Source organism: Rhodamnia argentea, chromosome 8, assembly GCF_020921035.1.
Source record: "Rhodamnia argentea isolate NSW1041297 chromosome 8, ASM2092103v1, whole genome shotgun sequence".
NCBI lineage: Eukaryota > Viridiplantae > Streptophyta > Magnoliopsida > Myrtales > Myrtaceae > Rhodamnia > Rhodamnia argentea.
Window position 1 is genome coordinate 7,145,768 of NC_063157.1, and position 72,089 is coordinate 7,217,856.

The following is a 72,089-nucleotide window of genomic DNA, read 5'->3' on the forward strand; positions in this document are numbered from 1 at the left end:
ATACAATGGTTGTACGGAGTTACCCGTGTACCAATCGTATAACGCTAGCAAACCGTTCTAAGACCAATTTCAGATCAGCCGGTAATGGTTCAAGATATTCCCTTGGCAATCCTTATGGTCAACGTACCATCCATAGTCGAGTTCTTTAGTCCACGTACTTAAATCCCAGTTAGCCTTTCCCCTTCGGTTAGTTAACTCAGAGTGATCGGATCCGAGCGAGATTTGGTTGAAATACATCGAAAGATACTTCTTTCATTTATAAGCTTCGAAATGGGGTCGAAATTCAGAATGTCACAACCTCGCACCGGCTTCTGGTTTGGCTAAGGGAAAGAAGATTGCCCTTGGTCCTCTAAATCTTGCGTCTTTGTACAGGGAAAACACCCATCTTGTCTCTTTAATGGCGTCGTCTAAGGAGGATGGTGTATTAGCCGATCCGCTTTGGATTCTTCGGGCTTGGGCAGTGCTCTATCTTCCTTTCATGTTTGAAAGTGGTCTTAATTATGAGGCGACTGGTGTGCCTTCCCTTCTAGGCACGCGATTGCTTCGGGATATTCCGTTGAAGGTCCCTGTCAATGTCTTACCTTTGCGTTTTTATCTTCAAAAGGTAGTATCCCAAAAAATAGGCTGGATAGACTTCTTTCCCTACCATTCAAGTGAGTTCAACTTCCTCTTTAACTCAAGAACAATAAGATGGTTCAACCATTGTGATTTTTGGACCTCTATCCTCTTTCCCCAGAGACCTTCTGATTCGCCTTTCCCTAAAAGGCAAATTTTTCCCCGGGTTTGAACCATATCTCCCCCAATACTGTGCCCGTCGGTTCGGTCTTCTACAAGCCGTACCTATGCCCATTACTTATATGATGGATTTTCCTTTGATGAAAAGGAAGGTGTACAACATCAAGGATAATGACCCTTTTGCCTGCTGCGCACAAATTACTCCCCGGATGTACCGGTGATTTTTTGAGGATATTTTTGTTGTTATTCTGCTGAATCCAGGGGTATCTTCTACATTCAAAGCCTGGTGGTCGTCCTTTGTCTTCGACAGCCCTTTCGAAGAAGCTACTTCGTCACTTCTCAAAGGTGGAAAGATAAAACCCTTTGTCCGTCTGTCGAAGAAGGCGGGAAGGAAAGGTTCGGCAAAGGCCCTTCAAATTGGTAGTCCCAAGATTTCGACTATCTTCACTAGCGGTAAGTTCATCTTTCCTTTCATAATCCCGAAGCTATTGACATTTCGGATAAACTTATTTGCATTTCCTTTTTAGATGATGACTCGGATGATGAGGCTGATGTAGAAACGCTCTCCTCGCTTAAGCAGAAAAAGAAGGATTCTCCTTCGACAACAAAATGACTCAAGTCTTCGACGTAGTCTCCGAGTCGTCTCGATGAGGTTGTCGAGTATGAAGGCACGGGCCAGCCTATGGAAGAAATAGATGATGTCCTTGCTGTTGATCGGCCATCCGTTCCGCCTGCTCTGGCTACAATTTTGACGCCATTGCTTTTGGACACCGAGTGATGAGCCTTTTCTGCTCCCGCCTCACCTCGGGTTGCATCATCTGATATTCCATTGATAATCGAGGTAGCTCATGGAGAGCCCTCTTCTTCAGCTCCAACTGCCGCTTCGACACTGTTAATCGACAACCCGCTGCTTACCCGGATCGTTAGGATCCTCCAGCTACTTCTACCTCTTTGGCGCCCGTAAGAGACGTCCAGGCTTACTTTGCTAGCTTATCCTGTTCTTCTTCCGACCTCCCAACTGCGCCCCAAAGCGATGTTCCTCCATCTACAGCGGCCTTGAGGCAACCGAAGATCATGTTGTCTGCTATTTGGATCTAGTTTACTCCGGGATTGCTTCTTTAGTCAATGACCCAGAAGCTCTTCGAGAAATCGGGGCTGTTATGGAAGAACAAGTCGGCGGAGAAGCTAGCATGAAACTTCCCGCAAATCTGGTTCAAAAACTTAGAATTTTCTTGGAGCACTTCTCTACGGGTTTCGAGCATTTCCGTCGAAATCAAAATCAAGTGATTGCTCTTGCCAAATCTGATGGCCAGTCCTTCACACCCGGCGTCGAGATTAAGGAAGCAGAGCAGCTTATGAATTGAGAAAGGCAATCTTTGCAATCCATCATTACCGAGATTGCCAACTTGAATGAGCGGGAACTTGACCTTGAACGGCAAAGACTGGATATAGAGAAAGAGATGGAAGAGATCCAGCGTCGGCGGTCTGTCATATCTTTTCACCAGGCCGCTGCCGAGGAACAACTCAGAACGTCCACTGCTTCCTTAGAGGAGAAGAAATAGGCTGACCACGCCCGGATAGTAAGAGTGGAAATAGAACGACGTCAAGCAAAGAGTGTTGGCCTTAATCGCAATAGGAAGTTCGAGCCTATCCTTTGTAGCTTGCTTAAAGCGGCCCAAAGAATCATGTATCCTAAACCTTATTAATGAAATCATGTGTTTTCACACCAAAATTTGCCGCGTCTTTGAACAACTTGACCTCCTCACGTTCACATGATTGTCTTTGAACGTGATACCGGTTAACCATGGCGGACTTTTATCCGGGTAGCTTAGGTGTCCATGCGACTATATGCCTGTAGCGCCTTAGCGGTTTTTCTCGTTATAAGGACAAAGGAAAGGTAGTCTTGTCCTCCATGGATCGTAAATCAGGAAACGACCATATTAGCTTGGGTCCGCATCTTGTACGCTTGCCACCTCCTTCGATGCTGATGGATTGTTTTCCTCATAGTTTTAACGAAACCTTACCCATTGAACAATCTATTATCTGTGCTTCCGCCTGGTTGTCAAATAATCATATATTCTCTTCATATCCGTCCTTCGATAGCCGATTTTATAACGGGTATAAACGATTGGAGAGAGAGCTAGCCACTGTCTAGGTACGGGCCGGGATCGACATCATGTTATCATTCTGCGGTATGTCCACCGATCCCTTGGAATATGGTCTTGTTGGTAGCTTGTGTTGTTTCTGGTCACCCTCATCAAACTATTTCTTTTTTCCTAATGGTCCCGTGACCCCTAATTTGCTTCATATTTGATCGTTAATCGGTTTCTCTCCATTTGTCGAGTGTGATATCCAGCTCCCAAGTAACCAACCGCTGCTTGATATGGCTCATCACCTCAATCTTCCTTATGATGAATTCATGGATCACCATGCCAAAATTTCGGGACCCGTCTGTTCAAAAGAACATACCGCTTTTTTACTATGTTGGCTCTGCAAATATGTCTTCTGTCTCCTTACGTGTCAAGTATCTTCGGAGTTTCTAGATGTAGCATGTGCACTTGCACGGGGTATCGATGTCGGACTAGGCTGGATGTTCTTGGCCGCATTGTACCATGGTCCGCGAGATGTGCAACTTTCATTTGTGGGTGAACATCCTTCTCCTTTTTTCGGTCCCTTATGGATCCCGCACTAGTGGTTGCGGGTTTACTTTCCCCAAATGTTCCCCGACGAAACATCTTCTTTGACAACTGTCAAAGAGAACTATGTGCTATGGCTTTTAATCGAACACTTCGACACACGTGCGATGGCTCCATACCCTTCGACGATCTTCTCATTGTCTTGCTATCTCTTACAAGCTTTGACTTCTTCAAGCTACCTGTTGAAGATGGTACTTACAGTTCCTTCGGTAGCGGTTTCGACGCTCACCTTTTCTGGATGAGTGTTTTAGTTCCAGCGGACTTGGCCCCGAACTTGCCCGGGGGTGGCAAATTCTCATCGGGGTTCGAGATTTATAATCCTCATTATTGTGCTCGCCAATTTGGACTCACTCAAGGTGTTCCCATGCCAGTGGTGTATTCCATGAATTTCCCTTTCTATAGCCGGGGCATTGTTGCTGAAACGGTTTGTACATCGAAATTGCATATGCTACTTTCGAGCACTTCATGTTTGCCAAATTTTCCAGCCACCCTTGTAGCTCTTCATTCTTCGAGAAATGGTGGCAAGGTTACAATTCTTCTTTGTTCCCCGATAGCATGAGCAAGTTTTTTTCCAAGGTCTGTCGAACTCCATTGGGCATACTGTATCCCCTAAGGAAGTTTGCTTCACTTTTCATGCCGAACATTGTACTCAATCAGCCAATCGATAAAGGTAAGCCTTTCCTTAGTCTTCTTGTTAAGTATTTGTGTTGAACTGATCTTCGTCATATCATAGGTGGTTCGCTAGCCTCTGATGGTCATACTAAAGGAATTTCCAGCAACACGTGGGTTGCTCCCATAAATACGATAAGTATCTCAATTGGTTCATCGCATATGTTTCGTGACGCTTACCAATTCATCCATGCCAAGTGGCTACGCCTCCATAATCTTCCGGAAGAAGGATATGCCAATATATGCCGTAATGTGGCCATCGAAAATGAAGTCAGAGAACTCCTTACTTTCCTAGCTCATTTGCCTCACCCAATCCAATGCCGTGCTCTGGAGTTCGCCGTCAATGAACTTTTTCTTACATTTAGCTCGGTCTTGAAATCATATAAGACAAGGCAACAGGATCTAGAGGCTATCGATGAACTAGAATAGGCTTCTCTCCTTGCCGACGAAGAGCTGTCCTGTCAACGTGGTGTACTCAATACCTTAAATAATGATGAACGTACCTCCTTACAAGCTTTGTCCGGTCAATTAAAGGCGATCAAGTGGCGGGAGGCTATCTACGACTCTCTACACCTCGAGTTATTAAGGATTGGACACCATAAGGCATCAATTATCGACGCTAATTGCAATAATGATATGTAGCTTCATAGTTTTGTGCTAAACATTTTGCAGCATGTACTATAATCCATCGTTATTTGACTTATGTCAACATGATTCTCTCTCCGATTTTGTTGTCTTTATTTGGTCCATCCTCGGTGTGAATCTCCTAGTTCTGACGTCAAATCCTGCATAGCTCAGCAAGGCATGATTTTAAAAGATCCCCTTTTCCCTCGCAGCGTTTAAATGCTAGACGTCGTTTCGGACCTATCGGAAGTCCGATAGCCACGGCTCTCTAATAGAAACTGCGGATAACTAGGAACTGTTATCCACGTTACTAGGATTAACTGAACCTCTCCACTTTTCCACGATGTACTTGATTACCTCGTAACTCGGTACTCAACCATGATCATAATTGCCCTGGTAATCGGAAGATCGTGGACGGATTCTATGTATCATGAGATGAGATGTCTTTGGACTTTCGTCTATAAGTAGCACCGCTTGTTTGAAGTAGTTCCTCATTCGGACTTCTCAAAACAAGAGAGCGAGTCTTCTTTCTTGCCAATATGAAGCCCACTACTTCTTCTGCCTCATCATCTTCGCCTTTTACTCGTAAGTTCACCAATCTTTAGAAAGAAATCATTTCTCTCTTGGGCCATACTTACGCTTTATTGATAGTGCGTCCCCGGGCTCTTGAAAAATTGAACTCCTTTCTAAAACGGGCAACACCGTCGAGTCTCACTACTAATCACCCATTCTAGGCGGCCTACGACGAGTTCATGGTCACCTTTGACTATGGGCTCGAACGATTTCAACAAAACATGGCCGCCATTTCCAAACACGACCTCGCCGAGCACGAACTGTGGTGTAAGATAGAGGAAGTTGAGAATGGAGAAGTGGAGTACAAGGAACTTTGTAATGCCCGGGAAGCCCTTCTCTCATCTCACTATGGTGTTCTTCAGCTCCAAAATATCGTTTCTGATCACATAAGGGTCAATCGGCGGCGTCTGCGGGGGTCCATAAAGGATTTTGAGCGTCAAGAGTATGAACTGGATGAGGCCCGTGAGGCTCGATCTTTGACTTCTGCTGAAGCTACCACCGAGGCCTTAAAGACCATAGTAAATACCGCCAATGATCTCGTGCAGGTCTAGATTACACGCCTTCAAGGGCTGGAACGTAAAAGGGATGCTCTGGAAGCTTTGGTGGGCGAAATAGCTCGGACCAAGTACCGTGCTCAAGAGGAGAACACCTTACTCGAGGATCGGCTACGCCATTTTGTTGTCTGCTTCAAAGAGCATCTCAAGTAGAAGTGAGGGTACACTAGGGGAGGTGGATATATATATATATATATATATATATATATAGAGAGAGAGAGAGAGAGAGAGAGAGAGGGAAAGGAGAGAGAAATGTACAAAAGCCGTTTGGTAATGAATTGGCATTTTTCACTCTGTTTCCCCTAATTCTTCCCTACTTTCCCACATAGATGGATAGAATTGTTTCAAATATTTTCCATTGATCGATTGTTGTAATTCTTGTCCATCAATCTCCATCAATTGATATGCGTTTCCTAGGAGAACATTGGCTATCAAATACGATCCTTTCCATTTTGGTGACCATTTGCTGAATTTTTTGTTGTCAAGACTTGTAGGCAAAATAGTTTTCCATACCAAATCTCCCACCTCGAAACGCTTAATTCTCACATGCTTGTTATACGCTTTGGCCACCCTTCGTTTATGAATCATTAGCTTTTCTAGGGCTGCGGCTAGATTTTCTCGCAGCTCATTAATATTGGCATACATCATCTCATCGTACTATTCTTTCGTCATGCTGCCTTGAAGTTTTACTCTTAATGACTATACAGTAATTTGGAGAGGCATGACGATTTTCTGTCCATATATCAACATATAATGGCTAACTCTAATGCTTGATCTCTTAGACGTTTGATAAGCCCATAACATTGTTGGAAGCAGCGAATCCCACTCTCTTGGGTTGTCCTCTAAATGCTTCTTTATTAGCCCAATGATTATCTTATTAGAGGCTTCCGCCCGACCATTAGCTTGAGCATAATAGTGTGTCAAATGGATCATTTTGATTCCTCTTGACTTAGTGAAATCCAATATTTCTCGCCCTGTGAAGATTGTCCCTTGGTCGGCGATTATAGTCTTTGGAATTCCAAATCGATGAATAATCCGTTCTTCGATGAGCTCTCTCACCGTTCTCTGCGTCACATTCTTGAATGAGACCGCCTCTACCCACTTTGTGAAATAATCGGTAGCTACCGAGAATAAAGCGTGCTTTTTCGATGAGGGAGAATAAATTTTCCCCATTATATCCATTGTCCATCCTTGAAAAGGCCATGGCTTGACAATTAGGTTCATTAATGCGGGTGGCGCATGCTAAACCGGTCCATACTTCACGGCACGACGGTAACCCTTAGCATAATTGATGCAATCTTTAGTGATTGTTGGCAAAAAATACCCATGCCGTCTTAGCAACCACTTTGTCTTTAAACCGGTTTGATGTGCTCCATGGATCCCTTCATGAAACTTTGTCATAGCTAGCATCGCTTTCTCTTGACCTAGACACTTTAAAAGCAACCCATCGACCGTTCTGCGATATAGTTCCTCATCAATTAGAAGATACTTCAAGGCTTTTCTTTTGAATTTTTTGCTACGCAATCCCGGGTTCCTCAAATAGCTCATTAAGGGGGTTCTCCAATCTTATCGGCTAAGGTCCTGGCCCGATCTCTCGACCTTTTCACTTTCGATCATCATCACCCGTGCCTCTATCGAAGGTAAAGTTCTTGTTTGGGTGATAATATGATTAGCTAGTTCCTTCGATATCCGATACCCGGATGCCACTTGAGCTAATTCATTAGCCTCCGAATTTTCGCTTCTTTTGACGATGATTAGCTCATACTCAACAAAGTTCGAAAGTAGCTCCTTCGCTAAACGGTGATGTGTCACGATGTTCTCACTAAAACATTGATATTCTCCTCCCAACTGTCTAATCACCAATTGAGAATCGCCCTTTATTTTTATTGACTTGACCCCTATGTTAATTAGAACATTCGGTCCTACGATCAAAGCTTCATATTCGGCTTGATTATTTGAACATTCGAAATCAAACCCGAACATGAGCTTAGTCTTTTGTTGATAGGGTGATACGATCATAATCCCAGCACCTAACGACCCGGATGTCACCGATCCATCAAAATATAATACCCATGGTGCTATACGAACATAATTTTCGTCATCTTCTATTTTCAAGCTTGACGGGTATTCCGTGATGAAGTCAAACACTGCCTGGCCTTTTACTGCTTTGAGCGGTACGTAAATTAAGTTGATCTCTATCAGAGTAAATGTCCATTTCGCGATCCAGCCTCTTATGATTGGCCTGGACAACATGTACTTAATTACATCTATTTTGCAAATTACATACACCATGGTCGGCAGCATGTAATGTCATAATTTGGTACATGCAAAGTACAATGATAAGCACAAATTTTCGATGGGTGTGTATCTCGTCTCTGTATCATTAATCATCCTACTCGGGTAATATACGGCCTGTTCTTTACCCTCTTCATTTTCTTGAGCCAGCATACTCCCTACCTTTGTATCATTTGCGGATAAGTATAACTTCAGTGGCCTTCCCTCCTTTGGCGGTATCAACACTGGTAGCTTACTCAAATATTCTTTTAGTTTGTCGAAAGCCGCTCGATGTTTTTCCTTCCACACGAACTCTTGTTTATTCTTCAACTTGAGCAATAGAGAAAAGACTTCGATCTTTCTTGACGTGTTAGCTATAAAACGTCGTAGGAAATATAATTTCCTAATCGACATCTGCAGCTACTTCTTATTAATGGGGGGCGGCAATTCAAAATAGCATCGGCTTTGTTCTTGTCTATGTCTATACTTCTCTGATGAACCAAAAAGCCTAGGAAATTACCAACCCTTATCCCAAAAGCATATTTCAAAGGATTCATTTTCAATTTAAACTTGCGCATTCTAACAAAAGCCTATTCTAATTGGTCTAGATGACTTACCCGATCCGTCTTAAGGATGACGTCATCAATGTAGACCTCCATGAACCTTCCAATCATGTCATGGAAAATAAAGTTCATTGCCCTTTGATAAGTGGCACCAGCATTCTTTAGTCCGAATGGCATGACGATCCACTCAAACGTATCGATAGCCCCAGGACACCTTAAAGCTGTCTTATGGACGTCTTTCGTTGCTATGAAGATCTGATTGTACCCATAATGTCCGTACATAAGAGACATAATCTCATTATTGGAAGCCGAATCGATCAACACATCGGCCATAGGCCTCTAATACTCATCCTTCGGTGTAGCTGCATTGAGATCACGAAAGTCAATGCATACTCTAAGCTTACAATTTTTCTTTCGGACTGACACGATATTAGATAGCCATTTGACATATCTTGCCGTCCTTATGAAACTGGCAGAAAGGAGACGCTCAATTTCCTCCTTGATTTTGAGGACCACTTCTGGAGCAAACCTTCTCGGAGCCTGTTGGTGTGGTCGAAATCCCCTTTTGATTGGTAATCGATGCTCAACTACCTTTCTATTCGGGCCAGGCATTTCATAGTAGTTCCAATCGAAACAATCCTTATATTCCCTCAATAGCCTCACCAATTGATCTTTAAATTGTTGATCAAGTAATTTAGCGACGTAAGTTGGTTGTGGGCAAGCTTCGTTTCCGAGATTTACCTCTTCTAATGGGTCGTGAGCTTGAACCGCTTTATCGTCTTCCCTAATTGGAGAATCTTCAAAATCTTGAATTCCATCTATCACCTCGTTAGATTGACCAGCTTGTTCAGCCTTATAGGCCGAATACCCCATAGTGAGGGCTTGCACTAATAGTATGGTTCCCATTAACAAACCGGCTAGGTGATTTCGCTGGTTCCTTCCTTGGGATCCACTCGGTGTTTCCCTTATCGAAACGGCAGAATGCGATATCTCTTCAATCAACCTCGGGGGGTTCGGATATGCGAAGGCGATCATCCGTCATGACCTTATCTCGTCCGGTTATACGAGTCCAAGTCACACAATTTTGCGAGTTAGCTCTTACGTATTCTACCTTATCCTCATTCCAAAATGCTAACATTTGGTGCAATGTCGATAGGACACACTTATTTCCATGTATCTAGTCTCTCCCTAAAAGTAGGTTATATGACCCATCAGCATCCACAACCCGTAAAGACGTTCTCGACGTTTTAGATCCGATAGTCAAATTTGCCACATACATCCCTTTCACTTTAATGATCTCGCTAGTGAAATCGGACAACTGAATGTTTGATGGGATAATCTCATCATCGTTCCTTCCTATTTTCTTGAAGAAGCGGTTTGGGATGAGATTTAATGTCGAACCTCTGTCTATTAACACCTTCATTATTAGCCGCCCATTGATCTTGGCATTTATATTGGGTGACTTTAAATGATTCGAGATCTTCTCTAGTGGTTTTTTAAACTCTATGATTTTCTCGTCATCGAAGCGTAACCGAGCACTCTCCTTTTCTTGTACCATTGCTTCATCATCATGACCAATCAAGGGTGACTCTAATTGAAACTCATTAGGTAACTTAACTTGCACCATACAAGAGCTTAAGGGTGACACCGACCTGCTTGTGCGATCTCCGAATTGGGACTTTGGTTTGGGGGAGTTTTGGAGTTCAAGCTGTTTGCAGCCCTCCTTAGTTTGTGGGGCCTCCTCCGATTTGCGTCTCCAAACCAAATTTCTCGCTCTTTAAGGTCTAGGACGACTTGGAGCAGTGATCACCGGCTCCGGGTTAAGCAATGTAAGCAATTCGTTGTAGCGTGTAAGCTCTTCTTTTTCTTTGCAACCTCCTTTTTCTAGCACGGGTCATGACCTCCTTTTCTCTTTGAAGCTCTGTTGCCTCATACCAGGATCCTTCTAAAGGATCGCTGGGAATCTTAAGAATCTTTTGGTATCGAGGCCCGATCGAAGCGTAATAATCTGATTGGGCATTGTTATCGAATTGCTTCTCCCATCCGTTCTTCCCTTCAAGGTAAGCTGGTGGAGAGCCATATCTCACGTAATAGTCGAACTTTCCACTTGGTTCTCCCAAAGTGTCAATTGCAACATCTCCTTCTCTGTATCGCTGTACGAATGACTTATGAATCTTCCATCGAATGGGAGCCTCTGTAGGCATCACTTCCTTGTTTTGAGTTGACCGTCTAAATTTCTGATTGATCCGGCCAACCCATTGGTCATCGTCTCTGTGTTGATCTGTTCTTTGCAACTCACGCCCGCAACGAGTATAAAGATTTAACAACTTGTGTCCCTTACCTGATTGTCGCAAAGATACCATTCCGGTCATTACCGAGAAAGGGTCGGTATCTATCTCCATAGAGGATTTGCCTTTATCATCGCCGAACTTGATCTTTCCTTGTCGAATTGCTTCTTGGATGTTTTTCTTGAGAACCAAGTAATTTGAGGTGTTATGGCTCCATGAGTGATGCCATTTACAATACCTTTTTCCGACCATCTCTTCCTTTATTAGTATCTTATAACCTTCTGTCAACCAAATTTGTCCATCACCCAATAGCATGTCGAAAATTTCTTCTGTTCAATTTGCATCAAATGAATAGTATATCGCTTCCTTGGCCTTAGCCATGACGGTCGATTTTTCTTTCATCTTTGTCGGCTTCAGTGCTTGACAACTATATGGCTTATCTATAACCGGTTGAGCGACTGCTACTTCGGCGGAATCTGCCGGCTCTTCGACGAAATCTACTGATTCGACAAAACTTATATCTCCCCTCTAAGTATGTTTTTTGTCTCTTTCCTTTAGCAAAGTTTCGTGTTTAATGGCCATGGTAGATAGCTCGAACAAGTCCACACATGGATGTCCTATCATCCTGTCTCGTATCGCGAACTTTAGCCCATTGAAGGCGAATTCTGCAAATGTCTTTTCGGGTAAAGGTACCAAACATTTGTTCCTGGCTCGTTTGAACCTAGTAATGAATTGGTCAATAGTTTCATTTGCCATGTGTTTCATAGTTGACAAATCATCAATTGATAAATTCGGTATTGCCCTTTGGAGCTAGCGCAGAAACAATCGCTCCATTTGTTCCCATGTTAGCACCGAATTTGGTGGTAACGCAGTATACCATGTAAAAGCTATCCTTGATTATGACAATGGGAATAATCTCAATTTCCAATGGTTCGTATGGGCAGCATCTCCACATAATGCCAAAAAGCGGTTGACATGCTCGTATGTAGATTGATCATCTTCACCGGTAAACAATGTGAACTCTGGTACCTTAAATCCTCTTGGATACGAGACAGTATCCATCCAATCGGGATACGATTTTCGATAAACATTGACCCGATATCCCACCATCGGATCATTGTACCCGATCATTTGATCAATCGCTAGATGATTGTGGTATTACGGTTGGCATGGCATCTGATATCCAGGCTGCTGTATTTGACATACTGGTTGTACAGCGGGCTGGAAAGCATGCAATACTGGCTGAAAACCCGGTGGCTGCAACGCTTGATTTACCCGCTAATACTCTGGTGGCATGACTTGGCGCCGGGCTTGATATCCTGGTTGAATAAACCTCTCTGGGCCTCTTACCTGGGGAAGCCGATCCCGCCCCCTGGATTGCCATGGTCCTTTAAGGGGAACTGGTATTGCCCCCTGATTTTCGATGATCATGGGTGCTGATAGCTCGTTGACGGGAACGAGATTTAATTGGGCTACTGCCCCCCATGATGGGTAACAGAAATATCTTGTCAAACAGGATAGCCATGAAATATACCTAAATCCGCATTTTCCGTAGGTCTGAATTCGTTGGCCGGTAACGTTTCCCCTCGTTGTAAGATCCCGGTAGGCGCCATCGGTTGTGTACTTTGGCTAATGGAACCTGTGTCTAGTGGCAAAGATACCGGCAATACACCATTCACTGCTAGCATGGCGGCATTTTCACCTTGGATCTAGGGTGGTGTGGTTGTGATTCCATGCTGTCCGAAAGCGTACTCATGATATGTGTTAATGATCAATGGTTTGACCACTTCGGTCATTCGTTGGACCATGTGATCAGCGAACTCGTTCTGAACCTCCTTGATTGTTCGTCTTATTGACGATAATATGACAAGCGTTATTTCTGGATTTCTCCTAGGCTCTTCGGCATGCTGTCGAGGAGCTTTAGCATTATCGCCATGGATTTGGCTTAGCAAAGCATGAGCCGTGGATGACTCCGCATGTTGTATTTCTTCCATGGGCTCGTCTCCAACGCCGTCTGCATTGTTACGGCCTCTCATTCGTGGCATAGCACTCTCTCGAACTAACACCTTGTGGTCCCACCGGGCGTGCCAAAAAAGACTGTTGCGCGTTAAAAATCCTTCGACTAGGCCCAAACGGGTTCTCGGGTTTTGGCCCTAGTGAGGTTGAAGCCCAAAAGGATTATCCACATGGGAATCTTTTATCGAACTTAATCCGTTCGTTTTCCAATAAGGAGTTCTAGGTCAGCTTTGGACAGAGAGTGTCAAATGCGAAAAATACTTATGTTGACGCGAGAGGTGTGATACGGACTCTTGACAATTCGACAGCCCACTCATTCGACAATGAAATGAACTTCGACACACTAGAATTTGGGATTCGACTTCGGAATTTAATTAACGAGGCCGAACCAAATTGTAGGACACAATGCCGAAATCTAATCGACAACACTGGACAGTAGATGTAGGACACAATACCGAAATTTAATCAACAGTATTAGACGGGATGGGCGACGGGTACAACACCGGAATTGAATTGACTGTATTGAACCTAATGAGCAGATACTGGAATTCAATCGACGACACCGAACTCCGAATATGAGCCTCACCGGAATTGAATAGATGATGGGAATCTGAAAGCTATAACTAAGCTAAAGGCTAAAAGTTAATTATAGAGACGAGTATTCATGTGTTTTTTGTGTGACCTTATCTGTTGTGGCCGCGAGGTATTTATAGACCAAGTCTGGTAATCGTCGAGTGGTTATTTCCTTTGACTCCACGTTTTAACCTTTTTCGATAAGTCATGAGGGTAGTCCCTTGACGGTTTCTTGGTTTCCGCGCTCTTTCTTTTTACCTCGTGGGGATTACTCGCCAATCTTTCATTAACCGCCCGATCGTGGCTCTTTTCGCGCACTTCTTCTTTCTTCTTTCAAGGAAGATGCCGCCAAAATTTTCTCTGACATGTGGCATTTTCGAGGTTCTTCTGAGTCTGTCTTCGGTGCTCTTACCCGTAGGCGATCAAAGCTCTTGTTCGTGCTCGTGCTCGTCTCGTGGCCCCCCGGGGGGTAACCTTAGGTGTTAACAAGGTAAAATCGTTCTTTGGGACTTTGATACCTATGCTTGTTTTTTTTTAGCTATGCTTCGATTTTAGTTTTGGCGTTATTGATTCCGTGTAGAGTTTTAGTTTTTGATGAATATCTTCGAATCTATGGCATGTATGCTTGTCGCACACGCTTATTCTCGTGTTGCTTCCTTTTCTCTTTTTGAGAATGAGTTATTCATGAATATCTGTTAGGGCCACTCTGGTTCGTAGTGAAATTGTGCGTTAAGTTCACAAAGATGGATCTGCTGTGAGCTTGGATTCATAAGATAGTTGGAATGCCTGTACCATTTAGTTAATGTCTGCATTAAATTCTTTGACCAAATGTCAGGCATGCTTGATCTCACGAATCCTAGCTCGTTTGGTAAGCTGGAGAGTCGAAGTTGAAGTTTACAGTTAAAGGTCTTCTCATCTTTTTGGCTTTTAATATTTATGATGAATCTTTTCCAAAAATTCATTTACTACAATGCGTAATTTTGGACATAGTCAGTTGGAAGTTTGGTGTCTTAATTGAGAATCAAAATTTTAGATACCAAATTAACATTTTGTCTTATCATCTTTTTTTTTTTTTTCTGAGTGATCTTAAGTTTGAAATGTGCTATGATGTAAATTGTTGTCTATAAAGTGAGTGGTGCCATATTTTCTTCGAGCTTGTGACCTCATATCTCGAAAGTGATGTATTACAAGTTGTAAAAGGGCATTTTTTTTATTGCAAAATAAATCAGTCACACTTTGTGATGAATATGCATTGTTGAGACTTTTTTTGGTAATTCATATTTAACACTTTGTAAATGAGAGGAAATTTTACAGAATCATAATTGCACTTAATTGTGGTTATTATGTGGATTTATTATTATTTGAGGTTTCCGTTAACCCCTAAGTTCTAGTTAACATTTCTGGAGCAAAATGTATTATGACAGCGGTGATGATGTGAAAAAATGTTTTTTTGTAAGAACATTTACTTGGGAAAAGTACACTAGAAGTGCCATAACTTTTGTACGGCGTTCACTTGAGTGTCATAACTTTCAAAACGTTCACTTAAGTGCCATAACTTTTAAAAATCGTTTACTTGAGTGCCATGTTGACGTGGCAGCCGGAAAAACCGATGTGGCAGCCAGAAAAGTTACTATAGACACCGGAAAGCTGACGTGGCACGCCAAAAAAGTTACTGTAGCACTCAAGTGAATGATTTTGCTCCGACGTAGCACTCAAGTGAACGATTTTTAAGAGTTTGGCACTTAAGTGAATGTTTTGAAAGTTATGGCACTCAAGTGAATGCCGTACACAAGTTATGGCACTTTTAGTGTACTTTTCCCCATTTACTCTGCCATTTTTTTTATCTTAAATGTCCATTCAAGCATGATAATAATTAGAGACTTAATTAGCTTTTGCATTGGGAAATTGAAAATAGTATGTGCACTTGGAGATATACATATATAATTGGTTCTTTACCCAAAAAAAAAACATATATAATTGGCGTTGTTTTGCTTTATATCACGAACATGAACATGCACATCTATTTGTTTGATATGATGTCAATAGAAGTCATATTACGTGTTATGACATGATGAATGTTTGCACATGAGATGGGCTCTAGCCATGTGCTATTATGCTCTTCGGTACTCTACATTGTTTGGGATGCCTCGTTCATCGAGATTAATTTGTAGTCTCACAATTTGATATGGAGGCATGGTTAAAAGCTATATGTTTCCCACTCTCTCGGACGCCTCGCTATAATATAATCACATCATTTTATATAGTGGATATCACACTATATTAGAATGATACAATTATACAACTGGATTTCGGATTCAAATGGGACAAAATCCACTAACAAATATGTGTTCGCCTTTTTTTATTACAACTTGGGAATTAAACAAATGGCAGGGGAAATGAAAATCCCACTAAACCAAAAGTCAACTTGGTTGAAACAGATTATCTGATGGAGTAATTATTGCATCATTTTCCATGACAATATTATGGCCAATGCAAAAGAATGGCTAGTAGACTAAGTGTTACCAACCATATATGTAAAAACGTAATGCTTTATTCTCCTGTACTCCAATAGGGGAAGGATATGCAAATATTTATCTTAATGATTTGAGAACTACTCAAGTGCTTGAAACCGACACGTATGTGTCATAGGCATTGTGGTTGCCAAGAGGCACTAATCATTGCAAAGAATGAAAATTACAATGGCTAAAAGAAACACGTCTGGTTGAGACAATATGGTAAAGCAATTTCTTGAAGATGGAATTATATGCATTGGTTATGTGAATTCAAAAGTGGATTCAGCCGATCCTCCGACTATACATAGAGGGAAATGGGACAAACCAACTGAAGAAAATCAAACGTGATGGTTACCCAACCTATGTGATTGGAGATCCCATGAATTAGGTTCGTATGGGTAATAACAAGTTACTTGTTGATATATTGATGTACTATGAAAATTTATATCCTTCCTAAGGTAAAATGCAAGAGTACAAAGAAAAATAGATTGAGCTAAGCTCTCAATGAATTCCATAGCTGTTATTGGTTGTGTATTAAACTGTAGAATACAATTGATGGAATCGCACATATAAGTGTGGAGTGAAGCCACTCCCGTGAGAATTATTAGCGATAATCTCCAGAGCCACTTATGAATAAACCAAGCACGCGTATGGCCTATTAGCGCAAAACCGTGTTGAAAAATAAACCTTATGGGAGGATAATGCGATTAATAAAAATAATAATTCACAAAAAGGAATTATTGGTTCACAAAAGTTTCAAACTTCATCAGCAATTCCGCGAATTATATTTCATTCTTTTTAGGGCTAGTTCATAGCCTACTAGTTCTGATGCATTAAGCTCCAATAACCCAGCATTTTTCTATTTTTTCTTTTAAAAATTTTTGAAATATGTGGCGGATTGTTAGATATTTTAGCAGTTTTGAAACATTTGCGATAACGGCTTTCACAGTAATTATGATAGTCATGAAAACCATCATTCTGTAATGGTTTTGCAATAGCTATATAATGACTCTTCAACGGTCATATATTGATTTTCTATCAGCTTTATAATGACTATGTAACAGCTCATTTATTTCTTCATAAATTCTCTTTTATTTTACAACAGCTTTATAACAGTTTATCAACGACTCTATTTTGTTTGAATATAGATTGAATTTTAAGAAACAATCTTGACAAGACTTTGCATTACAAAAGAGATTTTTTCCCTTTTTTCATTTTCTACTTTGCTGGGTTATACATATAAAATTGTTCATGTTCCTTCTAATACTCGGTGCAGAGCATAAAAAAAGATCTGTTTATCTTGGGAGGATAGCTGCTAGAAGCCTCATGCACCGAGTTTTGTATTCCGAGGGATGGAATTATCCTTAAGGATTGTACTTGCATGCTTCGGACAATAGTTCCTACCCAACAAATATAACCAAATCGATGTTCATATGCTATTTACACTTGAACGTTGTGTATACGAACACTAAACAATTAACTTTACATTAGAGCACACACAAGAAAAAGGGAAGAACCAAAGTCTGTTCTGTCATAATAAATCTCTTTCAATTAACTAAGTATCCGCAGGTTGACAACCTTGAATGAGCATTGTACTAGAAGGTTGAAAGATTAAATATCAAGATAAAACACAGGACATAATACAATACCCAAATAAATAACTTGGCTCTTGATTATTCTTAAGTTATTAAATATTAAATCACGTCTTCATCTAACAGCTTTAAGCAAACGGTCCCACAAAAATCTCACAATTATAAGCTTACTCTTGTCTTTCAGTCAAAGCTTGTCCCTTTCACAATGAACCACTCATCCTTATTGTTGACACCTAAATTTTGATTTTCCGTTTATACACAAACAATGAGAACCAGTTTAGTTCTCGCCAAAAATCGTTAAATTAATTTTCATGCATATGCACATTTATTTTATATCAGTCATGCATTGCATTTATTTTTTTTAATCGGACCAATGGCAGATGGACTCGAGCGGAGAGTTTTGAGCTTAATTAAGATGAGCTCATGGTGATATAAATTCGACCAAGCTGATGGCCGAAAATTACATTGTGCTCGTTTCAGAAATTAAGTAGCAAAATATTTTAAATTGCTCGCACATGCGAAAAGGGAGGAATTTGCGACATCCACGTAAGCGTCTTGCAAATTGTGAAAAGCGAATTCGGAAAAAATAAAAGAATGAGGGAAAGACTATAAAAGATGATATCCTACGATGCCACATTGGAAAATGAGACGTTAGTGGGCGAGATTTGATTAACGAAGAAGAATATTTCACTAAAAGGCAAGAATATAAATAAACAAATCACATTGGTAGTGGAGGGGATTATCTATCAAGATTTCATATATTCTCTTTAAGGGTTTCGTGGAGGAAGGTTCTCGCAAGGCTGGCATTCAGATTTTTAGGAAATTTGATTTTCAGAAAAGATATGCATGAGCCATTGTGAGGGTAGAGACAAAATTTACGATATTTCTTTAAGCATTCACAAGAGGCAAGAAGCTTTTGTTTCTTTCTTTGATCCAAAGCCATCCTTAGCCTATAAAAAGAATACGCACGGCCATAAGGAAGGGGGGACACTCACGTCAGAATTTAGAGCACGAAAAGGGGGGAGGAAAATTGAAAACGTTTCGAGAGTTCTGAAAGGCAAAAACCCGTGAGCAAAAAAATGGGTTCAGGTCCAGCTTTGTTCTTGTGCGTCGCTATCTCCTTTGTGCATCGGTACCACCCCGACATAAACCTCTTGTGCATTGCTATCGCTGCTCCGTAGTTGTCGTTGCCCGCCGCTATCACTGCAGCCCTGTCCTGATGCTGTTGTCCCGCCAAGAAGCCCCTACGTTGTCACCTAACCATTCGCCCACCAGCCATCGTCATCGGAGCCCGTTTTCCTCTTGCTGTTTGGGGTCAATTCCGGGCTGTTCAGGAGCTTTTTTGCCACTGATTCGCTATTGTTCTGCTGCTGTTTGGTGCTGTAATTTACTGCTGTTCCAGGCTTGTTCGGCAATAGGTCTTGTCAAATTAGGTAACGAATTCCTATCTTTGAATGATTTTAAGTTTGTTACTTAATTTGATTGGATTGTACACCTTGATTCAATATCTTATCTATCCTAAGATGCCATAGACGAATCTTTGCTTTGATTGGATATATTATTTCTCGACTTGGACATTATTCTCGCATATCTTGGTGTCTTGTAGATAAATGTTATTTGAATTAAATATATCTTTTAAGATTTGGAGAATTATCTAGATACACTTCAAAATTTTAAGAGATAATTTTTCCAATTAATTTTTATATACCTTAGTCTAATTCAAATATTTTTATAATCTACCTTGAGTATAATACATGCTCCCTTGTGCCTTGTCCCTCGGAATATGTGCATTATGGATGACTATCCGACTTTACCCCCGAAGTACGACGTCATCCGCACATGAATTTGTCTAACCTATTCCATAACTTTGGGACTGGACTGGCAAATTTCATAATATATAAATTCACTATCTGACCCCACCCCTGGGGTACGACGTGAATAAATTACCTTCTGACCCCACTTCCCGAGTACGAAGTGAATTCATTGGAAAAATTCGAATTATAAGGTGTATTATGCTCAAGGTTTATGATATTCTTATTTGATTTATTTTTTCATTAAAAAGTCATAAAACATAAAAAAAAAATCATCATGTCTTGGCTTTAAATGATTTTTTTCGGAAATTACATCTTAAGGTGACTCTTAATATAAATTGAAGCAATTTGTGTTAATTGTCGAACCAATTCATCATAAAAAAAAATCAAAAATTCATGGAAAGTGATGACATCTCATTCGCATACCATATAGTTTAATTTTTCATGCATTATTTTCTTGCCATCCATGCATTCCATGTCATTAGCATATTCCACGTAGGTTACATATCATGAAATTTGGCTCATATTTGTCTTTGCATCAATTTTTTTTATCATGAATTTTTCTTTCACGACATTTAGGCTAGATCATTTCATCAAATTTTCACTCATCGTGTGTATCCCCATCACTTATGCCATGTCATATAGTTTAGATTTCATACTATATGTCAGATTAGAATTCACATTTTTTTTTGCATTAAAATTTGATTTTTTTGAAGTCATCATACATAATCGTTTTCATCATATAATATTTTGTCATACCATCACATAGCTAGACTTTGCAGATGGTTACATTGCATGTCATTTAGTTGCATTTTCATAACATGCATTTAATAAAAAAAATCCAAACAAAAATGAATTGCACCTTAATTCATTCATTGAAATCAATTGGATTTGCCAATCAAGAAAATCTTCACAAGAATGGTACCAAAAGGGTGTTAATTGAAAAATTAACATAATCAAGTCCCCGAACCTAAATCTTTGGTTAGCAGAAAATAAAGTATTCTCCCATACTTTATTTAGGTATCTAATCTACCTTCCGGAAAAGATTAGTGACGGCTCCAAAAATCGAAAATATTTTGATTGAAATCATGTAGACGTAAGTTGTGAATTAGTAGAGCTTGGGAGAGCTCGGGCTAGGTTAATTAATTCACTTAATTAATTTGGTAATCCATTAACCTGAAGTTCAATCCGAATTTTAGGTCGCGACAGCTTGGCGACTTCATTGGGAACCAAATACTTGAAATTTTTTGAAAAAATTGATCTTATGATTGATTTTGAATTTTCGAAAATTTCATTGTATTTCAAGAGGACTTAGGCTGAATTCTTGCGATGATTTTTCTTTGATTGGCTTTATTTCCTTGATTATTTTGGCGTTATATGGTTTTGCGGGATAAATTTAAATGTTACTAACCTTTGTTTTGCGGGGTAGTGTAATTTAATTGTATTCCCGATTTGTATAATATGCCATATGTCCGCATTCCATTTGCATTGCATTGTCACCGCGATCGAACCCGGATTGCTAGTAACTAGGAAGGTATCGCGCGGGTATCTCCCCGACCTCACCGCCGAGGTACGGGAGACCCCGCCCTCGATCCCGACAATTTCTTTCATGTTGGAGATTTCTCCCCTAGCTATACCCCTATGGCACGGGTAAAATCTCAACCACAGCCGAAATTTTGGAAATTAGACCGGACTAAACCCCATTGGTACTGTCCGTTTTTGGAATCTCATTTTGAAAACACCCATAATCAATTAACTTGCACCCATGCGCATGTGGTTGTAATTGTGGTCCCTCATGGTAAATTCTTAGGTTTCGTCTTGTAATTTACTCATTTTTCATTTATTATTTTGGGTTGTTCCATGGAAATTAAGGTTGTCGAGTCTCTATCTTGATCATGGGAAGCAAGGATAATCCTAAGAATATCCGGATTTTGGATGCACCGAAGTCGGACTTGAGCGAGTGGTTGACCCGACTCGACCGCACCGCCCGCGCATATGTCGAATCTAGAGTTGGGCGCTGATGCCGATATTGGATATCAAGACTCATGTGGGGATAGTTCATGCATTCACTCACTTCTGGAGTCCCGATACCTCAATGTTTATCTTCGGTAAGCATGAGCTTACCCCTACTCTAGAAGAATATAGCATGTTTATCGAAAAACCTTTGGATGCGAAGTTGATTAGTCTGCCTATTGGGCTAGATCCTGCTATAGTACTAGCTGATTTTTTGAGAATCAAAGTAGAAGACATTCGCAAGATTTTGAAAGGTGGTCGTGGGAATTGCCCGTTTTCTTTCGAAAAAAAAAATGCTTCAATGAGGCATCTCCTATTCAAAAGGGCAGGATTTTTCTATTGGCTTTCTTTGGAATCGTCGTTTTCCCATATTTTCAGAACTTCCTCAATCCTCATGTGGCTTTTGTTGTTCAGCAAATATGTGATGGGAGAAACTAAGTCCGTGCTGTCTTGGCTGAGACTTTTATCTCCCTCAAAAAGGGAACATTTTGCAAGCATCGGCCGATCTCTTGCTTATCTGGTTTTTATCACATATTAGGCCATGTAAGCATCTTGTCTCAATCGAGAAAATCAGAAATTTTTCCCACCCCATTACTGTTTTTAAAAACAAACAAGAGGAGATTCCGAATTATCATTTTTCCGATCGGGTATTGCTTTTAACTGATTCGCGTCCAAGGGGGTTCCGATGGCAAGCTAGTTGGTTTTAAGTAGAGAATGCTAGATTGGCGAGCGGGGGGCAAAAGCCCATCCCTTTGCTCGGATTTATCGGAGCAACCAAGTATCACCCCCTTCGTGTGGCCCGCCAGTATGGAGTGGTTCGGACACTGCCACCACCTCTTGATGCCGACCGGGTCCAGTTCGATTTTACTCAGAGTGTCCCGGAACATGAGCAGGCAGTGATTACCACCCGTTCCCTATGGGACTTTTGCCAACCGACCAAGCTCAAGCTACCGGCGAAAGTCTTATCGAGCAACGAGAAAGCATATCACGCTATGGCCCTTTACATCAAGAAGCACGTGATTCCCAAGGCAATCCAACCGAAGATTCCTACGGTGTCGGCCACAACCTCTCATCGGGCCGAGAATGAGGAGCTTAAGCAGAAGTTGGAGCAAGTCGAGGGCACTATCTCAAAGCTGACCACTGCAAATAAATGGTTGAAGGATAGACTTGCTTCCCTAAAGTCATAGATCGAGATCGTCTTGTCATCGAGTCGTTCGATTATTGATTTTGCATTTAATTATTTTATTTCCGATGTCTTGTCATGTTCTTTATTTTCCTAGGTCTTATGTTAGGGGAATCTCGTCAGATGTCGGGCTTGTCATCCTTTGATTACACTCTCAGATTAATAAAACAGTTTTGTTCTCATTCTGACCTCGCTGAGTTGTAAGAATTTTTACACCCCTTTCGAGTTGGATTAAATTTCTGTACTTCAAATGAAAAATGCTTGTGAGATCTTGAATCATCTATTCAAAAAATTTCGTGATGATCCATTGTGATTTCTATTTTTTATGGAATTAATGGCCGGAGTCAGGCAGGCTGGAATTTGACACGTTCTCAGACTACAGATTCATTTTGCGATTTACTACTAGTAAACGTACCGTATTGTTAAATTTCCAAACATGAAATTTGTTGATCTATGTTTCAAATAACAGTCTGAAAAATTTCAGAATTAATTTAACAATTTAAAGGGGTCCTTCGTTCTTTTAACAGCAGGTGGACGAAACAGTTTTCTGAACGTAATTTTTCGTAAAGACGCATTAAACTGATTTGATCTACTCAGATCTAGCTTGATCGTCCAACATGAAAGCTGTTTATCAGTTTCTTGACTATAAGCTGGTAAAGTTTCACACCATTTTCACTATCGGATGATTTTGTATGAATAATTTCCTGAAACCCGACGAGGCTGGAACCTGCAGGTCAGGGTTACGAGTCAAGTGCTCATGAGTCTAGTATAGCCATGGATCGACATGACATCTCTCACACATTATACTCATCATGTGACCCTCCCTTGTAGGTAATCTATCACGGATCCTCCGCACATTACCCGATCGGTGGCAAGAAAAATGGCCGACAGAGCCGAGATCAATGCTGCTGTCCGTGAAGCTTTGAGTGAACAGCTCGACACTCTGAGCGAGCGTTTTGAAGGGATGATGTCGCAAAAAATGGAGCAGATGATGGCCAGCATTGCAGCCCGGTATCAGCCATGAAGTTCAAACCCTCCACTAGTCATTCGTCCTCCGTCCCCTCTCGCGGGCAATCCCGACAAGATTTCGGAGCGTGTTCCCATCAATACCATGCCACTGGAAGATGTTATCATAACCGGTACCGAATCAAGCCCCCTACCATTGTTTCCAGTTCTCCAAGCCAGTCCCGTGGCTCCTGGACCAAATGACGAAACGACCAAGCTGTTGGCCTAGATGGAACAAAGAATACGGGAAATGGAGGGTACCCATAACATACCTCAGGTCGATTTCTCCGCCTTTTCGAAGGTCAATGTGCCTAAGAAATTCAAAATGCCCGATTTCGAAAAGTACGATGGCACTTCAAATCCAGTACAGCATGTCCAGATATACCAAGCTAGGATGAGTAAGTATGCGGCTAATGGTCCTTTGATGATTCAAACCTTCCAAGCTAGTCCGAAAGATGCAGCTATGAGATGGTACACAGACTACGAAATCTACAGCATGGAGAATTGGGAGAAGGCGGCTAATGCTTTTGTTAAGCATTTTAGCTTCAACTTGGATGTTCTCATTTCTAGGGAAGATCTTGAGCAGCTTGAGATGAAGAAAGGAGAAACGATCAAGCAGTATACCACCAGGTGGAGGAACGTGGCATCTCGGCTAAAACCGATCCCTCCCGAAAGGGAGCTCATGAAATTGTTTGTTTCCACCCCGCCGCAAGTTATGAGAACTCGAATTTTGGGATCTGCTGCTACGTCATTCAGCCATCTCATCGCAATGGCTGAAGAAGTCGAGAACGGTATGAAGAAAGGTTGGTACGATGATGCCGCCACGACAACCAAGAGGTTTGCGGTAAGGAAAGACAAAGAGCCGGCCCCACGAGTCAACATGACTTACAGCCAAAAACCCAAGACCCGGACACCGGTCGTACTGATTCCTAATCAGCAACAGGCTAATTTCGGCGCACAACGACAAAGAAGGAATCTACGGTCCCCTCGACGGTTTACCCCTCTACTAGGAATCCCGTCGTAGGTACTCGCGGTTCTACGCAAGAGGGGCTTGCTGACTTCCGAGCCTCTGCGACCCAAGAACACGAGCTTGCCAAGATATGATCCATTGAAGAAATGTGATCACCACTATGGGGAACCTGGACATGACACCGACGGCTATTTCGTATTGAAGCATCGGATTCAAGATCTACTGGATTCTAAGGCATTCTCATTCCAAGGAAACAAACAGCCGAATGTCCGGAATAATCCTTTGCCGGACCATTCGGGTAAAGTTAATGCTGTATTCGGGCTAGGAATCGGACATGTTGGTGCTGTTAAAGTTGAAGTGGTCAATATTCTCAACGCTACGATCAGGGCGGGATATTATAAGGTAGGTGAATTGTTATCACTCGATCAATCGAAGAAAAAGGTCTCTGATCTCATGAAGAACGGATTCATAGTTTGGGCAAGTCAAGCCGGGACAGTGGCCACTATATCCGAGATTGTCATTGATCGGGATCGGGAGCTTGCAGCTTTGACCAAACCCAGGACCTTTCGAGAGTCCGAGGTAGAAGATGCCGATATGACTGACTTGATCAAGAATGACCCAGAGTTAGCAGACATGCCCACTTTGGAAGATGCGGCGAACAATGAACTCGAAATCGTCATTGCCTCGCCCCAGCCTTTTCCGTACGTTAGTGATAAGGCGGTTCCTTGGTTTTACGATCTTGCCCCGATAACAAGATCGGGACATCCTTGTAACAATGACCAGCCAACTAAGCAAGTTGCTGAGAAGGATGCTAAGGAATTCTTGGCCGTGATCAAAGCGAGTGATTATAGCGTTGTCGACCGGTTGCGGAAGTCACCAGCTCGGGTGTCCCTACTTGAACTTCTGCAATCATTTGAGAAGCATTGGGAGTCCTTAATGAAGGTACTCGGTCAAATTCACGTACTTGAGAATATTGAGCATGATAAACTGGAGAATTTTGTAGGGACGATCCTTCTAAAGGATCAAGTCGCATTCGGCGACGATGAGATTCCGCTCGAGGGGCGGGGTCATAACAAAGCTTTGTACATAACAGTTAAACACAATCAAACTCATGTGGCTCGAGTACTTATTGACAACGGGTCGGTACTGAATATTTTCCCATTAGCCACATTGAATTGTCTTGAGATCGACTTAGCCAGGCTGCAGACGGCTAAGACTTCCGTCCGATCATTCGATGGCGTGAAGAAGGATGTGCTAAGGCAGATCAACTTGGAGATTCAGATCGGGCCTTCTTTGTTTGACGTTTTCTTCCGAGTACTGGATATTCCTTCGGCCTTTAACCTTCTCCTAGGCCGTCTTTGGATTCATAACGCTGGGGCTGTCCCATTGAGCCTTCATCAGAAAATTAAATTCGTGGCCAAGCAGAAGTTGGTGATTGTCCACGGAGAAAAAGATTACCGAATTTTCAATGAAACGGTCATCCCTTACATCGAGCCAATTCATGATGAAGAAGACTCTTACTACGCTTTTGAGATAGTACACACCATCCATGCATCTCCGGATAGCCCTTTACCCATTCCGAAAGTGTCATCCGCTTCCCTTATGGTGGCAAAAGTGATGGTCGGTTGTGGTTTCGAGCCCGGCATGGGTTTAGGTCGGCACGGCCAAGGAATCCGCACCCCGATCAAACTTAAAGAGCAGTCCCACACAGGTGGTTTGGGATATCGAGAGTATAACCGCCCTAAGCATGACAAGCGATATACAACTATTCGAAGTAAGGAAGAATGCGAGTCCTTTGCCACCGCCCCGTATACTACCTTCCGATTGGCTAAAGTGACAGGTGGTTACGATGAGTTGAGCCGGTTTGAAGACAATCTAGGAATAGTATTCCCGTAATGCCGAGATACCGACCCGATGATGCTAAACAAAGAGGATGAGGACCTCGACCTTGCCGGCTGGTTCAATAATCCGACTATTGCTGCTGTATTGGAAAAGACCATAAAGGTTAATGGCGCATTTGAACAAGAGCCTAATATAGCACTTGAACTCCCGAGGCTATCCGTCAATGCCACATTTGACGATCCGTTGGATGGATTGGTTTCAGAGTAACACTTGCTTATTTATTCTCATGTTCCCCTGCGTGGGATATTTCCTACTTTCCTCTAGGTCACATTGCTCTTGTAGGATTTTGATTCAATGTTGTACTTCCCTTTCAATAAGATGTAATTCATTGATTTGATATCAATAAAATTACGGACAATTTTTATTATGATCTTTGAAATCTTGTCGGAGTATCCCAAACCAATCTGATGATGATAACCAACGATTGAACAATCCGTTATCTGCGGTAAGCACCGAGAGTTGGACTCCATCAAGAGTTCTCATCCCACGGTCTTCAAAAATTTTAAAAAAAATGTAGCTAAAGGTGCTCGATTTGCAAAGAAATGCATCGAATGTTTAAACCCTATTTGTCCTCATGATTCTACTACTTTTTGTTTCGGAGGTAAATGGGAAGAGGGAGACCCAATGGATTACGGAGTATACGAATTGGACGAGTTCACTCCCGATTACGAAGAAATACTTCAAGACTTCAAGCAACACGAGACGTTTAAACCTCTAACTGGCGAGGAGACTATATCAATCAACTTGGGCGATAAGGAAAACCCGAGAGAGGTAAAGATAGGGGCAAACCTTTCCAAAGAGATGTCTGAACGCTTGATCAAGCTCTTGGAGGATTACCGGGACGTTTTTGCCTGGTCCTATGCAAATATGCCCGATCTTGACAGTTCCATTGTTGAGCATTGTTTGCCGATCGATCCTTCGGCTAAGCCGGTGGTGCAAAAGTCAAGGAGGGCCAGCACTGAATTGGTGCGGAAGATCAAAGAGGAGGTCATGAAGCTTCTCGACGTAGGATTCATTGAGACTACAGAATATTCCGATTGGGTCGCTAACATAGTCCCTGTCATGAAGAAAGACGGCTACATTCGAGTCCGTGTCGATTATCGAGATTTGAACAAGGCCGATCCTAAAGATAATTTTCCCCTTCCGCATATCGACGTACTCATTGTGAGTCTTGCAGGATTTGAATTGTTTTCATTCATGGATGGTTTCTCTAGATACAATCAGATCTTGATGAACATCAATGATAAGTTAAAAACCACTTTCACCACACCATGGGGAATGTTCCATTACCGGGTGATGTCGTTCGGTCTCGAAATGCTTGGGGCCACTTACCAACGGGCCATGGTTGCCCTTTTCCACGATATGATGCATAATGAGATTGAGGTTTACGTCGATGACATGATAGCAAAGACAAGGCATGGAGAAGATCACGTTGAAACGCTAAAGAAATTGTTCGACGGACTCCGTAAGTTCTAGTTACGCCTTAACCCCGCTAAGTGTGTCTTTGGGACCAGCTCGGGCAAACCGCTCGGATTCGTGGTAAGCAGCAAGGGTATTGAAGTCGACCCTTCTAAAGTCAAAGCTATTCGTGAGCTTAAGCCGCCGATGACGGTTAAAGAAGTTCGAAGTTTGATGGGTAGGCTAAACTATATTGCTCGATTCATCTCTCGGTTATCAGAAACTGCTAAGCCATTCCTCAAGCTGTTAAAGAAGAATGTGCTAGTCGAATGGGATAGCGAATGTGAGGAAGCTTTTGAGAAGCTGAAGCAGCATCTCATGAATCCACCTGTGCTTGTTCCTCCAACGCCGGGGCAATCTTTAATCCTCTACCTCACGATCTATAGTGAGTCTTTGGGCGCTATGTTGGCCCAAGAAGCGTAGGAGGATGGAAAAGAACGAGCCATTTATTATCTGAGCAAGAAATTCACAGCTTCGGAAATGAAGTACTCTGGCGCGTAGAAAACATGCATGGCGTTAGTCCGGGTGCTGCACGGGCTTCGGCAATATACCTTGCACTACCAGGTGCTTCTGGTGAAGAGTGCGATCCTATCAAATACTTGCTGAATCAACCCGCCTTGATTGGTAGACTTGCCAAATGGCAAATCCTCATCTCCAAGTTTGATGTTCAATATTTGTCCCAAAAGTCAATCAAGGGACGGGCCATAGCGGATGTTCTAGCCGAAAATCCGGGGCGAGATGATGATGCCTATCATTCTGAGGATCGAATCATGTCGGTGGAGGATTACATCTGGACTATGTATTTTGACGGAGCTGTCAATTTATCGGGATCAGGCATGGGTGCGGTTCTGATATCTCCAGGTGGTCGGCATTATCCCGTGGCAGCAAAATTGGTATTTCCTTGCACAAATAATATAGCAGAATATGAGGCGTGCATCCTCGGTTTGCATGCAGCAATCGAGATGGGAGTTACTCGACTCAAGGTATTTGGGGATTCGGCGTTGATCATCCTCCAAACAGTTGGAAAATGGAAAACCCGGGACGCCAAACTGCTACCATACCACGAGTATCCGGATGAATTAGTGGAGGAGTTTCACGATATCTCGTTTGAGTATTTGCTTAGAACTCACAATAGGTTCGCCGATGCTTTGGCTACCTTGTCCTCAATGTTATAAGTCACTAATGGACTTGAGGTTGAGTCGTTGAAGATCGAGGTACTAAGGAAGCCAGTATATTGTATGGCTATGACCGATGAACCCAACGGCAAGCCATAGTACCACGATATCAAGACTTACATTCAGAAGCGGGAGTTTCCGGAGAAAAGTACCGCATCCGACCAAAGGTACATAAAGAAGATAGCCTCGAAATTTTTTCTGAGTGGAGAGAGTTTATACAAACGATTGTTCGATTCGGTCCTTCTAAGGTGTATAGATTCCACCGAAGCGGTCCACCCGATGATGGAGGTGCACGAGGGAATTTGTGGTACGCATATGAACGGACACATGCTGCCAAAAAGATCATGAGGTTGGGCTATTATCGGCTCACTTTAGAGAGCGATTGTATTCAACATGTCCGGAGCTGTCACAAATGTCAGATTCATGGTGACGGGATTAACAGTCCTCCGAACGAGTTGCATCGGTTGTCTAAACCATGGCTATTTTCTATGTGGGGCATTGGCGTGATCAGTCCTATTAATCCTAAAGCATCTAACGGGCATCGATTTATTCTTATCACCATTGACTATTTTTCTAAATGGATCGAAGCTACATAATACCTGGCAATCACAGCTCGGAATATCGTGAAATTCATCCGTCGAGACATTATCGTGCGATATGGTTCGTCCGAAGCCATAATCACAGACAATGGTTCAAACCCGAACAACAAGCAGGTCGATGATCTATTCAAGGAATTCAAGATCAAGCATCAGAACTCTTTTCCATACCGTCCCTAGATGAACGGGGCGGTGGAAGCAACTAACAAGAACATTAAGAAGATCTTAGCTAAGGCAGCTGAGAATTATCGCGATCGGCATGAGAGGTTGCCGTTTGCCCTCGTGGTATATCGGACTTCGATCCAAACATCTACCGGGGTAACCCCGTACTCTCTTGTATACGGGATGGAAGCAGTGTTACCGGTCAAAGTGGAGATTCCTTCCTTGCGAGTCCTATCCCAAGTCAAGCTAATCGAGGCTGATTGGATCCAATAGAGGATGGACCGGTTAAATTTGATCGATGAAAAGCGGCTTAGGACCGTATGTCACGGCCAGTGCTATCAGCAAAGGGTTGCTAAATCCTTCAACAAAAATGTTCGGCCTCGACACTTCCATGTTGGTGACCTTGTCCCGAGAAAATTGTTGCCCATTGTTCCACTTCCAGAAGAGAAGTTCGCTTCAAACTATGGTGGCCCATATGTTGTGAAGAAGGTACTCCCGGGAGGCGCTTTGATTTTGATCGAGATGGATGGTCGTGTTTTTACCAACCCCTGTCAATTCGATGCTATAAAGAAATATTATGCTTGATTTGCTCCGACATTTTAATCAAGTTACAATTCATCTAATGAGTGTTCATACATTATACTTGTACTTGAATTGTTCCTATTCGCATTGTTAATCTTCAATGTGGGAGGTTTTCGATTAGGAAATTTCTTTGATTCTGTTGAATCGATCATTTTAAATGAGGAATATCGGGACGATGAAAGGCAAGTCATTTCCTATACACGTCTATATCATAACCCCAAGTGAAAAGAGAGAGTTTCCATACTGACAAGGTAAAGGGTTATCTCACGAGAAGTATGACAACCAAGATAATACGAGGCATTCATTTCCTCTATCCAAACATTAAAGGTTCCCCTTTGCTTAACCCCTTTGAACGGCATTTCGTTTCATGCCCCTGTTAGGAACAACCCCCACACCGGGGCAATTCTCGGATCAAGGAATGAGTAAAATTTTCTTGCTCTCACTTGCATCAATCTGTGAGTTTATTTATTGCATGCGAATTCTGTATTAGTCCAAGTGCCTTAGACATGACGAAGAGCATTTCATTTCATTCCCTACATTATGCACATTTATCCCTTTGCAAACCCAATTTGAGCGGCGGATTCATTTCTCGTAACCCAATTGGTGATCATCCTAGCAATGAATCATTTTGGATCATCTAGCAAATGAGCAAAATGCCTTGGGGCAAACTCGAACTCGAAAGATTTGCCAAGCAAAATATGCGGGACTGGACGAGACCCCTTCCTTCCTTTTGAAAAAAATAAAAAGAAGCAAGAGAAGGGAGTAAGAAAAGCAAAGGCTTACCCCTCAAAAAAAAAAAAGAAAGAGAAAACAGTGGGCAAAATTTTGAGCATCCCAAAATCCAAAAAAAGAGAGAAAGAAAAAATGAATGAGAAATGCTGCCTAAAAAAAAGAAGAAAAAAGGGGGCCATTTCCTGTGAAAGAAAAGAGGAAAAAACTCCCGAGAAAATCTCTACAATGAAGGGGTTCTCGGTTGGACACATTCGAATGTTCCCCTGGGAGTCTGCAAGAATACTATTCTAAGCAAAGAGATGGTTACCAGTCTCATCATTATGCACCATTTGTTGCAAATAAGCCTTTCATTTCTAGGCCTACCCCGAACCTACATTACAATCGTTACCAAAAGTCTCTTCAGATTAGGGCACTTGGGTTAATGTAGGATTTTGAATTGCTTATAAATATCACTCGAAGAAGTGCGAGCAAGATCATTTTTACTTCATTTTACGGGGTTCCTAACTTGTAAACCCGATGCAGCTGACAAGAATCTCATTCCATTTCAAAGCCAAAAATGACTCATATGAGTCTCCTTTGATAAACCCTTTGACCAAACCTGAATTACAGTCCGTGCAAAAGACCTCATAGATTGGTCTAGTCATACTGATTGCGAGAATACCCGGACCCTTGTCAAGTATGATGATGACAATCTTGAATGTTTTCTCTTACCCGTATCAATGGTCGGGTTTCAAAACCTTTTTCACGAGAGTGAGCGGAAGTCCTTTTTTCCCTGCAGTTCCTCATTCGATTTGATCAAACTCGTCAAACGGATCAGACTTATTTCCTTATTGACAAATCCCCAAGGAGCTTTGCAATGTAAAAAAAAAAAAAACAAAACAGAAAAATTCAAGAATTTGTGGACGTGTCATGTTGTGTTAACGATTGATCATGTTCATCTCAAGTGATTAAACAGGTACGATACAAGCAATCTACCTCGTTCCTTGATTATTCGTTCGGAGAACCTAGGTAAGTTTTCTAAACCCCTTTTCAAATTAACAACTCTTCTGATGATAGTTGTTATAATTCAATTCGTGCAATATGCCCCTTTCGTACTTATCGATTCCATTCGGTGGTGCTCCTATAAAATATTGTTAAATTCGGGCAATATGCCTCTCCTGTCAGGTCGTGTAGACATATGCACCGGCAATCTTGACATCTTATCAAATCATAACCACGTAGCTCTTATGATTTTGGTCTCGGATCACGAAGACATATTCATTGGTGATCTTGACCTTTAGTCGGCTCATAATGACATAGCTCTTATGATTCTCGGCTCTTTTATCAAATCATAACGACATAAGCACCCATGATTTTGATCCAAACCAAATCATAACGACGTAACTCTTATGATTTTGGTTGCCCTTTGTCAAATCGTGAAGACATATGCACTGGCGATTTTGACATTTTATCAACTCACAACGACGTAGCTGTTATAAACTTGATTTCACTTCTTTCGACTCGCAACAACGTAGCTCTTATGATCTTGAAGGACACACATATCTTGCGATGTCTTGTGTCGGGGAGAAGTCTCCGGTAACGGATGGGCCTAGTACTTTGAGATCCTCGCATCAGAAGCTTGGAAATTAAGGGAATTGTCAGCTTATGAGGTATCTAGTAAAATAGGTATTCTCATATCCGATCCATGTGCAAGCTTCTCTAATATGGGAAAAAGAGAAGCTCTGGCACCGTTGTTTACAATCTTGCACATCATGCATCATTTCCTTTGCATAAAAAAATGGGATTAAAACTCCCGCCAAAAAATCATATTTCATTATTTGAATTTGCAAAATTTAGGTTTCAATTTTGTCTTTGAGTTAAATCTCTACGAGCCTTCACTCAAAGAGGGGCAGCTATTGACACCTAAATTTCGATTTTCCGTTTCTACACAAAAAATGAGAACCAGTTTAGTTCTCGCCAAAAATCGTTAAATTAGTTTTCATGCATATGCACATTTATTTTATATCAATCATGCATTGTATTTTTTTTTTTTAATCGGACCAATGGCGGATGGACTCGAGCGGATAGTTTTGAGCTTAATTAAGATGAGCTCGTGGTGATATAAATTCGACCAAGCCGATGACCGAAAATTACATTGTGCTCGATTCAAAAATTAAGTAGCAAAATATTTTAAATTGCTCGCACATGCGAAAAGGGAGGAATTTGCGACATCCACGTAAGCGTCTTGCAGATTGTGAAAAGCGAATTCGGAAAAAATAAAAGAATGAGGGAAAGACTATAAAAGATTATATCCTACGATGCCACATTGGAAGATGAGACGTTAGTGGGCGAGATTTGATTAACGAAGAAGAATATTTGACTGAAAGGCAAGAATATAAATAAACAAATCAGATTGGTAGTGGAAGGGATTATCTATCAAGATTTCATATATTCTCTTTAAGGGTTTCGTGGAGGAAGGTTCTCGCAAGGTTGGCATTCAGATTTTTAGGAAATTTGATTTTCAAAAAAGATATGCATGAGCCATTGTGAGGGTAGAGACAAAATTTACGATATTTCTTTAAGCATTCACAAGAGGCAAGAAGCTTTTGTTTCTTTCTTTGATCCAAAGCCATCCTTAGCCTATAAAAAGAATACGCACGGCCATAAGGAAGGGGGGGCACTCACGTCAGAATTTAGAGCACGAAAAGGGGGGAGGAAAATTGAAAACGTTTCGAGAGTTCTGAAAGACAAAAACCCGTGAGCAAAAAAATGGGTTCAGGTCCAACTTTGTTCTTGTGCGTCGCTATCTCCTTTGTGCGTCGCTACCACCCCGACATAAACCTCTTGTGCATTGCTATCACTGCTCCATAGTTGTCGTTGCCCGCCGCGATCACTGTAGCCCTGTCCTGATGCTGCTGTCCTGCCAAGAAGCCCCTACGTTGTCACCTAACCGTTCGCCCACCAGCCGTCGTCATCGGAGCCCGTTTTCCTCTTGCTGTTTGGGGTCAATTCCGGGCTGTTCAGGAGCTGTTTCGCCACTGATTCGCTATTGTTCCGCTGCTGTTTGGTGCTGGAATTTACTGCTGTTCCAGGCTTGTTTGGCTGCTGTTCGACCATCGTTTTACTCACTTTTCGGAACTATTTTCAGCACTGTTTGGTGCAGAAACAGTGGCTGTCATCACTGTTATTTTAGTGCAGGTTTCGTGGTTATGCAGGGATAAGTTTAGGGCTGATTCGTAGCAAGATCAAGTCCAAATCAGCTCAGCTTTGATTACCCTCTCACGTGATATTTAGTGCAGGCAAGAATTGTGCAAAATTGTCGCTGCGAAGTGTCTCCTTTGACCTTGGACTTTCATGCGTATTGATTCCCATCCCCGAGCCGCGTGATTTCCCCATTAAGCCGGTCATCAAGTTTGATCACTTCACCCGCAGAACGGTTTTTCAAGTTTGAATTTGGCAATAGGTCTTGTCAAATTAGGTAACGAATTCCTATCTTTGAATGATTTTAAGTTTGTTACTTAATTTGATTGGATTGTACACCTTGATTCAATATCTTATCTATCCTAAGATGCCATAGATGAATCTTTGCTTTGATTGGATATATTATTTCTCGACTTGTACATTATTCTCGTATATCTTGGTGTCTTGTAGATAAACATTATTTGAATTAAATATATCTTTTAAGATTTGGAGAATTATCTAGATACACTTCAAAATTTTAAGAGATAATTTTTCCTAAAATTGAAAGATATGAATATGCTTTGCGGATAGGGGCCTATCCCCTTTAAAATTTTGGCACCTACCCCTAGTTGGCCGAGAAATTAATTTTTATATACCTTAGTCTAATTCAAATATTTTTATAATCTACCTTGAGTATAATACATGCTCCCTTGTACATTGTCCCCGAGAATATGTGCATTGTGGATGACTATCTGACTTTACCCCCGAAGTACGACGTCATCCGTACATGAATTTGTTTAACCTATCCCATAACTTTGGGATCAGATCGCCAAATTTCATAATATATAAATTCACTATCTCGACCCCACCCCCGGGTACGACATGAATAAATTACCTTTCGACCCCACCTCTCGAGTACGAAGTGAATTCATCGGAAAAATTTGGATTATAAGGTGTATTATGCTCAAGGTTTATTATATTCTTATTTGATTCATTTTTTCATTAAAAAGTCATAAAATCATTAAAAAAAAATCATCACGTCTTGGCTTTAAATGAATTTTTTCGGAAATTACATCTTAAGGTGACTCTTAATATAAATTGAAGCAATTTGTGTTAATTGTTGGACCAATTCATCATAAAAAAAAAATCAAAAATTCATGGAAAGTGATGACATCTCATTCGCATACCATATAGTTTAATTTTTCATGCATTATTTTCTTGCCATCCATGCATTCCATGTCATTAGCATATTCCACGTAGGTTACATATCATGAAATTTGGCTCATATTTGTCTTTGCATCAATTTTTTTTTTTATCATGAATTTTTCTTTCACGACATTTAGGCTAGAGCATTTCATCAAATTTTCACTCATCGTGTGGATCCCCATCACTTATGCCATGTCATATAGTTTATATTTCATACTCTATGTCATAGATTAGAATTCACATTTTTTTTTGCATTAAAATTTGATTTTTTTGAAGTCATCATACATAATCGTTTTCCTCATATAATATTTTGTCATACCATCACATAGCTAGACTTTGCATATGGTTACATTGCATGGCATCTAGTTGCATTTTCATAACATGCATTTAATAAAAAAAATCCAAACAAAAATAAATTGCACCTTAATTCATTCATTGAAATCAATTGGATTTGCCAATCAAGAAAATCTTCACAAGAATGGTACCAAAATGGTGTTAATTGAAAAATTAACATAATCAAGTTCCCGAACCTAAATCTCTAGTTAGCAGAAAATAAAGTATTCTCTCATACTTTATTTAGGTATCTAATCTACCTTCCGGAAAATATTAGTGGCGGCTCCAAAAATCGAAAATATTTTGATTGAAATCATGTGGACCTAAGTTGCGAATTGGTAGAGCTTGGTAGAGCTCGGGCTAGGTTAATTAATTCACTTAATTAATTTGGTAATTCATTAACCTGAAGTTCAATCCGAATTTTAGGTCGCGACACTTATCAGCATCTTCTGTAACACTAGCCGCCACCTATTTATGACAAATTATCAATCACATTAGTTCATAGGTTTAACGCCCGCCAACCAAAAAATTGCAAAGACAAGACGGCGAGCTCGCTGAATCATTCTTCATCCGTTTTCGCTTCTGATCATTACCATCTCCAGGTTGCTTAGAGCTAACTGCATCAACAAAAAGTCTAAACAGAAAGATTTCCCTAGCTGGCAATTTAATCAGTAAAGACTTTGTGGCAATGCATCTTGCTCATTGGCTTGTCCCTCAATCACAGGCGCAGCTATTTGAAATATCCACAGCAAGCTGCAACTTCAAGTGCTGTGATATAATTATCTTCAGGCGAACTTTAGGCCAGCACATTTCACAAATTTCATCTGTAGCTCTTATCAATAGTCGCTTGTCATCAGGCAATAAGATCCTAAATAGCAAGTAGTTTGGATACTCTGCCTCAAACTAGGAATACTAGCATGCCATGAAATATGAAGTATCGAATATGTGGTTAAGTAGCAAGTAGTTTGGATACCTGTCAAAAGAGTTTCTTTCCAATCATAGAAATTCACTCGAGTAACTTTTAAATGGTTGAATTTGGATACATAAGTCAGTAACTCAACAGGAGATACACCAATAGGTTAATCTCCCATATGAAACTTTCTGGTGAAATAGATACAAATTCTACGTGTAAGGTAAGAAGCATGACCGCAAGTACTTTCAAAAGAAGATTTTCCTAAGCGAAAACAACAACTTGCTTAGGTAACAAAAACCTATTTTCCTTTGTGGTTGCCCAGGAGGTCCAGATGGTAGCAGAGCATCCAGTTGACAGCACCATGTTAGAAACCTTGCAGCCATCATATACTAATGAGGAAGTGAAATGATCTCATTGATCTGATGAAAATTTCCATGTCATGTAGACTGGTTAAGTGCCATAGTGCAATTAAACATGTTATAAGATGTGGCTTAAAGAAAATCATCATGATAGAATTAACCAAGAGATAACCATACGTCACTTCATTTTCTGTAAGGTCTTTAGCATGAGTATACAAGTACTTCAACCTTGACACAGAGGTACCACCAGGCTTCTCAACCACCTCGGGGACTGCATCACCATGCAGAAGACAGTCGTGACATTGAAAGAAAGTACTTTAGAAAGGGTGACAAACGAATCAAATTGCCATGTCGCCACAAAAGGCATTTGATCATAACAGTTTCTACTTTCTCGCCTCTCTGATCATCCTGGAAGGATGCCTAGTTTAGTCAAATTCTAATTAATTGAGCAGTGAAGCTTTTGCCATCTCGACTTTACCTCTAAATTCCAACTTGTACTAACTGTTCAAAAAATTAAATGATTTAGGTTAAAAGCTTACTAACTATTTTAAATCCTTTTTTACAAGACTATGATAAATTAAACAAAAAAACGGCACCACAGGATGTCATCAGCCTGCGCACAAGTGTAGGACCAACTTAACCAAGTAAAATTTCCTCTAACAATTTTTGCTAGACTCAGCTAGATTTTCCTGGAATGATTTCAGCATGAGAGATTTTGCTTCTCTCCGAGCCTTGATAGTAGCATGAGAACATAGATTCTTAATACTAAGCATGTTGAATATGTCGAGCATCTTTAGTTTGATCAACGTCGGCTTGGTGGATGAAAAAAGTTTCTTCCGGATTCCGTTGTAATGCATCTTTCATTAGCTTTTACCAATATTAGTTAAACCCTCGAGTGGTGGCAACACGATAATTCTGAATATTCACCGCTGGACCATAGTTTCTCTTCAGGTGACAGGTGCACCATTCACCTACATGTGCATATGATAGTGACACGACAAGATATTAGATGTGTATCCAAATTGTCTCAATGTTCATCGCTGATTATGTTTCTTGTTAGGTGACAGGTGCACCAGGCATATGATTTTACTTTATGCTTCATAACTGCATTTTCCATCTTGAGATGGCCATAGCGGAACAACTTTAAACTCACTAACTATTTGGATATAATCATGATTATTTAAGCTCGAGTCACATCGTAATATTTTCGTTTATTAGCTTTCCCTCAACTGATTCTCATCAAATTTTCAGACTACGATAGAGTTTTTTACTAAATGATTTCACCTGCAGCAACTTGGCATCTTAATGCAACTTTCTGAGGATGATCAAATAATCTGAATAAAAGCAGTAACTTTATTTTAGTTGATGTGGTGAAGGGGAACCCGCAGTTCGTTATTCTCAAGCTACTATCAATCCAGCTGCCTGGACTGCACTGGAGTTTTTGGGCTTCTTAGGGAATAATAAGCTGCAGTTCAAGGTCCCTTTATAGATAGATTTAGCCAGTTTGGCTTGTGTTCATACTAATAATTAAGAGCTAGCTCTGTTTAAATTTCAGATGGAGGTTGTCAGACATGTCTTGCTCATCAATAGATGGTGGTGTACAGTGGAATACCATCTGCACTCTCTAGTTAAATAATATCAATGCCCTATTTCCTTTCAATTTGCCCTAACTCTTTATTTATCTGTAAAGGTTCGAAGTATTACATGAGGAGCTAGGTGATGACGAAGAAAGTGGAGGTCAAAGGTAGTATTTTTAAGTCATTCGTGACAGGTCAAAGGTAGAATTTTTAAGTCAGTCGTGACATTGCTGTAAGCAATACAGTGGTAATAGGCATTTATCTCTACCTGTAGCTTATGGTGGGTACCATGCCAAATCTCCTGCCATGCATTCTCAAGACTTTGGTGGCCGCGTCAGTTTTTTTCTTAGTAACCTGATTTTACATTTTAACCTCCGCTACGTCTGAGGGTAGTACTTGATAGCTGGGTTGGTGGAAGTATTAACTATTTTAATTTGCTAAGATGGCCTTATTTTGCTTATGTTTTCTTCAAATACTTTCTGGAGTTGGAATTTTACCTTTTGAATTGCTTTTGAATGAATTGTTAATGTTAATTGCTGGAAATACAAGGCCCCGGTGTCTCACATTATTCGTTTCCCAAAGCAAAATGATCCTTCTAGTGCTCAAGATTTCCCTTCACGTAGTCATGTTTTGGCTGTTTATCCTGGGACAACTGCACTATATAAAGTGACAGTCGTGAACTCCAGAAAGTAACTTCCCTCCTATCTTTTATCTTGGTGGGATGTTCCAAGTTATTGATATGAATTTGGCGAAAACTGTGTAAATCGAAGTATTACACTGATTCAGTTTGATGTTCCTTCCCCCTTCCATCCCCAGTTTTCTGTGGTATGGAGTGGTAGATAAGCATACGCTCTCTAAAAATGCAGAGACTCCTGCTAATTGATTTAGGACGAATCTTTTGGGCAAGAATGTAAGACGAGTGTTATGTTTGTTATCACTGGCGATTCAAGGAAACTGTTTGTATATCTTTTTCTCGCAAAGTTATTTATCTCTTATGTGTAAAGGGAATTGCATTTATCTGGCATCACCATTATTTCCAGATTCTATGAGCACCAAACATAGCATGGCATGAAGTAAAATTGGAGGAACATGGCCCCCATTCACCCCAGCCAAATTTCAATCATTCCATATGATATCCTTTTTGTGCTTGTTTTTGGGTTGATCAGTTACTTGCTAGAGTTTGAAAATGAGCAAGAAGACGAGGCCATGCCTCAAAGGAACGTCCCCTTCTTCAAAGTGGTTCCACTGCCCGAAGGACATTGTCAGTGAGTGCTCTTGAAAAAGCTGTGTAATATTCTTCAGATAGTGTGTAGCCTCATGTGAATATCCTAGAGTAATGTAGTTACCACTCTGTTTTTGCTCAAAAACCCTTTGAAATGTAGTATCGCGTGGGTTACTCTGTGTTTTGTAGTGAGTTAGACATCACTACTGGACAAGTGGAATGGGATGGACATGAAAGATATCGCTATCACGTGGGTCATTCTGTATTACTTGAGCAATGCTTCTCGCATCCCCTAGTCCAATTGGTTGAGTTGATCGTGTGTAGAGGCTGATCAGAGGAACACCAAACTACTCAAGTGTCATCTTTCACTGTGGCTAGATTGGAAGATTTTTGCACGATCCTGAGAGCATTTGATTTCTACCATCTTTGTGCTACTATCAAAGCATTTCAGCATGATAGAAACAGTAAATCGATCCACGGATGGACTCAACTCGAAGCGCCTCTTCTGAGGGATATTGCTCAACTTTTGGTGTCAATAGAAAGAAGTTATTCTTCAGACTTTGCCTAGTACTCCTCTGAATGTTGTGTGTAGGGATTGCTTGTATGATACTTGTTGAAGATGTCAACAAAGATATGATTGCTAGCTTTTGTTAATGAAATTGTTGACGTACCGTCTTCTGGCTATCGGCAACTGAGTCAAAAGGGACTTCAAGGCTAATAGCATGTGGTGTGGTTAGGTGGTGCAGATTTGAGCCCTGATTTCAAGATCACAAAACCCTCCACAAAGTGTGCTTCCATCAGTTGATTTTCTTGCTCTTGGTTATAGAGAAGTACAGAGTGTGTCTAGTATCAGCCTCCACCAGCTTCTCTCAAATGCCTACTGTAGAGAGAGAGAGAGAGAGAGATTTCAGCTTCCTCAATGGGCTCGTAGTCTCCGCAAAAGGTTTTTGACTTTCCCATTAAGAAATCTGCTTTCTAAGACTAATAGAACTGGAGATAAGAGGCATTCAAATTTTAGCTGATACCCCTGAGGGGAAATAACTTACTCAGCCTCGTGTCGATTTCCATGACATCCTTGACGTTAAGAATTTTCAACAGTTTTCAGTAAATTTTTCAAATTCATCGCTTTTCGGTCTCTATTGTTAACATCAACTGAAATTCTTTTTCGGGAAAATGCCAAAAAAGGGCCCCAAGTGTACTTGTTTTTTCAATTAAAGGGTCGAAGTGCAACTTGTGTCAAAAAAGGGCCTCAAGTGCCATTTTTTATTCAAATGAGGGCCTGAACGGGGACATTTTTGTCTTTTTACATTTTGTGATTGTTTTCCTTTTTTTTCTTCTGTTTTTTTCCTTTTCTTCTTTCTTCTACCCCTTGCACCAGCCGACCACGGGGATGATTCAGCTGCGACGCACCGGAGGACGGCGGCCCCCGGTTCTCATCTCGGCTCATGGGGGCGGCCGCTCGCTTGCGGCGGGGGAGGGGGCGGCGTGGCGAGAGGAGAAGCCGCGGGAGGGGGCGTCGCCGTCGGCGGGCCAGGAGCCGTCGTCGAAGTTCTGGGAGTAGCCGAGGGGGTCGTAGCGGAAGTTGCCGATGGGTCCGGGCTCGGGGACGGAGAGGGTGGTGGCGATGGACTTGCGGTCGAGGTTGGGGCGGGTGAGGAGGCTCCTGGCGGAGTTCTTGTTGCTACTCCTCCGGTGGTGGTCGGCGCCGCTTCTGTTGGGCCACGGGAGCTTCGGCTTGAGACGACCCCAACGGGAGAAGAGTGAGCTGCAAACAGGCGCATTTTCTTCTTTCTTCTTCCCCTTTCTTCTTCCCCTTGCACCAGCCGGCCGTGAGCTGCAGACAGGTGCCTTTTCTTCTTTCTTCTTCCCCTTGCACCAGCCGGCCGTGAGCTGCAAACAGGCGCGAGGACCCCCGCCTCGACCTCTCCGCCCCGCGTCCTCGCCGCCCGCGATCTCGGCCGCTCAACCCGCGGCTCTCTCGTCGTCGGCCGCAGACGGGTGCAAGATCGCTTCAGCCGCGATGAGCGACACGAGGACCCCCGCCTCGGTCTCTCCGCCCCGCGTCCTCGCCACCCGCGATCTCGGCCGCTCAACCCGCGGATCTCTCGTCGCCGGCCGCAGACGGGTGCAAGGTCGCTTCGGCCGCGATGAGCGACGATCTCGAACATGAAGCTCGCCCTCAACCAAATCTTGACCCCCGCCGCTGCCTCCACCTCGGCTTCGCCGCCGCCGTCGCCGCGTCCTCGCCGTCCGCCATTTCGGCGGCTCGGCCGACCCTCGCCCGAGCCGAGTGAGGTAAGCCCTTGCGGCCGCTCACGGCCCACGGCCCCGGGTGAGGAGGAGGAGAACAAAAGGAAAAAAACAGAGAAGAAAAAAGGAAAACAATTACAAAACGTAAAAAGACAAAAGTGTCCCCATTCGGGCCCTTGTTTGAATAAAAAAAGGCACTTTGGGCCCTTCTTTGACACAAGTTGCACTTCAGGCCCTTAATTGAGAGAACAAGTACACTTGGGGCCCTTTTTTTGGCATTTTCCCTTCTTTTTCTTTGGCACGTTTCATCAATCATCCGAAATAAGAACCAAATATTTCAGTAGCAGTTCCCAGCTTCACGTTGTCGTTAACTTATTTTGCCTCGGCATGGGGCACTCACTTCCTTCTACGTGAGCCATTAGTCAATTTCATTAAAGAAAAGAAAAGTGGCAGCAATTGTTGACTCTTCCCTTTTTTGGTTTTGGCTGTAATCAAAGACTGTTTCAATTGAAGAATATCTACAGTGTGCAAATTGTATGACCCTTGAGGAAAGTCCGGATCCAGGACAGCATTAAAGACAACCTCGTCAAAGCTGAGATTTCCTTAACAATAAACCTAGTCTCTTATGTGGGATTTTCAAATCAGTGTAGTAGTTTCGTGCTCTTGCAATCGAAAAGGACAAGATGAGGGAGAACGCTTGGAAGTTTCCATTTCAAGCAATATGGCATGGATGTAATGTAACTATCAAGTAAGCCGGCGCAATAGAAAGAGTTACGAGAATAAGAAAGAAAAATTAATAACCAGCCTGGATTTTAGTCTGTGGTATATACCTCATAATCAGCCTGGATTTTACCAGCTACGTATTTCTGATCATAGGTTAGGCTCTCCTTAGCAGCTGACATGAGATAAGCATAACTCAAGCAATGGTCAAGCGACATGGAATGTCAGGAAGTACGGTTTTAAAGCGTGAAACTTAAATCACCAATCCACAGGGACATGCGATGATAACTCTAAAAAGAGAAAATTCTCTCAAACATTCTCAAGTAGAATAGTTTCAAACTCTAAAACAAGCACCTTCTGCCTTGCTTCCTTGGTCAATATATGATCATTCCTGAAAAAAAAAAAAAAGCAAGCACTTCATCTTCAGCAGCCTCCGCAGCAGTAGCAACAGCATTTTTGGTGCTGTGAAGGTACTCCGCTTTAAAGTACTTGGTCTAGAAGTCATCCTCTGTCATCTGAAGTACAGGGAATGATTCAAGAAAACATAGTTCAGTGTCATGTGTTGCTTTGAACAATCTAGTGAACTATAAGCAAATGCTTCATCACAATTTAACTACTTATAGGGGCAACGAGTCTCGAAAACGATGGAACAAGCAGCAATATTTTCATTATCTTACTTGGAACATCATAACTCAAGAATGCTGCATGAGCTGCGGGCTTCTCAGCAAAAATCTGGGATACAAGTACACATTAACATATCAAAAGGAGAAAGGAAATAAGAATTACTCATATATCAGGAAGGCATGCATTCCACCAAAATGATACCAACATCTTTTTGCACTAGATAGAGAAAAAAAGCACTTTTTAACTTCTCTGCATTTCCCATTATTAGCGCCCATTATTTCGCATTATATGTATTAGACATTCCACCCGGTAATACTCAGATTCATGCCTGAACAAAATGGCTTGAGATTTGTCATTCCCTATTAATGATGGGCATCCAGAATTAAGCTCTTAGCAAAGATTAGGCATAGTTGTGGCAGGGACACCAGGAAATGATCGTCCTTTTTGGGATAAAGGCAAGGCATTTTTCTCTTTTAACAGAGCAGCAAACGAGTGGCCCCCACTACAACCTAGAAGCTATAAATCGCCTGGGAAATTGCAAAAAGACTTGGTGTCAAAGAGCTCTCTGACACAATGCCAAAAATAAGGTGGGAAGCCACCTACCCCATACAGCCAGTACAGCACTTTCCTCATTTTTAGAATTCCGCCCATTTCTATCTTTCCAGATTACCCAAGAAATGGAAGTGTAAATTAAAATTGAAAAGCTTTTCCTCTTTCAAAGAAGAAACAATACCTGAAGGATTACTTCTGGAGTCGAAGTAAAAGTAACTTTGTTTGTCTGCAGATAAACAGGGAAGAAATAACCATAAGTTCTCGTTGCGAATGAAACTGCAAAAAAGGAGAACAAATGTACCCCAAGTCCCGCAAATCCAAGATAAAATCGTGACATGGGCATGCTAGGTTGGAGAGTTCAGTATCATACCCTGCCATCTGTCGCTGGTTTAATGTCCGAAATCATGGTGCTTTTGAAGCCTACGCATTGCTTTGATTTTATATTTGACTCTCTATCCAGCAATTTCTAAAAGAATAAAATAAGTAGCAGAAAAAATAAAAACTCCAGTTGCAATCATATGTGTATATATGATTTCCATTAGAAACAAGTTTCAAGCAGCTCTGTGTCTTCCAATACTCGCCTTCCATGCCACCCAGAATTCCGCTTCCATCAGGAGCCCACCAAACACAAGTTGCTTCTGAAGTTTCTGCAACTCACTGAAATGGGCAAACTTTCATCGAGCGGTTCTAAGAGACATTTACGTAGTATCTGAACAAAAGAATTACAAGAACAAAGAGATACATGTTACAGAGTCCATCCACCAAATTATTCAAACCATTATTCATGTGATCTAGTCATAATCAGAATTAGGAAATGATATTACTTAGTTTCCCAAAAAAATCTTTTAGGGCATAGGTCTGCGATGAACATCAATATAAAACAAGACCAACTAGAGAAGGCCACAATCAAGATCAAGGCATTATAAGGCCTATGGACACCATAACTGCTTAAACTGTTCATACCACCAAGACAAAATCGAGAATCAGTGAGTCCTCAATTTTCATAATTTGAGAATTACCATGGGTGGTCAGACACGATGAATTTACCTGTTTTCTCTCAAAAGCTTGATGCGGAGCTCCAATTCAGTTGTGCTGACTTGTTCATTGGGAAGTGAGGCATCGGTCTCTCACAGGCAGCTGTTGGCGTCTCCCCAGATCTCCCAACGGCTTTTCATATTAAAGAAGCAGCACATAAAGCTGCAATGCAATGAAATCACCAATATATTTTTACTAGCAAAAGAGAATTATTCCCACCAGAAGGCAACAAGTGATCAAAAAAACAACCATTGTTTAGTGTCTAGCCATCTAACTAACTAGAACAGAAGCAAAGACTTCCATCACCCTGGCCCCACAAAAAAAATTAAGAAAAAAGCACAAGCTACATAAAGCATGCCTCCTCAAGGAGCAGAATGGGGCATGCATTTAGCCGTCTGCACTGTATGAGAATTAAATTAGTCATAATACTCAGTTTCCCTTCCTCATTAAAGATAAAGTGAAAGAGAAGTGCACTGGGCCTTAGTACATTAAAGCACACGGCAAGAACAAAGCCACAGCCATAGACAACTTGTCAGCAATGCACACAAAAGTTATAGTTTCATCCCTCCTGTGGTAGCTGAAAATGAAAAATTATATCACACAACCTGGCTTAGATACTATAGCAAAAGAAAAGGGGAAGGAAATAGAATCCGTGGACATAGCAAGACAGAAAATTTGCCACGTATAGAAGAAAGAATTCATCACTTGAACAATAGAAGAATCTCTACTGTTCGTAAAATGGAAAAGAATACAGCTCCTACACCAGAGTCAAAAGTCACACACTTAAATTGGACCAACCTAGCCTCCTTGCCAATATACTAGGCTCCAGCACATTAACATGAAGGCAGAAAGTTTTTGCTATCAGAATTAGCCTGACCTACAAAATCTCTGCAAATGTGGCAATCAGAGTAACTTTCAAATTCAAATATGTAACTTCCACCCTGCAAGGAGACAGTGACTATCAAGCATCACTCAAAAAGAGCACCAAATTTTTTACTATAATTAATGAAACACAAACTAGAGCAGCAAAATACTTGTACCATAGGTGGAAAATTAATTAAATACAGGTGACATAAAACAATGGCGACAACGGCCGTGTTACACATCTCCAAGCTAGGTATCCACATCTTGAGCAAAGTCACAGTAAAAATGGGTCATTCGGAAACTCAACTTGATCATTGGTGAGGTTAAGCCATGGCGGTTTATTTGACCTCTCTTTGGTGTTTTTATGACCTGAAACATCCAGAGTTTGGTTTGATACACGATGACATGCTATCATCTGCATAAACTTGCACTAAGCGATGGCAACCGCGGGTAAAAGAAGTTAAAAAATTAACAAGTATTTGGAGAAAGCACTACACAATGTCTTGCATTAGAAATCTTCAATACTGACAGTACACTATGCAAATGATATTCATATCATACAAAACTCAGCATTTACTTCCGAAAGCAAATCCTGCCTCAGAAGAGACTTGCCTAATAAATTCACAAAGTAACAGACAGAGTTTAGCACCCATTCATTATAGAAATACTTTAATACATCTGAACTCCACATCAAGCTTTGACGCAGAGTTGGGATGACTAGGTGTGAAAATAAATATGCCCCAAGCCTGCATAAAGTAAAATCTTCTTTGTTACAAAAAGAGAAAAATATGAATGATAAGTAGAGCTCACAAATGCCGTAACTTTTAAGCCTAAACCAGAAAAGGAGAAAACAGACGTATTGACAATTATGGTAATCCTTTCAACTGCTTCTCCAAATAACCACATGAAATGCTACTTTCTTGAAAGCTCAAAGTATATATGACATTATCAAGCAATGTTATATCGAAGGATGACTATATGTCCAACCAATTCTGAAGTATGGCAGCTAGCATGATTTGAGAGCCCATTTACCCAAGCTGCCCATGATCTCACATGCCAAATGACATGGACAAAATGTACCAGTGAGCTGAACTAAACGTCAATGACAATGGTTTACAGAATTTCAGCCCACATTAATAACCTCACCACATTTGAAGCTTTTGAATTCGAATGGAAAACAAAACCCCATCACACTAGATTGCAGTAACACTTCCAACATAGTCGCACCTTGGCCTCAGAGGGAGAGATTAGTCAAATGAAGCAGCATACAAGGGAGAAAAAGATAACCACAGATTATGCTAATAGAAAAGGGTGCCATTTTGAGAACACCAGCAGTTCCTGGGTCCTTCACAAAAGTCTTGTACTTGGCATGCTTAATCACCTGCCCACTAGCCATCTGCACCGCTCTTCAAGGTTGTGCTGAAGTCCTAGGGCAATCCACCTATATTGTCAATGCAAGAAGAGATTGACCGCACAAATTTGTTGGTATGGAATGGACGATCTAGGGTTTCTATCAGTAGTATCGTAAGAAATACTCATAATGCTGAGAGTGAGTGGCCTGATCAGAGTGATGCAGACATGAAGACATCATTTTTCGTATGTCATAACTGATCAACCATTGTCTGGCAGTACATCATTGCCATCCAGGAGTGCTTCCGCAGATTTTTTAACCAAAAACTGAATAACTGAAGTGGTTAATATGCCCAACAATACGAGATAAATGAAAGATACCAACAGCGGCAGCAAGAGACTTCCTCATACATATTTTCTGCTAGCACCGACATAGACAGCGACAATCGCATAAAACTTATGGAAGGTTTCGTTGTAGAGTGCTTTTAATTTGTCTAAACTTTTCTCCCCCGAAAGAAGCAGGGCCAAAACAATCAGAAAAGTCCGAAGCACACCGAATAATATTGCTGAGGGTAATGGATTTTCTTACCACAACCGGGACAAAGTCGAGATCAACTATACATTATCCAACATTCTGGAAAACATACAATGACCAAGTAGATAGTAGATACATCTGTACACAATCTCTTGCATTACTTGGTTCCTACAAAATCGGTGCATTGCCATTGCACAAAATTTGCAGTAGCAACGTGGAGATCCGCAAGTAAGGAAATTTACAAACTACTATTCCCCCAGAATTCTGGCTCCCCCATACATCACACCAGAGTGCAGATCTTCGATAGTGCTAATGCTCCTGTAGCCATTTACTTCTCTTACACCTATCCAACCACTGGGTGAGGAAATCTCGGAAATCCTCTTCAGTGTATAGTGTTTTCTCTTCTATCTGATCAGATCCATTGTACATGCAGACTTTTATGGTGATCCCTGCCAAAGTCACAACTTCTTCATCATATTGTGCAAATCACCATCAAGTACTCAAACAATTGATTTTAATCAAATGCCAGTGATCTGAGGTGTCGAAGTTATAAAAAACCTTCATCCAGGTGGAGGGTGTAATTTCCTATAGGCATATCTCTATCGAGGCACCGAATAACCTGGTTCTCATCCTCCAGCCAAAATGCCCGCTTAGTTCTTAATCTGAATGCTGACTTGATTACCTCTTTGATTGCATCTCCACTTCCATCTATAACAACCCTTCTGACATAGTCGCCCAACTTGGCCGTAATAACTCTCCCTCCATATGATGAATGGTCCCCTCCTGCCTTTACTGACAGTAAAGTGCTAAATGATCAAACACAGAAGACAAATTAACGCATACAACTATGGGTTACATTTAAGTTCGGCCATTTTCCTTTAACATTGCCAAGACACGAAATGCAACACAACTGACTAGCTGTACTGTCATTAACATTTAATAGATACCAAAACAACTATAAAACAAGTACATATGGTGTCTCTCCAATTTTAAAACATGAAAAGGGTCATCAGAACTGGAAGATTTCATGCAGTACCAGTGAACAGGTACTTCTAGCTCGGGTTTCAGGAAAAAGAGCCATGGTGAAAAATATCCAATTTCCTTTGAGAAACAATCCTGGCTGTTATCTGCAGGCTACAACTACATCCTATCGAACAAAGTGCTTCAAACATCTAGTATCTTAATTCGCACTTTGATGCCTAATGCAAGCTGTCACAATCTTAGACTGAGATTGGAATTATCAAGAGATGTGCAAAAGAGAACATCTTTAATCATGACAACATCATAAATCCTTTTCAAACATATAAACTCCATCAAACCAGTGGAACAAAAACAAATTAGGACACTTGAGTTGCTGCCCCATATGATTACCATAACCTGTGACATTCAGACTTATCGATCACACCACAAGTTAATGATTAATCAAATGATGTGCATGAACTCTCACAAATGATAGGGTCAAAGCACTGACGTCATAACATAAGTACAATGTAGAAAGCTGCAATTGCAGCTATGTGTTTGATCAAAGTGTTTTTCACCAATGAACACCTTATGCTAGAAATTAGACCAACTACAATACTCTATAACTGCACTTTCCAGGAAATCAATGGCACGTAGTAAATGAGAACTTCCTGTAAGAATTTTACCATTTCCAGGGGCATCTCTGCAGTTCCAAGGAGGAACTCCACTGGCTACCACTGCATCAGCAGTAGTTATAGCAAGAGGATCACCATCTTGATCTAACTGCCTGTCCATGTTGACTGTTATCTGTCCACTAGCCAAAAGCAATAAAGTCGTCGGAGAAATTTAGACAAAATGCAAGAAGTAACGTACTGCAACCTTTGCAAATCCACCATACAAGAAACATAAACCGATAATGATCCAGGTTCTTCATAGCATCATAGAAAAGTTTCACCTTCATTGCTGAGTGATAGCGAAATGTAAGGAACCAGAACAGGAGAGATACTTCTCTTAACAATTCGGTAGAAGGCCACAATCGGTTTTGTGTCTGATAAGACAATTACCGAGAGGACACAAATCTTGCAGACGCTGTTTAAACCTGCTTCATATTGAGAAACACAGGCTTCCATGGACATTCTATGCAGTCCTTTAACCAATAAAATAGTCTGCTCTGTAAATGGCATACCCTAAGGGAAGTCTGGTCGAGCCCACCTAGTGTCAGACGAATTCCCTCCATCAGTTCTTGACCTCATATTCGACTCTCAACAAGTTTCCGCAAATGTGGACTAATCTATCAATGATGCACATCACCAAGCACTTCAAATCTAAACTCTGCATGCCTGTGAAGAAAAAACAAAAGAATGGTAATGAAACACTGCTTCACATTCGCAAGATTTGGCAGGAAGAACCTTCCATGGGTCCGAATTGGATGCCAGAATCAGCGAAACCTGAAACATCAACTGAAACAGTCATAATTTCTCATCCTTGCGATCACATTTGACTACCACAAACAAGTATAGAAGCTCGAAAGATGAATATCGCAGGTCTTTGCAATTCAAACGCTTATCACTAATGAACAAAAACGTTAATGTTGACAAAATAGGCTATGAAACACATAATGCGGAGCATCAACGCTCTTTGGCCTTTTGGGAAACAGTTAAAACTGCTATTTTCATGTACCCTTCCTCACACAGCCAAATACAAAGCTATTCTAATTCCAAACAAAGACATTAACGGGAGCATGCCAAAGAAAAGCACTTGGCATTTCGATGTTCACACCTTTGTCGGAGAACTCAATGAAAGGGTCGACTTTAGGCGGCGTCGGACCAGACCCCACAAAGACTCCTCCGCCACCGCCACCGCCATAACAACCGCTGCCGTTCCTATTCCTATCTCCGAGCAGCTCCTCGAGCTCCTTGTAATACGTCATCTTCGCCGACCCGGCACCGCCCTTATAGCTCTGCTGCTGCTGCTCTTGCTCTTGGCGGTGCCTCGCCTCCTTGAACTCCTTGAGTAGGTTGCGCCACTTGTCGGTGAACATGGTGGGCGAGCGGTCGAAGCCTTTCTCCCTCATCTTGGTGGAGATCTGCTCCCACAGGTGCTTGTTCGACTTGGACGTGTTGAACATCCATCCCGTCCACCTCTCGGCGGAAACCGATCAGGCTCCTCGTCTCCTCGGTGACCCACGTCTCGGCCCGCTTCTTGGTGGCCCGGGCTCTGGCTCCGAGTCCTCGCCGCCGCTGCTGTCGGCGAGGATCATCTGCTGGTGGTGGTGGTGGGAGAGAGGGTCGTTGGTGACGACCTGGAGATCATTTATCGGTCTGATAAATCAGTGGGACTGGGACGTGGCTTGTCGGATAGCCACATACATGGCTCCAAGAAAAAAGAAGAGGGTGATGGGTGATCAGTCGGAAACAGGTCTGAGCTTTGATTCTCGTTTTCTGTTGGAAGGATGAAGAATTGAATGCGGTGTTTTTGACCGAAGAAGAAGGAGAAGAAAAGAGTGAGAAAAGTCTGCGTCTCTCGGAGTACTTTCACTTACTTTTTTCTTTTTTTTTTTTTTTTTCCCTTTTAATTCGGTTTTCATTTCCGTTCTCACGTCCCCGTCACTCAAATCTTTATATTTATGAGTTGTCCAATTTTCCTTTCTCATTTCCAAATCAAGTACCGCATGGGCTAATTCCAGCAAAAGTCCGGCTGACCCGGCAGCGGGAGATGGAGTTGAGGCGGTTGAAGGCGAGGACGAGGAGGGTGAAACCAGGGGTCGGCGGTCGTGTTTCCGGACAGGAATTGGGGTGGAAACGAGAGTTCGGGTTATGGTTCTGGGAGGTGGAAATGGAGACGGGAAGGGAGGTGTTGAGTGGCAGTAGAGGAGGGAGACGCAGAGAGAAAGGATTAGGAGGACGACGAAGTGATGTTCTCTGCTGCGATCTCGCCATCTGTGCTCTGGGGTTTGCACAGAGAGGTAGAGGGAGGGAGATCTTGGAGAGAAGACGGTGAAGCTGAGCTTCGGCTTCAATGGCGGAGCGAAAACAGATGCTTCGCGGGCTCGTTGGCAGCGGTGATCACGTGACGTTGGCTTCTTGTCATGTGAGTTGAGCGGGGAAGGATTTTGGAACGCCGGTAGGAGTTACATGTCCAGCTCTTATAGCAAGTAAAATTCCATATCAACTACCCTCGTTTTATATATATATATATATACGACCAACGCAACCAAATTTTGAACGCAGTTAAAACCGAAGAAAATGGTCAAACATATATATATTAAGGGGAATTTTCATCATCTAATTTTTTTATTTTCTTTTTCTTTTTTTTTCCCTCTCCCCTCCCCGACCATCGCCGGGCCATTGATGGAGGTCGCCACGACCGAGTGAGGTTTGCCTGCCGCAACCTTGGGGAGGTTGACGCTCACCCAGTATCGACAAGGGCAACCCCCGCCCTTGTCGGATGCGGCGTGGGTCCCCTCGCCCAACGCCGGTCCAAGGGAGAGGCTCGAGACTATTCGGGCCACGTATAGGAACGTCGCAAACCCAAGCACCGGCGATATCAGCATCAAGTCAATGAAGAAAGTGACCGATCCGCATAGCATAAAAGTCGGTGATATCCCTAGCATCAACAAAGCAAATCTCGCCAACGTGATGCGCGTCACCGGCTCCACCAACCTCTTGGACAACCATGAAGCCACCGCAGCCGCAACCGCAGTTGTTGCTAACGAGATCGTCTTTGGAGAATGATTGGAGAACTAGACCGGCGTCGGGGGCAATCGCACCGGGTTCAGAACAAAAGTGGAGAGCTCCCTTGTTGGCGTCGGGCGAGGGTCACCCTCGCTTGGGCCGGGAGGGTGACACTCGCCCGACACTGGCGACCTCACCTTTTGGCTGGGGAGAGGAAGGGTAAAAAGAAAAAAAGGAAAAAAAAATTTCAAAAATTAAATGACTAAAATGCCCCTCGGCTAGTCTCTTCTGCCAAATAAAGGAAATTTTCAAATAATGACCTAAAATGAGGCTATTTTCTCAATTAAAGATCCAAAATTGATATTGTATCATATAAGGACTCGAAGTAGCTAAACTAGTCTCAAATAGAGACCTGAACTCCTTGGCCAGCCAAATGTTCGACGGCCGGCGAGAGTTTGACATTTCCGGTGACCAGAATATGGGCAATTTTATCCCAGAAATTTCTGGGTTAAATCTAATTAACCCTTAAAAAAAAAAAATTCGCTGCTTCTTCTTCTTCTACGCTATTCTTTCCTCTCACTTTTGGAGCACCGATTCTCTATCTCTACGAAGTTGCAGAGAATCGTGGAGCACGATCCTTGACACCTCGAGTTTCAAAAATACGTGCTCTCTCTCTCAGTTGGGTCCGTGGAAGTTGATGCGAATTGTGCTAGAGATGTGGGCACTCGAGGTCGACGATTCGCGATTGATGAACATGCTGATTATTTTGGACTACTGTACTTCCATAGACGACGTGAATGTTAGGCCTTCCAGACTATTCGAGGTTAGATGCTGATTTAAGCCTCCAATGTTAGATAACAGTAGTGCTTCAAGTGATGTTTAAGCATTTTTGACCCGTCACTTTGGATATGCCAAGGTCCTAATTCGTTCGATTAGGATGCAGAGGCTGCGAATTCCGTCTTCAATTCACGATTTTTCGGTTCCTAACGTAATGAACCCTTTGACATGTAGTAAACGATGAGTTTCCATCTTTTGATGTGAATTGTGCTGTGGAAGAAGTAAATTCGTAAGAATTAGTTTCCACCTTATCTTAATTCGACCACACGCGACAATGTATACGAATGGTGCTTCGACTGATGCTGCTTTCTATGATGTATTTGTAGCCAGAATTGAGCTACTTGGCTCCTTTTCTGAGTAAATCATTATTTTGTTTACTTACCCATATTGAGAAATTGAAGTTTGAATACATGAAATGTGCTTAATTGTGTATGAAATTCCATCGCTTTTTCGTAGATAGGAGAGAATTTGATCAAGTCAAAGTGCATTAAGGGATACCTGTGCAAATTGAACAATGCTATACTATAGATCTGGTCAAAGAACAAACTGCGATTGGTGTAATTAGGGGGTGAGCAAATTGGGCTGGACCGGTTACATTGGTCCGGTCCTTGAGGGGGACAGTTCGGTTCTCGGTTCCATAGTGGATGAGACCGGACCGAATCGCCCATAATATATATAGTTATATTATATATCGTGGGATAGAAGTCAACTTATGTTTCATTATTTAGCAAAAAATTTTATGTTTCCGTTTAGAATAAAAAATAAAAGCCATTTTGTAGGTGCTTTTATTTTTCATAGTGGGCCTCACTTATACTTATCGTGGGCTGTAAACCTGATTCGAGCCCAACTATTTACTTGTTATTTTCGATTTCAGCTCACTTCCCTTCTTCGTCGTTCGCAAAAAGAATTAATCCCTTAAATCCAGTTAATAACTCCAGTATGGCAAGGCGGCCCCAGACTAGATTGACGCTAGAACGCTTCATAAGTCCAACTTATCTACAATTCGACCCACCTTGATTGGGGTGAAATTTCTCGCAGCCTCTCTTCTTTTCTTCTTTTTCTTTTTAAGATTGTTGATAGGTATGGCTATAGATTGTGTAGCTGGTTCTTTCAGGTGATGTCTATGGAGGTGAAGGCTTGGTTTTCCGGCGGTGGTACACGTTCACGACCTTTTTTGTTTTTGGTGGTGGCTATGGGTTGTGAATGGTTATCACTCTACTGGGACGAGAGCACACAGAAAGGAGTTTAACTTCATCTGTCCAAGACGTACTTTTCGGGGACACGACGCGTCGTCTAGGGTATTGACTGTTTGGTAATTACTCAATCTTGGCCGTAAAATGTCTCGCGGAATTGATTTGGAGTATACTCTCGTAACCAAAACTGGTGTAGGAAAATCTTACTAACACAATCAGCTCAGCTGGACATATACCCCTTCTGGGCTTCAAACAGAATTCATTCGGTAAAACAGCAAGTCATGCTGAAATATGCTGGGTTATTATGAGCAATCAATGAGGTTAATAGAAAGGTTTGGTAGAAGATGGAGTAAGCAAAAAGGATCAACCCAAGGGTTTCGCGAGCATTAAAATTAAGAAAATGCTCGCGCCACACAACTCATAAGTGAACAATTGCTGAAAATTAAATGACAAGTACCACTGTTCTCAATTCGATGAGCATTATTCTTGCAGGCTCTACTGAAATCCCAGTCCATGAAAAAAGGAAAATCGTAGAGTTCCAATTTGATTAGAAATACATACGTAAAGTCGAATTTATGTTTGAAATTCAATTATTACTTACGGACAAGACAAGTGGCAACTGCAAGAAGAATTCTACCAGTAGTGGGACTCTTATTGGAATCATGGACTGATGAAACGGTCAGTCTTCACCAAAACCTTGTAATAATGTCAATATTTTGTTGATGATCAACTCGTTTGATCAGATGACCTGCACCAAAAGATCATTGACATTGAAGAATGAAGATGACAAAAGAGGTGGTTTTAAACAAACCAAACTTGAGTCATTCCTCCTCCTTGAAGATAGCTTGTGATCTGTAATCTTCAAAAGTTCTATGTTGCTATGCCAAGGCCCAATCCAAAAATGCAAAGAGGAAAGCAGGAGACTGTAGTTGGTTTTAGTTACTATCGATACGTTCTTATCATTATCCGCGGCATTTTGGCAGGATTATGATTCTGTGTAATTTCCAGGCTTCACTGTGATATCGCAGTGTTCTCCTCTCATGGAAAAGTTCTAGCAGGCTCCATGAAGTGACTGTCTGCCAGTGCTTGGGCGGGGCTTTTTTCTAAAATAGATTTAAAAAAATTACAAATTTGGGTTTTTTTTTATTTATTATTTAGCAAAAGAGATTCCGTGCGGGGCCCCCCGCGGGCCCTTTTTTTATTCCGTATTTCTTACGGTTTTTTAATTATTTTATATTAAACATATTTATATTTATATAAATTTGTAAATAATTATCAATAATTAATTTGTGGCCAAGGTTGTCTCGATAAAGCCAATTTTGTAATTTTTTTTATTTTGACCCATTTTTGAAAAATACCCCTTATTACAATAGAGGAACTCGAGCAAGCTATATGAGAATACGGCATGCAAGACGGAAGGGACATCAAAGAAATCATTTTGGAAGTCGAAGTCGACGCCGACAACGTAAGTCGTGAAATAAAAACAAGCATCGCATCGCTGCTCTAACCTCTTCATTTTTGTCCAAAATTTTTAAGGTTCACTTGTAACTTGTGACGTAGCAGAAATTGTTCGAATGCCGGACGTAACGCAGGCGAAAAAAATAAGCCAAATCTACATGAACGAGGACATCTAGCGCCCGCTCGCTCCACGTCATCACTTCAATTTGAATCAAATATGCAAGTACTTTAGGAATATGAATCAATTTGAGTAAAAAATACAGAGTAAAAAAAAACCTTAAATATGAATGTTTTTGATAAAATAATTAAAAAACCATAAAAAAATACGAAATAAAAAAAGGGTCCGTGAGGGACTCTGTGCCCGAGTTAGACTTCCGCACGGGACCCTTTTGGTAAATAAAAAGAATAAACCTAATTTTGTAATTTTATTTATTTATTTTGACCCATTTTTGAAAAAAAAAATCCGCTTGGGTGAAATTGTTCTCGAAGGTTACTCAGTCGTTTTTCATGAGGTGACCCCTCGCCTAACTGCTATAATCTTACAATGGATTAGTGTTGGGCGGTCAGTTTTTTTCGGACTTTTTTTTCCATGATATGGTAATTTTTTTTTACAAAATTTACGAATATTTAAAAAAAAATGCCAGTACAGGGCATGGGCTCCTCCTAAAGAGGCGCCCAGCCCTCATTTTTTTTTTTTACTTTCTTTTTTAAGCCACACATTTTATATTTTTTTACTTTTTCTTTTTATATATATTTTTCTTTTTTAGCACAAGACCCTTGCCCGTGCCACCGTGATGCCTGCAAGTTGCTGCCGTGTCATTGTCATCCGAGTCGTTGCCGAGTGTTATCACCGCCGCGTGTCATCGCCGGCACATTTTATTTAGCCGCGTGTCAATATTTTTTTTACTTTCTTTTTCTTTTTGTAGTGGCACATTTTATGTAATGTTCGGCTGCGGTCATGACAACCGTGGCCACTTCCGCAAGATCGATATGGGCATCGTTGGGGTCGAGAAAGGCCCAATCTCACTCAACTCGCATATGGGCTCCTTGTTCGCCTTCGACCATCAATAGGTTTGGCCAGGACATTTATAAGATGACCCAAAAAGGCTTCACTAACCGGTACTTGGAATTAAGATCATTCTAATGCTCCTTTTCGCCATGTGCAAGATGATCTTCAGCAACGGCAGCGAGATGTGGCTTAAGGGAAGAATGACAATTAGAGAGTGAATAGGTTCGGCTTTGGCCACGTATCGAAGTCTTCATCTTAAGAAAGACCATTCAATCATGCAAGATAAAGGAGACATGTGTCTTGCTTAAACCAAATTTTATTTAATATAATTATTATTAAGAGAAGACCTCATTCCTTCGGCAAAATCAATCAGTTATTAGCAAACAGAAATATTTATATTAATCATTGTGACCAAATCTAACATTAAGAGTATATAAGTTAACATGTTAACAAAGAACAAGATTATCCCAAATCCGACCCCAACACCTCTAACTATCCTTCACTCTGCCTCTCAAAACTCTAGTTAGCTCCACGAAAGATCGATGGAAGATAAAAGCTCCGTGAAACTTCTGAAAAGTGGTGGGATTGGGACTCATCCGAGTGGTTTGAGCCTGAGAAGTTTAATGGCGATTCCCGCATCTGAGAGTCCTCAAAGGCAGAAGTGAACTCGACATCAAATAAAATTTGGGCCTGTGCTCCGCCGCGACACGCCACCCGGTCAGCTGACCCCGGCGGCGATCGACGATACACCCGGTCCACACCATAACCATCTTTGAACTTCTTTTTCTTTCTTCTTTTTTAGTTAAAAAAAAGGAATACAAAAAACAATTGAAAAAAGACAAAAATGCCCTTGGCCAATTAGAAGGTCGGGCCCTTCTTTGAGACAAATACAAGGTTCACTTTAGATCCTTATTTAATAAAATAAAAGTACTTTATGGCTTTATTTGAAATTTTCCGTTTAGAATTTTGATGAGTTTGAGGGGTAGATAGTCATTTTGCATTTGAAGATTTTTTCGTGAATTTTATGAGAACGGAAAGCGGAGACGGGGCTTTGAATTAATTTCAATTATTTTTCATTTTTTCTGATTGGCTTAGGTATTTCATTTATTTTTCATTTTTCCAAGTAGTGATATGATTGGCTTAGGTATTTCATTTCTTCTTGTAACACTTTAAAATAACAAAAAAAGAGGTAACTTTAATTGTATTAGCATAAAGACTTGGCGACCCTCGCCAGCCCCTCGGGGAGGGCCAAAAAGCCCTCACCTATGGCCCGCGATTGCCACATACAGCCATGTCCGACAGAGGGAAATAGGAAATTATTTTAAAGAAAATTCAATTTTTTTCAAAAATTGCAAAAAGCTGTCTGCATCAATGCCGACTATGCCACGTAAGTCGATTGGCGCCCACGTTAATGATTTCTGATCAAAATTAGTAAGAAGGATTACATTCACAAATTGCCAAGAGGTTTAAGATTAAATTGACACAATTACAAGTTTGAAAATTGAATTACCCCCCATATTATAAGTTTAGGAGTTTTTAGATAATTTCCCCCCGAAGAATGACTTTTTTCTACTGTGCAGGTATGGCAAATTTTCAAAAACTTTCCTTTTCCTCAAATAAAAAAGATGACAATACTTGTCAATATTTTTTGCTGCATAGGCTCCATAACTTTTTTGCGTCACCAACCATTGAGATGAATTGTTATAGTCATAAACTAATCACTTCATTACTAAAATTCGACGATCTTGTTGTAAAAGTAAACAGTGATATTTGGAATCAACTCGGAAATACAAAGTGAACTTGAAAATATAATATGAGAGAAGAATGTAAGAGAGATGCAGAAGCAAATGTTAACTCACTTTGCCTCAAAAATTTTACAAATACCTCTATTTATAGGCTAGAGGGTACATTACATTGAGAGAGGAAAAATCGCTCATGGAATGTGAAAGGTGAAACATCCATCTATATCAATGTACATCAATGTATATCAATGTATTTGTAACATTCATTGGAAGAGGAAATGATGAAAGGTGAAGCATCCACATGTTATTAATATATTTATAACACTCCCCCTTGGATGGTCACCCTTTTATTATTCACTGTTTAAACCGCCTCATTAAAAACCTTGCCAAGAAAAATCCAGTAGGACAAAAAACTCAACGAAGGGAAAAATAGTACAATGTGTATAATACTCCCTCTCATTGTAATAGTCATTGCACATAGGCTGCCTCATTAAAAACCTTTGGCAAGTAAAAACCCTATGGGAAAAAAAACTTACAAAGGAAAAAAAGAGTACAGCCATAAACTTTCTACGTTCCATCCTTCGGGGATGGTTAATTCGCTCCCCCTGATAAAAATAGACGCCCTAGCCGACGCATTCCTATTCCATGTATGAGTTTTTCAAATGTGGAAGTAGGTAGGGATTTAGTGAACAAATCTGCAAGATTGTCGCTCGAGCGAATTTGATGGATATCTATTTCACTCTTTTCTTAGAGTTTATGCGGGTAAAATAACTTGGGTGAAATATGTTTAGTTCTATCACTTTTGACAAATCCATCATGCATTTGTGCAATGCAAGTCGTATTATCCTCAAAAAGTATAGTGGGGGCATCATGAATTGAGGATAAACCACATGAATCTTGAATGTGATGTATTAAAGTTCTTAACCAAACACATTCTTTGACAGTTTCAAATAATGCAATAATCTCGGAATGATTTGAGAAAGTAGCAACTATACTTTGTTTTACTGACTTCCATGAAATTGTCGTACCTCCACAGAGGAACACATAACCAGTGTGTGACTTAGCATTATGAGGATCGGACATATAGCCAGCATCTGAATATCCCACCAATGTTAAATCTTTGTTTCTTTAGTAAAATAAACCAAGATCAACAGTTCCTTGAAGATAACGTAGGATATGTTTAACGTCATTCCAATGTCTTCGGGTTGGATTGGCATTGTGTCTAGCTAGAACATTTACTGCAAATGCAATATCGGGTCTGGTGCAATTTGCAAGATATAACAGTGCTCCTATAACGCTAAGGTAAGGAACTTCAGGTCTCAACCTATTCTCGTTTTCTTCTTTAGGCCTAAATGGGTCTTTTCCCACTTTAAGTGAACGTACCACCATTGATGTGCTAAGAGGATGAGATTTATCCATGTAAAATGTCTCCAATATCCTTTTTGTATAATTAGACCGGTGTAATAAAACTCATTCCGGGAGGTGCTCGATCTGCAGGCCAAGACAATACTTGGTTTGACCCAAGTCTTTCATTTCAAATTCCTTCTTTAGGCAGGAACAAGCTTCTTCGAGCTCTTTCGGGGTTCCAATTATATTCACGTCATCTACATAAACGGATATGATGGCAAAGTCATCCGGTGACCTTTTTATGAACACACAAGGATATATTACATTTTTTACATATCCCTACTTCGGGAGGTAATCACTTAACCGATTGTACCACATACGACTTGATTGTTTAAGACTATATAATGATCTTTGCAATTTAATACTGTACATGTTGCGATTTTCATTCTTTCCCATCCGGGGAATTAAAAAGCCTTCAGGGACTTTCATATATATATATATATATATATATATATATATATCGGTGTCAAGTGATCCATATAAATATGCGATCGCAACATCTATTAAGTGCATATCTAGATTCATACTTACTATCATACTAATCAAATGGCGAAACGTAATATTATCCATTACGGGAGAATAAGTAACATCAAAGTCTATACCGGGTCTCTGCGAAAACCCTTGGGCAACTAGTCTCGCTTTATATCTCACCACCTCATTCTTTTCATTGTATTTTCTTACAAACACCCATTTATATCCAACATGGATAACATCTTTGGGTGTTCGGACAACGAGTCCAAAAACACAATGTTTATTAAGCGAGTCTAGTTTTGCCTTAATTGTCTCCTTCCATGTATTCCAATCTGAACGCTTCTGGCATTCAAGAATGGATTTTGGTTCTAGATCCAGATTATCTTTTGAAACAGATCGGCGCTACGAAGAGGCAAACGAGTCGTCGATGACGGTTGTAATTCTATCATATCTCACTCCCGTGTTCATATAATTTACTGCAACCTCTATATTAACATCAATCAAATCCTTATCGTTTCCCGGGTCAATAGGATTTGGCCGTTCCGTATTCCAAAAATTTTTATTTGGGGCAGCTGCACTAATTTCACCGGAATTGCTTTCCTCTGTAGGAGGCGCATTGGGCGACCGAATGTTTTTTCTTTTCCGCGGATTTATGTCTTTAGTTCCCGTGGGTCGTCCACGCTTCCGGCGTTAACTAGGCTCATCAGACATTTTTGGTCCCAATGGGATCTCCACTTTAGGTGGTGTGTTTTCTGCAGGACTATGGGACTTAGTCACCCCTTTGTGATTAGTAAATGCATCCGGTAGTTTACTTGCTAAATGTTGCAAGTCAATAATCTTCTGAACTTCGAGTTCGGTCATGCTTGTACATGGATCAAGGTAATTCAATTGATCTTCCTTCTAGAAAATTTCACGGCATTCTTTAAGCTTCAGGCTTTCTCCCCCTAATGTCGGGAAATGTGCCTCATCAAATATACAATCAGCGAACCGGGCGGTAAACAAGTCGCCTGTCTGATGTTGCAAGTATTTTAGAATAAATGGAGACTCATATCCCACATAGATGCCAAGTCAACGTTGAGGCCCCATTTTGGAACGCTGTGGAGGTGGTATAGGAACATATACGGCACAACCAAATATTCGTAAATGGGAAACATCGGGTTCACATCTACGTACAAGTTAAATCGGGGAGTATTCATGATATGCGGTGGGTTGAAGTCTAATCAATGATGCAGCTTGCAATATCGCATGTCCTCATAAACTAAAAGGTAATTTAGCCCTCAATAGCAATGGTCTAGCAATCATTCTCGGGCGTTTAATTAAAGATTCTGCTAGGCCGTTTTGTGTATGAGTATGTGGCACAGGAAGCTCCACGTCTATTCCAATGGCCATACAATAGTCATCAAAAGCCTTAGATGTAAATTCACCAGCATTATCTAACCGGATCTTCTGGATCGGGTAATTAGGGAATTGTGCACGTAATTTAATTAGCTGAGTGAGTAATTTTGTGAAGGCCATATTACGTGTTGACAATAAGTCAACGTATGTCCATCGCGTTGAAGCATCAATTATGACTATGAAGTACCCGAAAGGTCTACATGCAAGGTGGATAGGCCCACAGATATCTCCTTGAATTCTATGCAAAAATATAGGAGATTCCACCCTTACTTTAGCATGAGACGGCCGTATAATTAATTTACCCTCAGCGCATGAATCACATACATAATCGGTAGGTGAATGGAGTCAACGATTTGTTAATGCATGTCCAACTGAATGTGTTAATATTCGGCGCATCATATTCGACCTTGGGTGACCCAAACGGTCATGCCATAATTGAAAACCTTGTGGGTTTGTGAACTTCGAGTTCATCGCAACATATTTATTACTCACATTTATGTAAGTATAATATAACCCGGAGGAGAATGATGGTAGCTTTTTCATAATTTTTTTTCTGTATCCACTCATCCGAGTTAGATACAACTATTCTTTACCACCTTCGGTCTTGGTTTCAACATGAAACCCATTGGAACAAATATCTTTAAAGCTAAGTAGGTTCCTTTTAGACCGTGGGCAAAATAAAGCATCATTAATAAAAAAATTTGTGCCCATTGGTAATATTACACGAGCTCTTCCGGAGCCTGTAATTATGTTACTATCACCTGAAATAGTGGTAATATTCCCTTCGCATTTTTTTAATGCCTCAAAGAACTTCCTCTGCTGGAGGATAGTATGTGTAGTACCACTGTTTACAAGACAAAGAATACCATTGTTCTCCTCGAGATAATTGCTCAACATCATTGATTACTAACATAAAAGAATAAGAAATGAAATTATAATAGTAAACGTGAATATTATTCAAAAACTAAGAGAATACATGTGAATAAACATAAACTTATATATATTGCTTAATCTAAATCCAAAAAATGATCAATATCAAAAGATGTATTTTCAAGATATGATTCTTTATCCTCCATAAAGGGTTTGGTTGCAACATTGGCTTCCCTTTTTCTCTCATCTTGTTCTCTTTGATAGAGGTCAACCAGGTGCTTTGAGGTGCCACAAGTGCGAGACCAATGACCCGTAGAACCACATCTATGACAAACATTGGCACCAACCTGATTATGTACTTCTGAACCTTCTTTTCTTTGTGGACCACGTTTAGGTCCTTGTGAACCTCTATCTTGGCTCTTATAAGGCTGATTTTTCAAGTTACGCCATTTGCCCTTCCAATGCTAGTGACTCTTGTTTTTATGACATGCGACATGTGCTTTAGGCACATGTGCAGATCCAAGAAGACGGGAATTATGATTTTGCATCAACAATCGGTTGTGCTTTTCTGCTACAAGTAGTGCAGAAATTAATTACGAATGCTTGGAGTAATTCTTTGCCCTATACTGCTTCTGGAGTATAAGGTTATTGGCATGAAAAGTAGATAATGTTTTTTCTAACATTTCAGTCTTTGTGATCTGCTGGCCACAAAATCTTAATTGTGATACAATTCGATGAATAACAGAATTATATTACGCTACGGACTTAAAATCCTGAAAGCGTAAATTGATCCATTGAAACCTGGCATGAGGAAGGACCACTTCTTGTTGATGATCAAAGCGATCCTTCAGGGATTGCCATAGAATTGCGGGGTCCTCCTTAGTCAAATACTCGGCTTTTAAATCTTCATGTAAATGGTGGCGAATGAAGATAAGAGCCTTAACCTTCTGGGCTGGGGTATAATTAGATTACGGGAGAATAGATCGAGCGAGATCTAATGATGTTAAGTGCATCTTGACATCAAAAACCCATGTTAGATAATTACTTCCGGTAATATCTAACGTTACAAATTCTCTCTTGGTAATGTTTGACATACTTAAAAAGAAAATGTAGAGATATTAGATAATGAAGAGGTAAAGATGTGTTACCTTGAGTGAAGTCCAAGATTCTAACCGGCTCGTGCTGATAACGTGTTGTAAAAGTAAACGGTGATATTTGGAATCAACTCAGAAATACAAAGTGAACTTGAAAATATAATATGAGAGAAGAATGTAAGAGAGAAGCATAAGCAAATGTTAACTCACTTTTCATTGCCTCAACAAGTTTACAAAAGCCTCTATTTATAAGCTAGATGGTACATTATGTTGAGAGAGGAAAAACCGCTCATGGAATGTGAAAGGTAAAACATCCATCCATATCAATGTACATCAATGTATATCAATGTATTTGTAACATATATTGGAAGAGGAAATGGTGAAAGGTGAAGCATCCACATGTTATTAATATATTTATAACGGATCTAATGTAATTAATTAATATCAAGATTAGCTTATGCATGTAGTACAAAAACGGTGATACGTCGAGAATTTGCCACCTCTTTGATTCATGATATTTTTTTATCCAAAAATATGCCTATGCACCTATTGAATAGCTGCCCAAAATTAACTGACAATCAAATTGCTATCGCCTTGCTAATTCACATTGGACTAAGCTACTTAAGTTTTCTCGACATGATAATAATAATAACAATAATGATGATGATGATGATGATGATGATGATGATATGTAGAGCAAAAATTCCATCAACCCTACCCAAATAAAAGGACCTTTAATATCGGCTTCAACTTTTGAAGCATCATGATCCTTCGGTTCATGTCGTTTCTCCTTCCAATCTGCTCGGGCGCTTCTAGCCTTCTACTAGAAATCAAAAGGCATAGTTCTTGGGTCCGGACGTTGCGAAGCGGCCATACCCGAAGGATATCTGAAACCTCTAGTCGGTATTCCATCCACTAGTGATTACATGCGATCCACCACACCAAAATTTGAACTTTACAAGACACGCCTTTCCCACCGGATTATACATCCATTTTACAAAGTCCGTTTTGTTCACGAGCAGCCGGCTCTGAATGCCGATGATGTGAGCTCATCATCAATTGCTTCTCGAATGGCTCGCTGCATGCTTCGATCGAGTCGATGAGTGCGTTCACCCTCCGAACTCTTGGAGGATAGGGCTGGTGTGAGTGGAGTCCGGTCTTCGAGTGTTGGGGATCACATTGTGGTCTATAAATTGGTGGACATGGACATGAACTTGAACCAGCTTGAATGTTTTTCGATTGCCTATGTTATTGCATGGGCCGGACTCCTTGCATAAACCCGTTCTAGGGACCGGTTTCTCGTTATGTTTAGCTTCATTTAGCCGGTACGGTGTAATCACTTGTAAGGCTCATTTCTCGTCAGTATTACATCGTGTAAAGTGTATTTACTGATCTTTCATGCCTGGTGATCAAGGGAAGGGCTGAATCGTGACGCCTTATTGTAGTGTCCCGAGGTGTCAAGGGGTGGCCCCGAGGGCCCATTGTCGTGTAGGGACATTTTCGGATTCGTTTAACGGACAAACAAGCACTAAGAGCTCGCTGTCCAGTAGGCCTGAAGGGCTGGACAGCGGCCTTCAAAGCTTTTATCCGGTCTTTTTAACCGTCCGAGGGCGTTCATTTCGCATTACTACACCATTTCCGGGTCAAACGTGCTTGTTTACGCCACAACATAATCGAATTCTTAGCGTCATTGTTGATTTATAACTAGTTGGCACATTTTTACTATAGTCCGGATATATTTGATCACGTTATTTCAAATATAAATGGAAACAACAAAAAAATGATACAACTTGCATTTAGTGGGAAATTGCATGTTTTAGGGCTAGTTTATGTCCGGTATTTTTGTTTAACATTGCATCGTCATCACTCAACTTTAGGGAATACACATGATTTAATTTGAATCAATGGCTCGTTTAATTAAACATGACTAACAGGGGGTCCTCTTCGTCTGAAGTCCGACTGGTATGGAGTTTTATTTCCACACCTTCATCGCTGTATAGTTGATATGGACTATCTGTGGCAATATTGTTTATCCATGTGATCGTTGATTTATCTTAATTCTGGTGAATGAAGTAATGAAGCAAGAACATAAAGTTCCATTCGCAGTTGCTAGTAGTCACGATGATCAAAAGCGATCATTGTTCTCCTTAGTTGGTAAGTGAGAAGAAATGTCCAAGAAAGCCAAAAACTTTGGTCTTCCGAATAATGAGAAAGGGACATTATTCCAAAGAAATACATTTCTGGGAAAGAGAATCCATTTGGGGATTCGCCGTTCATAAAACCAAACGAGGCCGGGCGAAAGATTGAGTTCATTCGTTGCTCTAAATAGATATTAGCTAGTAGTATAGCTTGAAACGTTGGACACTACTTATCATCATGGAATAATCAACAACTATTGATAACTTCATCGATAACTTGATTTCCGACCCATCGAAACAAGTTATGACCAAAATCTGTCTTGGGTTGAATGAACAATGATTGTGCTGGGCTAATCGGTGGAATCAAGTTGGAACTTAAGGGTTGTTCCGTTCAATCGAATTCTCCTGTACCATCACTTGATGCGTGCATGGGATGAGTGATTTCGAAAATAGAGATTTTTTGGGTTACGTGTATTGATAGGTGTTTAAGTGACAATGGAATTATGTGAAAAAGGATGAAAGATATGAGCAATTCACCACCAAAGCATAAAAGCATAAGCCACCAGCCAAAGATAAAGAACATATATAAAAGGCAACTCAGCACCAAGTGTCGCGACCTTCAAAAAATAGACGAGTTAATTTTTCGGGCTAATGGATTACCGGATTAATTAATTAGATTAATTAACCTAGTTCGAGCTCTCCCAAGCTCTACCAAATTGCAACTTATGGTTTATGTGATTTTCTTGCAAAAGATTTTTTCATTTTTGGAGCCGCCACTAATCATTTTCGGTAGGTTGATTAGAAACCTAAATAAAATAGCGGGAGAACTATTTTATTTCTGCGAACCGCAGATTTTGAATTCGGGGATTTGGTTACGTCGGATTTCTCTAACGCCCTTTCGGTACCATTTTCATGAAAAATATTTGATTTGGCAATTTTGATGGATTTTACTTGAAATTCAAAGATGCAATTTTTTTGGTTTTTTCTTCTTTTTTATGGGGATGTAAAACATTGAACTTTGTACGATATACACCATGGGTGATTTAGAAAGAAAGAAAACGCAGCCAATCACGAGTATTTATAAAAATAAATTAACATGTAATAATGCTAAAATTTGGAACACGTGGCATGTCTAAAATAAACAAACAAATGTTCAAACCAAACGATTACATTTTTGTAGATCGAGATGGAAAGGATTACCTTCTATTACACAAAATCTTACTCACATACACGTTATAGTTCCCTTCAAGATCTCGAAGCTGGACGAACTCGGCTGTCGTCGAAAATGGCAAGCAATGGCGTTGTTGGGTGGCGAGAGGCGAAATATGTATCGGGACTCGTCGAAGATGATGCTCGACTAAAACTCTTTTCTTCACTCTCGAATTTTCTCTTCTGATTTTTCTCAAGAACTCTCTTTTTCCTCTCTAAAAATTCTTCTCAAAAACTCTCTCAATTCTCTTCCACTCTCCCCCTCTAACTCTTCTTAAGAGCTCTCTACCTTCTCTATCACCAAAATTCTCCTCTTCAATTCTCAAGAACTCTCCCTCTTTTATAGCCAAATTTCTCCACCCTTCATTCTTCATCTTCATTTCTTCACCTTCCATTTTCATCTTCCCTTCTTCATCTTCATTTCTTCACCTTCCATTTTCATCTTCCCTTCTTCATCTTCATTTCTTCATCTTCCATTTTCATCTTCCCTTCATCATCTTCCCTTCTTCATCTTCCCTTCTTCATCTTCTTTTGGTATTTGCAATACAGTCCACGAAGTTCCAAGTATTTGCAATGCGGTCCCTGAAATTTTAAGTATTTGCAATACAGTCCCTGAAGTTTCAAATCTTCTCGGTGTATTTTTCCATCCCGTGCCTAGTCTAGACGCATGCTAAATTAAGTGTTCTGCTTGCCCAATTATATGCCAATACAATGTACGCTAAAAATAAATATGTGAGATGATTTTTATTTAGAACTAAAATTAGTTCTAATTTTTATGCAAAAAATAGATTAGTCAAAATTTAGGCGTCAACAGCTGCCCCTCTTTGAGTGGAAGCTCGTAGAGGTTCCGCTCAAAGACAAAATTGAATCCTAAATTTTGACAGTGCAAATTATGGATGAACTTTTTGGCGGGAGTTTTAATCCCATTTTTATGAAGTGATGCATGATATGTAAGACTGTAAATAACATGTGCTAAAACTTCTCCTCCTCTTTTTTTTGTTAAAGAAACCTGCACATGGATCGCATACGAGAATACATGTTTTAACAAATACCTCGTAAGCTGACGGCTCTCTTAATTTCCAAGCTTCTTTTTGCGGATGCAAGGATTTTAAGGTATTTGGCCTATCCGTTATCGGAGACTTCTCCCTAATGCAAGACAGCGCAAGATATGTGTGTCGTTTGAGATCACAAGAGCTACGTCGTTGTGAGTCGAAAGAAGTGAAATCAAGTTCACAAGAGCTACGTCGTTGTGAGTTGATTAAATGTCGAAATCGCCGGTGCATATGTCTTCACGATTCGATAAAGGGGAACCAAAATCATAAGAGCTACGTCGTTATGATTTGATTAAATGTCGAAATCGCCAGTGCATATGTCTTCACGACCTGACAAAGGAGAACCAAAATCATAAGAGCTACGTCATTATGATTTGGTTTGGATCAAAATCATGGGTGCTTATATCGTCATGATTTGATAAAGGAGCCGAAAATCATAAGAGCTATGTCATTATGAGCCGACTAAAAGTCAAGATCACCGGTGCATACGTCTTCGTGATTCGAGATCGAAATCATAAGAGCTACGTCGTTATGATTTGATAAGATGTCAAGATTGCCAATGCATATGTCTTCACGATTCGACAAAGGGGAAACAAAATCATAAGAGCTACGTCATTATGATTTGGTTTGGATCAAAACCATGGGTGCTTATGTCTTCATGATTTGATAAAGGAGCCGAAAATCATAAGAGCTATGTCATTATGAGCCGACTAAAGGTCAAGATCACCGGTGCATACGTCTTCGTGATTCGAGATCGAAATCATAAGAGCTACGTCGTTATGATTTGATAAGATGTCAAGATCGCCAGTGCATATGTCTTCACGACCTGAGAGGAGAGGCATATTGCCCGATTTGAGTAATTTTTGAGAGGAGTACCACCGAATGGAATCGATAAGTACAAAAGGGGCATATTGCTCGAATTGAATCATAACAACTATAATCGGGAGAGTTGTTAATTTGAAAAGGGGTTTAGAAAACTTACCCGGGTTCTCCAAACGATTAATCAAGGAACGAAACAGATTGCTCGTATCGTACCTGGTAGGCATTTGCCAGCAAAACTTGCTCATTCAATAATCCTTGGATGAATTTCGAGACCTTGGGAGGAAACTTGAACATCGGGAATGTATTACCTATCATAGAATGTCAAAGGTAACACACACAAACATATTCAACAATGAGTATAATGCAATCACTCATACTATGGTTCATGCATAACCATTTTGTCAAGTTTGCATTACCAATTTTGTCCAGGGAGGTTCTCACATTACGAACACCTCGAATGTGAGCTGAATGGGGGACTTCAGTCCGAAAGGGCTTTCTCTCACTCTCGAGAAAAGCTATTTATCCCTGTCTGCGGGATTCAAGAGAAATCACTCAATCTTTCCATCATCGCATTCGATAAGGATCCAAGTAATCTCGCAATTGATACGACCGAGCCGATCCGGAGGTCTTGATTAGGACCGTAATGAGGGCTAGGTCAAAGGTTTACAAAGGGGACTCTAATTGAGTCAAGGTCTTTGAAATGAATTTCTTCATCATCTGCTCCGGATTTACAAGTCAAGAATCCTGCAAAAATGAGAGAGAAATAATATTGCTCGAACTTCTTTGAGTGATGCTTAAAATCATTTAACTCTACGTTAACTCAAGTGCCCTAATCAAAAGAGACTTTTGAAGGGTTGCACGGTGAGTTATGATTCGGGGACCGAGGAACGAAAAGTCTCGTTTTGGCTCAAAAATTAAATGAGAAGGGGCTTGATGTTGGTGATCATCGTTGACTAGTCACCGATCTTGGTCTTCCGGAAATGTCTTCGGAAAGAATTGAATGAGGGATGGTAGTTTTCTACTGAAAATTGCACTTTGCAAACCGACTTCTTGGGGAGTCTTCTTCACAACAAGTGTCTGTCGAGGATTTGCAAGAGACACAATGCAAACATGTACATGGAATTTACAACTTAACATGCAAAAATGTACATTCAAAATTCAGAAGTACTTTGCTTTTCCTATGCTTGAAATTTTCATATGAGATCGGCCTTTGCTTTTCTTACTCCCGACTCTCATTTTTCTTTTTTTCTTCTTTTTTTCGAGAAGAGATTTCTTTTCCTTTTTCTTTGAGAGCTATTCGACATCTCTTTATTTTGCTTTTTTTTTTTAGAGCGGGCCCTTCTCCTTTAAGCTGAGTTTGCCTCTCCTTTTTTTTACAATCCCATGATTTTGAACCGGGAATTACAACAAACATAAACATTTACAAAGAAAAATTATGTAAACATAAAAAATCTAGCATACAAGAAATGAGTCTATTCGGGAATTCTCTGTTGACCCGACCATCTCCAATTCTAATCCTTGGGAAAATGCTATCTTCGTCTTTGGAATGAGCAAATGATCACCAACAGGGGTTTAAGAAATGAATTTGCAGGCTCAAGTGGGCTATGCAAAGAATGAAGTGTATAGGATAGAGAAATGAATGCTCTTCATCATCCTAAGGCACTTGAATTAAAATTCGAGTATAAATGCAAAGAAACACCCGAAGATTAATGTTAGTCCGAGCAAGAAAATTTCTAACCATATACCTCGTGTTGCTGCTGGAATTAACTCGCCTGGATCCCGATGTGGGGTGGTTCTTGACGGGGGTAAAGAAATGAAACCACCGCTCAAAAGGGGTAATCAATGGATCACCCGTAGTGTTTGGGATAGAGAACTGAATGCCTCGTCATTTCGGCTATCGTACCTTTTGCGAGAAAACCTTTTACCTTGTGAAATGCGGAACTTAGCCACCGTTCAACTCTCCCGAAAAAATGGGACGTGTTTGGGAAAGGATTGCCTTTCATCATCCCGCCTCTGCCCCATTCCATACATTCGATGTATCTTATGTAGTTCATGTTCCTTATTCGAGTTGGTAAATTAAACATGAGGAAGGTCATGCGTAAACTATGCAATGTATGAGTGTTTTTGAGCATATAAAATGCAGCAACTTTTTATCTTGGTGGACGGAATTCGCAAGCACATAAGAAACTTCTTAGGGGCGTGGATTGGGAGTTGCCCCTGCTCATGCAAATGAGTTGCAAAACTTCATTATCTGGTTCGAGACATGAGATTGTCAAAGGCTCCGGGAATTTCTCATTTCATTAATTTTTCGGGGAGAAGGGATACTTCCCTATTTGGAAAGGCGGTGATCCCTGTAAAAATCAAAAGGGAAAGCGTCAATGTACGTTCTCATGTTCTAAACGAGTTGAAACGATACCGCTTTACCCTTGTACGAATTTCTTGTGAACTTTGAATTGAAAAGATCAACTCATCTGGATCGGATTGTATGTCCGGGATGTTATCTCTCCAGTTTTGTAACCATCTGGGCTGAGCTTCAATTGGCATTGAACTGCGAAGCAAAAAGGTTTTTATTAATCTTTGTACATTGATGTCAAATCCCGGGATCGAACCCGGGATGCCTCGGACCACTGTCATTCCCCCAACCACTAGGTTGTGGTGATGTTGGCGTCCACGGTTGGTTCGCTTTTTGCTATATTGTTCTCAAAGCGGTTAGCAATACCCCGTCGAGAATAAAATAAGCTTAATTTAGAGTTTGAAAAGACCGAGAGCCAATTGGGACGATACGGAGTTACCCATCTTT

The 72,089-nt window shown here is 40.9% G+C and overlaps 1 long non-coding RNA gene and 1 pseudogene across 1 annotated transcript; one reads left to right on the plus strand and one right to left on the minus strand.

The window, feature by feature from the left end:
* The first annotated feature begins 38,738 nt into the window (after positions 1-38,738).
* Positions 38,739-40,274, plus strand: LOC115752657. The gene is made up of 2 exons (XR_004016773.2): positions 38,739-38,966; positions 39,001-40,274. It is a non-coding gene; the product is annotated as an uncharacterized LOC115752657 (long non-coding RNA).
* A 6,611-nt stretch (positions 40,275-46,885) lies between these two features.
* On the minus strand, positions 46,886-51,399 carry LOC115752655 (annotated as a pseudogene).
* Positions 51,400-72,089: the final 20,690 nt, after the last annotated feature.